Source organism: Patella vulgata, chromosome 9, assembly GCF_932274485.2.
Source record: "Patella vulgata chromosome 9, xgPatVulg1.2, whole genome shotgun sequence".
NCBI classification, from domain to species: Eukaryota; Metazoa; Mollusca; class Gastropoda; family Patellidae; genus Patella; species Patella vulgata.
The window spans coordinates 36,438,849-36,510,937 of NC_065887.2; the positions used below are offsets into that span (position 1 = coordinate 36,438,849).

The window sequence follows — 72,089 nt, forward strand, 5'->3', positions numbered from 1 at the left end:
ATGTCATAAGGTCAAAGGCCACTCGTATGACCGCTGACTTGACCTTCCAATACAACCGATCAGATCTTTATGTAGTAGACGCCATCGAATGTATAAAATAACAAAACGAAATATAGATGTGTATTTTAATCCGATTGTTTTTAACAGATAATTGTAATCAGTAATTATTGTTAATACTAAGAATCTAAGAAAAGTATTAATATTATAAAGTGTAGAAATGTTATAATAATCTGTTAATAGTATTAAGTAACAGCATGCTATATTATTAATGTTGATGATAAGAGATGTTATATGCTGTGATGACACATGCGATTAGTTGGTTAGGAACATTAGAGAATGCTTCACGATCACTACCTCTCTTCATCCGATTTCTCACTTTCTTCCGACTCTTCGGTCTTTTCAGATTCGCTTGCTTCCTTGTCTTCTTCTTCACCTTCACTGCTACTGTCGGCGCTGTAAGCATTAAGGGTTTGTCATGCAAATGAGTTATGACATGATATGAATGCTCTACCATGCAGCATGATGCCAATCAACAGGATTTGTATATGTAAGAAATACAAGCTGGCAGTTCTGCTGTGATCATATATTGTTATCATATCATTTTATTTGTTTGTTTTAATGGCTTAGTTTTTATTGTGTCTTTGAATTTTACAGGCTGAAAACACTGAAGTCAAATCAACAATATGCATCGTAAATTTCTCTATAACTTATCTTGAAATTATATTATTAAATCTTTCAGCATAGGTTTGTACAATTCTCAAAATTCAAATTAGAAAAAGAAATTCATAAATGAACTAACAAATATTTTGCAAAATGTTAGTTTTCTACTGAGAAAAAAAATAACCCCTTTAGAAATTAAAAAGCATTCACTAAGTATGCTGTGTGATATTAAAGTTCTCTTCTGAAACAGATTAGTTTTTATTTTAGACAGATTTAAAAACCTAGATGACAGGGTGTGGTGTTATGTAAGCTCTGCCTGTTACGTATTCAAAAAATATTGAATAAATTTAATTGAAAAAGGGTTCTAGGAGACATATGCCTCTGTAACAAAAAATTTAAAAGCATTTGGTCAAGGTAGAATTACGGGGTGTGTTGTTATGTAAGCTCTGCCTGTTACGTATTAAAAAAAAAAAATGAATAAATTTAATTGAAAAATGTTTCTAGGAGACCTACGCCTCTGTAACATAAAATTTAAAAGTATTTGGTCAAGGTATAATAAAAGTCAAGTCAATTCGTTTCTCTCCTTAACGTTACATACGTTAATTCCATTAGTTCCCCTCCATAAGGTCACATAAGTCAATTCAATTAGTTCTAATCATAACGTCACATTATAAGTTATTCAATTATACTGCAATTCCCCTCATAACGTCACATTTTAAGTTAATTCAATTAGTCCCCCTCATAATGTCACATACATGTAAGTTAATTCAATTAATTCTCCTTTATAATGTCATATTTATAAGTTAATTCAATTACATTATAGTTCCACTCATAATGTCACTTTAATTAATTCAATTAGTTCACCTCAAAACGTCACATAAGTTAATTCAATTAGTTCCCCTTCATTTTGTCACATAAGTCTATTAAAAGTGAAACAGTTTGTACTTCAGGTTGTGTATGTTAGAAACTATTTTAATACTAGATAATAAATAAAACATAATCAACAGTAAGAGTTTAATTTTTTTTTTCCTTTAGTGAATTGTATGTAAGAAATTATTTTGCAAATATGCAAAGAAAAAAAAGTTAGTAAAATCTGAAAATTCAATGGGCTACATTCTTTAACTCCTATAGAGTTTGAATTTGGTTTTAAAATGTTGTTTGGGTTGGAAGGTCATGATTTCCCCAGTATATTATGATTAAACTAACAATATTTTAATTCACATTGCTGTAATAAAACAGATTAATCTAAAAAGCTTCTAGTTCATATACAAAAAGACACTAATGGGTGCATGGCTAGTCAAAATGATACCCAAAAAACTAATGGTGTATGGCTTGTCAACATTATAAATGCATTGGTCATTCTGTGTAGTAACACAAGATTGTGTGTGCAATTTAGGTGAAGGAAGAATGTTTCCCAGTTAGCACTTATATAATAGTTGTCTAATTATTACAGTCACTCATCAGTGACACTTCGGTTTCAGATTGACTACAGAAAAAACAATCATTAGTTATATATTTGGTTTCTTGTATTCATATGGAGCTTATTTTATAACAGTCATTAAATGGTTTAACACGTTGATTCACTTTTATACAATCTAACTGAATATTATTACCATTAGTATAAATCTTTGTATTTCCTATTTTTTTTTTTTACATACATGTACTAGGCTAACTTAAGTCGCCTGAATATAATATTGTATATTACGTATCCGTCAAGACTGCCACATCAGTACCTTATAAAAACAATACTTGAAAAGTCCAAAGAATTCGTCACGATGAATGTCGAGAATCAAATATATTTTTGTACTTTTCCAAGAAATTTTTGTGGGGTTTGAAAATGAAATTACTAAAAGCTGCAAATAAGACGATTAATAGTAAAGACCCTAATAGTAATAAAGCAAATTGAAAATATTCTAATCTGGATAGAAAAACAAATGAGACAAAGAAAGCAAACGGCAAACTGAGAATATTTGATCTAAAAGAAAAGATACCTTGAACCAAATATATTATTCAACTTCACGTCCAAATAGTTTCTACAGAAAAAGTATCAATTATAAAAAAAATTCTGTATCTAATTTCTGTAAATTCACAGAAAAATCTTTGTATTTTATCTTGTAACATAATTGAAATGCTAAAATTTCTATAAAATTCAAACAATTTGTTGCTCTCTCAAAGACAATACTTCTGCTTTTATAAAAAACTAATGCAGTTATGTGAATCACAAGTTTAAGTGCAGAAAATATTGAATTCGTATGAGCACAAAAGCAAACTGGGCATGTATTTTTAAAATTCTGTTGTGTAATTGGAATTTTGAACGTCCAATTTCTCTTAACATTATTTAACAGCATGACAGAATGTAATATACATGCATATTTTGTCCACTGTGTAAAGTGATCATAATGCATAAAATATAAAACTCTATTGAGTATTATATGACTTGAAAATCATGCAAAAAATAAATTCATACATCATACAAGTTGCAGTTGGTGTTCATGCTGTACAAGTGTTGAACAAATGAAACCAAATCTATTGTATTGCCATCAATGGTATAATCACAATTTGTTTTAAAATATTAATATACATTTGTCTATTTACAAAGTTTCCAACAAAAGCTTCTTCTAAATCAAGCAATATTGAGAAAATGTGTTTTTAACATAAATACTTTTACCTTTTTGACAAGATCTCTTCTTCATTATCAACTGTTGTATTTGGTGAAACAGTCTCTACTTCAGATCCTACAAACAAAATAAATACAATACATGTAGTGTAAAGTCTGGCTTTTTGTTATCATAAACATTTCATCATCACAAAGGATTGTCCAAAACAAAAAATATTGTTGAAAAAATTTAGAAAGAAGAATATAGTTGGCCAAATCAAATCTGAGGAGTTTTCGTAACGTCAAGACGGGTCTGTAGTGGCATTCCTGTTTCACAAACAGAAGTTTTATGATTTTAACATTTTTCAAATCTTACAGTATAAGGCAATATTTGGATTATGATGAATACATAATATAATTTTGAAAACTAACATTTGTTCAAACCTTTCATTATTTACCAAATAGATTCTGAACAGGAGACATCATATTACTAGAATAAACTGTAATAAAATGTGATCTGATAGTACAGTATTTTAAACATTAGTCTTGATCAACAGGTTCTTAAACTATACACACAGTATTAAAGATGCATTATGTAAGATTTATATAAAGAACTGACAGTTCTTGCTATAATAATTTAAATATAGATAATGAAAAAGAAATATATTGAAAATTTCAGTTAAATTACTTCACTCTAAGAGAAGGTATGACCGTAGAATAGCATTGTCTTGATTTTAATTTCTACGATAAAACAAGTCTCAATTATTCATTTTTAAATTAAATCATCAAATGGTGATCATGTTTCAATCTGTTTAAAATCACAATCATCCGATGATCTAGAGAGTTGATTACGGGCTTGTCATGTGAAGAAATGCCTAATTAATAATTTATATAACATTTGAGGCCAAAAGAAAGATCTGAGGCAGATTTAGCTCTTTAATATAATTTTAAGTAAACAGGACTACCGTTCGAACATCCGTTTCATCAAAATAAAACATCACATTTAAAACAAACAGATCGATAAAAAACAAACCTTTTATTAATTCCTTTTCTATTTTAGCTTTAAAGATATTACATTTCATTTGATCAGCAGGTATAGACGTAGCACCACCAGCAAATTTAACTTGATTATTTTTATAATTATTAACATCTTTATGTCTCTGGGCTGGTAATGGTTTCGTTTCATCAAGTCCTTTCATTCTAGCTATGGCACTCTCTGAAGCAGCTGTAAAAATAAAACAATACCCAAAACTTACATTTGCTATTCTGATGATAAATATTTCCATCGCCTCAACATATAACACGAATACTACATAGAGAGCTAGAGAGAAATGGGGTTTAATGTCCACTCAACACAAACTAGGTCATTTCAGGACTAACATATGGCTCAATCGCATTTCAATAGTTTGCTTGCACATTAGGGTATGTTGGCAGTTGGAGAAAACCACTAGACCACCCAACCCCCTAATACTGCATAGAATGAAAGTGAATGAAGAATTATGTGAACCAAGTCTTCGACTCTCTCTCCCAGTCCAGTGGTAAATGGTATCAGATAGTCAAGAAGTATATCAGTAGGGTCTTCAGTAGTAACTTCCATAATGCATGAAATTTTAATGGGTGCACTTAAATGGCTACTTCCAGGCCTGAGAAGATAATTTTGAAACACCATTGTCTCTTTAAAACTTTCTTACCCTTTATATCAATATCAGCTGTTGTAGTACTAGTTGATGGTGCTGTTAAAGTTGCCTCTCCAGCACCATGTTTTACTGGACGTTCTAATGTAGAGCCTTTAATAAGATTATCCAGACGTTCAACTGCTGATTGAGATTTAACCTCAGCTGTTGATGGTGTTACACTAACTGTTGGTGGAGTAATTTTATTACCAGAGGGCAGCACAACTGTAGTATCAGTTGTATCAAAACTTGTGTCAGCAATTGGTGGAGATGGGGCCGCAGCTTTTCTCCTGGAAAAATAAACGCTTTATCACGATTCAAAATCAAAATAATAACCAATTTAATCCCAGAAAAAGTTACTTTTTCAAATATATTTTTATTTGATAATTTGTAATCAAAATAATATTTTCTTAAAGTCTTACTTTTCCTCAGCCAGTCTCTTCCTTTCCTGATCTCTGCGTTTTTTCTCAACCAATTCTTTACGTTCTAATGTAGCACGTCTAGAATAACGTTGACTAGGTTTTCGTTCAAATCTCACACTTCTTCTAACTCGGTTTAATGTTGCCGTCTGATATTCTGTTCTTCCACTACAAATACAATCAGAACCATTTTACCATTAACTTAATGTCTTATCCAGAAGAACAGAACAAAATGCTAGCCAAATGAACTTTCCCAAGAAAAACATGATGTTAGTAGAGAAAGAGTCAGCATATCCTTCCTAATGCACAACACACAGGTAACATCAATTGGAACAATATCAGAAACTGACAGCCATCAAAATAACCCTACTCTCACTTAACTCTTGTAAACCCATCATTGGTCTACTTGTACTTAACGCAAACCATTTTTTCTTCATTTTCATATCTCAATGAAATAACATATAGGTCTTTACCTGTATCTAAATCGTGAACCCATTCGGAAGAAATTTTGTCTTGTTGAAGTTCCTTTAACTGGTCCTTTAAGTCTGAAGAAAGCATGATGTTCTACAGCACACTTCCACAGATGTTTACACGCTTTCTCACTCAACAGTCGAAATACAAACGTGTGATCTTGACCTTTACCCTAAAATAATATATAAAATAATCAAACATATGATCTTGATGCTAAAATAATAGATAAAACGAAGCAAATGGGTTGTAGCATTCATTTTCTTAATTTGAGATCGGAACATGCCATATGTCTTAAATGGTAGGAGTAGGATGGGTGAAAATGAGAGAATTTACTACTAATACAATACATAACAGTGGGGGTTAAGTGGAGAAAACCCAATACGTTAGGCAGACGACACTACTCGTCAACATAATAACGATCAATCTTATCTATGAATTATCTATGTCTTTATTCATTTATTGGGACAATGTTCATGACTACAAGATCAAGAATTTAAACATTCCTTTACTTGTCACCATAACAATTCCAAGTTGTGAATATATATAATAGTCAATATTTATCCCACTTACATCTTCATCATCTTCTACAACTATCAACGTTAACTTTTTTCCTTTAAAGTCCAACTTTGTCATTTTAGGCCTGAAAATAAAAAAATCATTTTAAATTCCTAGTCTTTTTCTACAACAGATAAAACATGTTCATTAAAATGAACTTAACAATTTTCTATTCTATTCTGATATCAAACATATTTCATAATAGTGATCCTACCAGCTATTTTGACAACTTATTCACTTAGATAACATAATTTTGTTTGTTGCAGACCATCTGATGTTTCTGTGCATATTTACTATTTAGAAATGTAATGGTCATAACAATTTTTATGGATTCCTTTTTTATATTTTCATAGACATCCTAAAGGGACTTCCTTCCTCTGGTTGAATAATAACATAATTTTGTTTGTTGCAGACCATCTGATGTTTCTGTGCATATTTACTATTTAGAAATGTAATGGTCATAACAATTTTTATGGATTCCTTTTTTATATTTTCATAGACATCCTAAAGGGACTTCCTTCCTCTGGTTGAATAATAACATCCATTTCCCATTCGATTAAGGACATTGCTGTTGAATTCCAACATACACTCACCAGAAGAAGAGGCCTATTTTTTGTTGACCTTCAAACACCAATATGCCAGTAGGAGTAAGTCCAAGAGTATAGTCCATACCATCACGACCCTGGACTGTATGCATATCTACACCATACATCTCTAACCATTTCGCTTTATTTAAAAATACAACTTCTGCTTGTGCTGGCGTCTGACCTCTGCTTTTTAAAAATAAAAACAAAGAAGATTGGCTTTGTTTTGACCTAAATCTAAAATGTTTAACTCATTTAAGGATGTTATGAAGGCCTTTTACCAATAAAATCAGGTACGGTACTCATAATTATTCATATTATTATTATTATAAAACAATTATATAGCACTATCATCACAATAAATAATGAAAATATAAATATCTATAACTTTAGTAAAAAAATAAATATCGCTCTCCATAATGGGTAATCTCATACTTTCAGCACTTATGTTCTAAAACATTTATCTTGTTCACTTACCACTGATGTACAATCATTTACATTAACTCTTTCAGGTCAAAGAAACAATCAGACATTTTTAACAAGCATCATTTCACTTACTTGCATTCTTTATATTTTTCGAATATTTTAAGCTCTAATTCTTCAGTTTGATCTGGTACAAAACGAAACTCAGATATCAAAGCTGCCGTATGTTCATCAGGGTCATAATCTCCCAGCTCCGCTAAATAATAAACATTATTTCAATTAAAGCATAATATCCCAGCTTCGCTAAATAATAAACATTATTTCAAATTAAAGCATAATCTCCACGCTCCGCTAAATAACAAACACTATTTCAATTAAAGCATAACCTCCCAGCTTTGCTAAATAATAAACATCATTTCAAATTAAAGCATAATCTCCCAGCTTCATAAAGAATGATCTCCCAGTTTTGCTAATAATAAATATTATTTCAAATTAAAGTAATATGCTTAAAAACTATGACAGATTTATAAATATTATTGAATTCTGATTGTAAAATCATTATTTAATGTGATTTTCGTATGGTGTTATAAATAAACAAGCTATGTTCATAGAATGGTGAACGTTGCCTCAAACTCTACTCTTAGCATGAAAAGTTGAACTAGAGGAAAAGATAGTGTTCAATACCAGGCCATACATCAGGACCAACATACAATATATTTTTATACAAATAAAAGAACAGCACTTAAGGGTCTTTGAAGTGGGTGAATCTAGAGTACTCAGGGAAACCTCATGAAGTTAAGCAAGTGACCTTACTGCTGGGATTAGGTCATGACTTGCATATATAACAGGCCTTATATGTTCTAGAGCAAACAAGTTAGACCACTCCCCCACTTGACACAAACTAGGTCATTTCTGGATTGACATATGGTTCAATTTTATTTCAATAATTCCCTTGCACGTAGGGGTCTTTAGCAGAGGCCCAGGAGAAAAAACACAAGATTAGGCAGGTCACCCTACTCCTTATCAAGCGGGGAATCGAAACCATGCCACTTGAGTCAATGACAGACCTTGTGATTTCACTGGCTCGCGTTAAAGCATCATACCAACCAACCCTCAGAGAGAGAGACTTACATTGTATTGCAAAGGCACACATTTCAATAAGAACATCTTCTGGTGGTTCTAATCTTTTACTATAAATATCATTCTTTAATTGCAAGAAAAACTGGTATCTGAAAAACAAAAAAAAATGGTACAATTCATCCAAAACAGAATATGAGAAGGAACAAGGTACATTTTTAACAATGTCTGATGGACTTCTTTAATTCAATCTGTACACAAGCTGTAAGGATTAAGTCATTCACTGAACTATGTAATTCTTTTTAAAGTACAGACTTTAACAATTGGCTGGAATTCAAGTTATGATATGAACTACAAGAATGTATTTTCGAAGTATGCATATTAAAATTGAGTTCAGTTTGTTTGGGCTAATCAGATATATTAACATATTATGACATTTACATATTTTTTTCAAATTTGAAAATATTTGCTGTGCAGATGTGACCACAGGTGTTAAGGATTTCAAAATTTTGCTAATTTATTTGGTCAAATTAGTAATAATATCTCAGGATGTTTAATGAAGATTTTAAAATATTTTAATTGAAATTTATTTACATGAGGGAAGACAATTTAGCCTACTCTTACCCTTTATCCAACTTTCATGTGTTCTTTCACAGTTTTTTTTCTGTTCCAAACCAGAATTAGAAATGAAATGAAATGGGGTTTAACGTCCTACTCCGACTTGGCTAATGAAGACAGGCATATGCCATACAATGCGCCACAAGGGAAATTTTGCCAGGACAGCAGCACTAAGGCCTACTCTTATATTGAATTCCAATTGAAAGGGGTTCTTTTACATGCACGCCAATGTGTACACGGGACCTCATTTTTTGTACCATCCAAATGACTAGACAGCTGTCCATGTCAGACCCTCCGTCCTGCACCACTGTCAAGGGGAAACCACATTGGATAATCTTGATGAACTGTCTCAGCCAATACCGGGAGCGAACCTGTGACATCCAGACTAACGAGCCAGAGTCTTACCCACTTAGCCACCGTGCCCCACATGAGAATAAGAACCCAGGACATTCTAGTCAAGAGTCCTGTGATCTCGACTATTCTCTCTATATCTTAAAAGCTAAAATCTCTACAAAATGATTGTGATTAAGGTCAGCATTGTTATCAGATTTAACATCAAACATTTCACTGTATAAATGATTAATTATGACGATTTTGAAGTCAGGATGTGCAGGAAGGATGTACTATATTATTTGTTTCTATTTATAAACTATAATCATTAATAATCTACTTTCAATTTCCTTCCCTATCTGTAAAAACTCATGACTTTCATGTACATGTAGGTCAATGATTACATATCTTGCCATGGCCATCATCTGAACGGAAAAGTGTATTAAAACTTGAACAATGTGCTCAAGGCCTATATTAATTTTAATCTTTTTAATGAAATTTGCAGTTTTCTTTTTTATATTCTACAAGATTCGTTTTTAATGTGTTTTAATTTTATTTTTAATGTATTTGTTTGTTCATCTGTGATATGTTTTATGTAAGTATAATTGTATCTGCACCAGAGAACAACTTTAAGGCACACTATTAAATGAATCAAGGACATTATTTATTCCCTCCCTCGCCTCCTCCCCTGCATATATCAGACGATTCTGTTGGCTGAAAGTGCTCCGCTTTCTGTCAACTGAAGGTAATACTCACTATAATTAGACAAACCAGCGTCTGCCAGATGGATAGAGAAAAAGCTTAAAACAAACAGGATTTTTTGTACAATCAGGGGCAATAATCCTGAAAGTTATGGTCTGAAATGCGCAAATATCAAAAGGGACTGAGATCTTTAGGATATAAAGATATGTTTTAAGTTTCATCAGAATCGGATAAAAATTGTGACCTCTAGAGGGTCGACAATCTTTGTATTGCATACTTTTACACAATTTGCATACAAAGAGCGGCCATTTTGTTGGGCAGTTTCATTTCGATTTTTAACGAAATTCGAAATCAATATTTAAACGGTTTTTAAAATCGGAAAAAAAAATGTAACAGGGGCAACGATAATATACGTTAGTGCTCCTACGGTTAGGACTTTTTGTTATTCAAATAGCGGTAGCTATTAACCGGTTAGTAACCATTTAGTATCAATTTTAAATATAAAACAGAGAGGTGCGAGTCATAACTTGTGCACACGCTATACTCGCCTAAAACTAAAAGGCATTACCGCACAAAAATTTCAGGAATTTTTTCATATAGAAATGAACAATTCTTTAATGAAAATTAAGGCCGTAGTTATTATTTGTTTACCTGGTTAACTTGGTTCATTTGAACCATTTTTTAATTCAATATATATCTACTATAATATACAAGACAATACTCTGTTTCCCTTCGTACTTGACATACAATATGTATGGCGATAATGTTACTATGTTACACAATGTTACTAAGAATAGAATATAGTAAATTGGAAGGGGTCTATTGATTGGACAATAAAGGAATAATTCCGGGCTTGCAAGTAGAATTTTTATGATTGGTTAATTAAATAAATTCCAAAGTAGAATTCACGCGAGAAATTAGGAGTTATGAAACATGTTGAATGTCGTAACAAATCTACTATAATGTCATTTTCTAGCCTTTATGAATATATTTTGAATGGTGGTTACGTTTATAAATAAATATAAAACAAGGTAGAATATAGTTAGAAATGCCGAGAAGTATTTAGATTGGATTAACAATAGCTTAAGTCAGAACCAGGTCCGTTGACTTTGTCGTATGACTACGACGAGTGCTATTAATAGTATTATTTTTTAACAATCGATATCGTAGGGCGACTGTTACATTCTAAGATTTCAAACATCAAATACAAAAGGACAACGGACAAGTTTTGTTAGAAAGAGGAATATAATCAGACAACTCTATGTAATGGGGGACATCTTCGAATAACCGTACCGTTGAATTCGAACCGTTTAACCGCCCAGTTCTAACCGTTTACGGCTATCCGACTAGCCGTAGGAGCACTAATATACGTCCACATTGTCAGACAATACTGTGAATTAGTGAGTGTTAAGACAAGTAGACAGAATGTAGATTCAATATCCAGACAATTTTCAAGTTACAAGCACTGTGGTCTCAGATTATAAAAATATTCTATCACTTCCAGAAGGTGACACACAGGTATCTAGATTGGATCAAAGAACTCCTAGTGAATCAATGAAAATAAACTGTGTAAATTATTGTCCTCTGTCTAGAAACAGTCGACCCAGACAGACATTGAGAAATGAAATGAAATGAAATGGGGTCTAGCATCCTACTGTTCTGCTCCAACTGGGATAATGAGGGAAATTTTACCCAGCCATCGGCGCGCCAACCTACTCTTATATCAAATTTCAACTGAAAAGTTTCTTTTACATGTACAATGTATTTGTACATCAATGTATACATTTACATAGCTCTGTCAGGGGTAACCCACCACTAGAAATGTCTGTTAGAGTGTTTTTGTAACACCTGAAGATGTACGGTACACTGCTGTGCGATTTTCATGTGGTACACTTTTGAGCTAATCTAGCCTAGCTGGGGTGCATGGCATTTTGGGCGTGAAATACCACACCCACCACCGGAAAACCGGCCGACTTACATTCTGATGATACCAGATATACATCCATTGATAACATATAGGAAAAAAATGGTACACTTTTCAGCTAGGTTGGCCCCCTGGTCTCCCGGTCTAATATGTTGTCCCTTGCTAGAGTCATTAAGAAATATGAATAAGGTGAATATGAAATCCTTTAATCTACAACTTACCGAGTTAATTCTTCATGTAGGTTATTGGGTTCAGACGAATAAAATTTTACCCGAAATCGGAATGTGAAATGTGGTCCAACTGAAAGATAAAAATATAAAAACCTCAAATGATTTTTATTCTTTTAACAGAAATCTTGTGATTAAAGTACCTATTCAACTAAAGAAATGCATGTGCTCACAATATCTTGGAAAGTTTGACTTAAGAAGAGCACAAATATACAAGTAAAGGGGCAGTAACATTCAGTCTAGTAATTTGTTCAGGATGTAGTTAAGACAGGTAATAATGATTCTAGTTGTACCTGATAAAATGTCATGTATTGATCAAGCTGTATTAAAAAGAAAAAAGACAAATCTAAGACAAATCTTAAGACAAATCTGTGCCCACAAAATGACAAACCCCAGGAGAACTGTGTTTAACCTATGGCAAGGGGTGTATTACTAAGATTGTAAGTCTCCATGTGTACATGCACTATAAATCTTTATTTCTTTAACCCTTTGTATTGTTTCAATATCCTTCCTTTAAGCTTGAGCGAAGTCAATATACAGATGGTCATTCAAAAATTCTTTGCTTACAACAAGATGGCCAGTAGCAATAAGCTATGTTTTCTGCCTTCAGCTGGATGATTTTGTAAATGTTAAATTAAAATATTGTCAAATAATTCTGACCAGCTCTACCATTAGCAATAATTATTTAAAGCATTTAAAGTGACTGTTTGTGATTTGCATTTATTGGAAAATATCAGATTTATCAAGACTTAATATACGCAAATATGTATGTGTACTCAGACAACAAAATCAAAAAATTAACGCGAGATTATTTTACTGCTTGGATTAAAGACAGACCCATCAATTAGATTTACATATATTTAGGGAGCAGCATAGATCAATGAAATTTCAGTTCATTATATCTGTGTAAATACTGAACGGAAAGATTTTTAGAGATTCTTCTTCCACAATATTGTAATTTGCAAGGGATTTCTTTATTGCTCAAATCATGTTCATGGACTTTAAGAATTCAAGTAGCTGTCGTAAATTATCTGCCATTTGTTAGAATACACACACATATGAATCATTTCCTTTAAAAGGTTTATTTCTTTTATTACTATCAGGTAAGACAAGTAGTAGTGTAACCTTTCAATACTATTAAACCTGAGAAGGTATCGGATGACCTTTAACAAACACCAACATACATTATCACCTACAGCATACACTTAACAGCAAAAAATGCTTTTTTTTACTAAACTATTTTACACTTAAACTAAGTTAAACTGTTTTAATGTAAACCCCCAAAACAGATAGAAAATTATACAGCAAAAATTTCTTATTCTAAATTACCCTACACTAAAACTGTTTAAAAGTAAACCCCAAAAACATTATAGAAATAGAAATCTGTATATTTATCAGCTTTTTTCTTGTAGAAGACTAGAAGTAAGAGAGGGGCTAATCTACATATGGTATATATCACATTACATACATACGTACATGTACATGCTAAATTGAAGAATATATTTCTCAATTTACAGAATTCATTCATTGTTTCAGTAACAAAATGAAATGGAGTTTAATACGCAACAATTTTTGCACTGACCGGGCTAATAAAGACGGGCATACGCCTTACAGAATGCAATGAGGGATTTTTTGCCCAAACAGCTGCGCTATGGACTACACTTATTTCAATTACAAGTGTCAAGGTTTCTTTTACATGCATGTGCACGCCAATGTGTACACCAGAGTCCCAAGTTCAAAGAAAAGAAATATATAATGTACGTACAAGAACTTTAGATTCATTATTAAAATTTGATATTCCTTTACTTCTCAATCTATTAAATCTATCTTAATTTATATACAAATATTGTTTGTCTTCTAATAAGATGATTATTCATTTGTGAGTGTTGTAAGTATAACAAAATAAAATGAACTAATTTATAACAACTGGGTTTAGAGACATGAGGTTTAACCTAGAAACAAAATATATAAATGGCTTTTCTACATACATGTATATAAACACTATCTATCTGTACTACAGGTGTCATGTTATATAGTTAGATTAGAAAAAAAACAAAACCATGACAACAAACAATTGAAGTTATAAAACAGGAAGATATTTCACAGCTCTCTTCACAAATGTAACACATAATATTCAAATTAGACTGTGAAATGTCTAAATAAATGTTTACTTTAATTAGTAATAACTACTAGATGTGGTTTTGTTTTCGTTAGTAGTAATGAAGTGCTATTTAACTACAGACTATTATTTCATTATTATTTTATTTCGACAGGCCTAAAAATTGTATTTGTAATATTTTCTGAATTTACTTTGATTCTCCGGACAGCAATCTGCACTTAAAAACTGATGTTTTATTGAATAACCAAAGTCTACACGGCAGTGAAGCTTTATTGAACATTTTGTAAAAATCTGCACTGATTGAGATGTTTAGTTCTGTGAGAATCTTTGTGTAAATCAATCATGGATTTATATGCATGTAAATGTCGCGGCTTAATGGACCTGTTTCTAATCTCTATATTTGGACATGAAATTGATGTCATTTTATTTCAGACATATTATTATGAAGATGTTTTTTCAGTCATCACTAGAGATGTTGGGACCAATTCAAATGCTCATATCATTCTGTAAACAGCAAAGAGAATTTGGATACATGGATTTGCAAACTTTGTTAATCAAACATCTGCATATTCCTATAGACGTAGTATAGTTTTCATTCTTTAAAGTGACAATGAGTGTGAATAACTTGTTGTCATTCATCTATCTTTCAGCTGTTGTTAAAACTTTTTATAATGTCTCTTATTGTACAGAAAGTCATTTTGGTTGCTATGTAATTTCAAATTTGAGTTTAAAACATTGTATTTGAGAAATGAGGATGTTTCTAAGATTCAATAAGCTTGTTGATGGTCATCATATATAGTACATGTATGTTTTAAACTCCATACACGGCTGGATGTGGTTTGTTTTTTAAGAGAACTTTCTAGTTTTTAAGAAAGGGGGGAGAGAGAGAGAGAGAGGAGGTTTAATGTCCACTCCACACAAACTAGGTCATTTCGGGATTAACACATGGTTCAATTTTATTTCAACAATTCACTTGCGCGTAGGGGTCTTTAGCAGTGGGAGAAAACCCACGAGATTGGACAGGCGACCCTACTCCTTGTCACGTACAACCGGGAATTGAAACCATGCCAGTTGACTCAATGACAGACTTTATGATACAGTGCGCACATGCTAACCATTCAGCCATCCAACCCCCCTTTTCAAGAAGGAAGTTACGTGACAATATCTAAATCAATTAAGACAAAGAAATAAATACATAAATGGTACAAGTGTAGAAAATCTTCAAGCCTGATTAAAAAGAGGCCCATAAAAAATTTTATGTTTATTTCCCATTCAACTCTCCATTTGATCAAAAAACCCTATAATATATTTTGGAAAAATGATAATTGCTGAAATATGAACTGGTTTTTACACAACAGGTTTAGGGGAAACAAAGGCCGGTGATTTGCTATCTCAGTCTCCAAGGAGATTAGTCCATAAGTATTCAAAGGGTTCCCACTTTGAATATTTTTGGTTTTCACTTAGATAATTTGCTGCCCCTGCCCCCCCCCCCCCCAAAGAAGTGCATAACGGTAGGACTAGGGAATTCTGGCTGGTTTATATTCATCATACATGTATTTATGTTAATACTGAACAGGAATTGAACTATTTTTAGAGTGATATATCTTCCATAGATTCAACTTATTGCTGTACTTTAAAAGCGATTCCATATTCCTTTAATGACCATCAGTGGCTTTCAATCAACAAAATCAGGCAACATGTTCAGTTTTTAACAAAAGTGCACAACACACTCAGGTTTATATTAAAATAACGATCAAGGTAAGCTGGTTTGTATAAAATTAGTGCACTATTAAATCAACATATTATAAAACATGGAATCAATATTATGTGAGACCACATGCTGTTTGTTTAAACCGTTAGCCAAGCAATTGATACAATAACACAACTAAACTAAAGTTAAAACAACGTTTACCCTGTCCACGGACAGTTGTATATGGAATATCTGTAAAGACATTTAAACAAAGTTTTATAATATCTTCTAATCTTCATCAGTAAACAGACCCGTCCAGTTGAACTAATATTCAATAAGACTTTTCCACTTTGTACTGAAGACCATTTATAATAAAGATTCTCATACTCAATAAACAAAAGTTCTTTTTAACTGTAATATTACTAAATGATCAAGACTAATATAAGGCTTGATCATTAATCAGAAATATATACTTATGTCTATGTGTTCTTGGGTTAAAATAGGATTCTTACTGAGTTAGGGAACTCTATTTGGATCCCCCGGTAGACATGCTCAACGTCGAAGAACGATCGTCAACATTTTTAGAAGCCTTTACATGTACCTGAGTTTACCACCTGAGAATGTTGACATGTACCAATAGTATCAGCTCAGACAATAAATACTTACTTTTAGCTTGTTTTTTAATCTGTTTGGTTGGATCAAGCCAGTGCTGAAAAAAAAAAAAATTGAATAATAACCGAACTAATACTAATATTATTGATAATAGGCTATCAAATTAAAACAAAAGGCAAAAAAGAAATGAAATGGGGTTTAACGTCCAACTGGCCCAATGAAGATGGACATACAGTGTGCTATGAGGGAAATTTTGTCCGGACAGCGGCGCTATGGCCTACTCGTATTTTGAATTCCAACTGTCAAGGGCTCTTTAAGTGCACGCCAATGTGTACATGGATCCTTGGTTTTCCGACCCATCCAAACTACCTACACAATTGACAAAGGTGAACTTCGCCGGAAAATCTTGATGTACTTCCTCAAACAACGCAGGTTAGTGAGCCAACGTCCTACTCACTGAGACACCCCTACAAAAGGCAGTTCAATTTATGTTAGTTCAAATGAAGAACAAAAGCTAATTATAAAGGTCAACTTTTTTTTTTAGGACAATCGTTTTAAAGGAGCGTTTGGGGAAGTCATGGTGACTCAGTGAGTAAAATGCTGTGTCACTAACCAGGTTCAATCCCAGTATTAAACAAGAAATTTCCTCTGAATTTTTCAGTGTGGTTTCTAGTTATTCGGATGGAACGAAAAATCAAGTTCTTGTGTATACATTTGTTGTGTACATGTAAAAGAACCCTTGGCAGTTGGAATTTGATAAAGGGCAGGTGAAAACGCTGCTGTCTGGACAAGATAAAAATTCATATCTAATATTTATGATATCATATATGAAGCCGACAATGTATATATGTATATGTGTTAATGTATATGTATGTCTACATATTTTCAAATTTATTTTCTAAGAAACCGATAATAATTGCACAAATAAATAACTACTTACTGTAACATTATGAGTATCTGTATATTGCAAACCAAAATAATCTTTCTCAACCAAATCAAGATGGTAGAAAACTTGTTCAAGTAATTCTGAACCCGGAGATTTTTTCTGTAACCATAAAACAATGTCAATATTAGAAGAGAGACAAAAGTTAAGCCTTGTTAAAACAAAAGAGTTCGTCCACTAAAATAAAGTAAACTTAAATCAGTATAGGGCCGTCTTTTATTTTAAAAGTCTAAAATATTATGTTGTAGCCCTAGATATTTCATCAACAATGATTAACTGTCTTTGTCCATCGTCCGTGCTAGCGCTGATATTATTGCCGGACCGACGGACAGAGGCTACAACAATATTCGGCCACATTAACAGTGAGTGTATAACAGTAAAATAAAGTCATTTTCTGCAGTATTTGTAAAGTTTTAAATATTTTGGAGAGAAAGAGAGAGAGAGGTCAACTCGACACAAACTAGGTCATTTCTGACTAACACATGGTTGAATTTTTATTTCAATAATTCGCTTGCCCTTAAGGTTCTTTAGCAGTGGGAGGAAACTGGAGAAACCCCACGAGGTTGGACCGGCGACCCTACTCCTTGTCATGTACAACCTGGGAATCGAAACCACGCCAGTTGACCCAATGACAGACAGTATGATACAGCATGCACATGCTAACCATTCGGTTATCCAACTCAACCTTTGGATTGAGAACCAAAAGAGTTTTATTTTTATGCAAAGATGGTCCAAAATTGGAATTGTCTAAGTTATACAGTCCTGGTAACTTTAGCCTGATTAAAGATATATTGTTCAAGTGTATTAGTCACTGTAGATGGAGGGGCATGGCCCTAGATATCATGAAATATTTTATTTTTCAAGCCAAATGGCTGAAGTACTTTTATTAAAATTTTGACAAATTTTTTTTCATAAATAATATAGTGTATAATAATGTGTATGAAAATAAAAGGTGACACACCAAGTCTGAATTGGAAGAGTTAAATGAAAGTAATTAACATCAACTGTGGAATATACCATATTGTTGCAGGTTAGTTACATGTGGTTGTGAAGATATCATGTATAAGATAATGTTCTAATGGTTATACACAGACATTTTCTCATTAGTATATATATCTACATGTAGTAATGATAAGTACAATGTACTGGAGTAATGGGTGGAACTGTCTTGAATGCTTGGATAGACTGTAGTGTTATCTGTTGGTACTGTCTACCAGACCTTGCCATGAAGAAAGCAAAGAATCACTCTCACTAGATTTTGTCTTCGGAGAGCGGGCAAATACATGTATTACAGCCTGCAAAATGTTATGTTTGTCAGATAGTCAGTGATTTGTAATATTCAACATTTAAATGTTTCCTCTCCTACATTTACATGTATTGTATGTGTCAGTTTCGAACCAGTTTACATGCAGGTGATCACACTCCTTTTTCTGACCAGGTCTAGTCTGCTACATGTATATTACTTCAGACTCCAGATAGTGTTTAAATATTTCTAACACAAGAGACTAACATCAAGAGAATATTTGTTTTATAAACCTGATGTGATTACTAACTTGTCAGATTGATATAGATAACTATATAGTATAGGTGGTAGGAATTGTTTGAGTGACATTTCTAGTGAAATACATGTACAACAAGGGTGTCATCTTGTGTCAATAAGCTACTGTACTGTATGTGATTAATTTTAGTGTTATTCACAATGAGACAGATAGGTCAAATTAAAATAAATTTCTTGAACTTATTTCATCCACACTTATATGTCAACACAGAATTTCATTCTTGTGTTAGCCTAATATTTTAAATCCTCGATGAAATCTTGGGAGAGGATACATGACTACCATCTAAGCCAATCTGGAGAAGAGAACAGATTTACTGAACTTCATTTAGCAAATTATTATTCCCACATAAATGTTTGGTTAGATTTGACTAGATAAAATACATGTAGAGTTGTAGACAGTACATGTACAAAACAAAAATAACACTCCTATAAATCAGGTCACCATCCCAAATTTATTAGCATAAATCTTTTTTCTCGGGTCTAGTACATGTACATGTATGTAATTTGTTTGTTTTCCTCAATACCAGTACAAACAATTCACAAATTAGATTAAGATGCTACTACCTAATACATCTACACTGAAAAAAATGTTTAAAGAATGAGGTGCTTATTAACAAAGATTCAAACCATTAAATTTCAAATAACCTGACTGTTTTCCTGGTCATTAGAAAGTAAGTTTTATGTGTCAATTATATTTGAACATATCTTTGAATGTGCACTAAACCCAACTAGATATCAAAGGCAAGAAACAAACGATTCTGCATCTTCTTGTAACACTGTCACAGAGATTTTTTGATTAACAATGACAGTGTCAATAATCACTCGGCAAATTCCAATGGTGCGTGATATATACCTACACCTATACAATTGCGATGCAGCACCAGTTTACTTATAAGGAAACTTGTCGCTTTTACAAAGAAGTTCTCAAAATTGTGTAGAATTTTCAGTGCAAAGTTGTCCTTGAAAATCAGATAAACTTGAAAGAAACCCAGCTTCTGGCTTTGAAAGATTTGTATGACAAAACATTCTTCAAAGGCGTCATCATGGGCGACGCCGTTGTTAATCCGGGAACTTGAAAGTACATGTAATTCCAATGGCAGACTTTGTCATACAGCCGAGGCTAGATGTTGGATACTGAAGTCTGCTGAGGTTTGCCGAGTGTGCCAATAATATCCAATAGTACTACATTATAAACCACTTGTCAACCACATTTGCTAAAAGCCTTATTCCTTGTTATAGAAATCTCAGATAGGAAAGTTAAGTGGAGAAATACAATGATCTATCACGATTACAGTTAACTAAACAAATGTTGATAAAACCAATTATTTATTCATCTGCACCCTGGTATTAATACAAATAAAATGTTGACAATAAATACTGTACAAGTATGAATATTGTATTTTGTTGTTATTGTCAATATTATTGTCCTACTACTGTTATTGACATTAGACTATAAATACATTTACACAGTACTTCAAGTTAAGTCTTAAAGGTGTCAGCCATATTGATTTGTCTCTCGTCCTACTGCTCACTGGTTGATAAACAAAATTCTTTATTGAAGGACCACTTTAAAGGCATGACATCCAGATTGTTCACATTTATTTCAAAAGTCAAAAATATGTACTACTAGCCATGAACCGAAAGTAGGATAATGCTGAAATCGGAAGTGGTAAGCCATCGCCACCAAGCCTAACTTACTACCCGATCCGATCTACCCCTATACACCAAATTTCAGCCTTGGGACAGCCCTAGTGTAGCCACCAACCCTGAACAGACAGACAGACAAAAGACAGTTCCAAATATTAGTATAAATTTCAAGGTAAAGACTATAGTAATGCAGTATATTCAATTTTAAAAGAAGATATATCCGGTACATGCATTGGCTTGGATAAAAATTATAATACTGTATATCATTATTACTTGAACTAATTGCTGAGTGAGAGAGATATGATGGTGCTGTGAAATCAATAGAAAACAATGTAAATTTAAATGGCCATAACTAAAGTTACAATTGATTTGAATAATTTAAGGCCAATAATGTTTTAAAATAAAAATACTTTTGATAATGTATGAGAGGGGGCTTTAAAGTAGGCATCTTTAATTATGCCTAAATCTGTTGACTTGTGATTGTTGTTATAAATATAAACATCGGATTCTATATGAATTTACAGCTACATGTACATGTATGTACTGTGACATCTTTATGATCAGAATTCCAACTTCTCCCAACTAACCTGTATCATCATTTTTGTTTTTAGTTCCCAACATTTACAATAGTACTTAGATTATTTGTAGTGTAGATTTTCACTGGTTAGTGCACTATGCTCGCTAGCCAATCAGCAGTTAATGGGTTAAAACAGATATTGGCTTATCACTGTCAGAATTCAATTTGTACTTGGAAGATACTGATATCAGGACTCGAAGCGCAGCAATATAGTTGGGTACATACATGTACACCTATAGAAGAATATAGTGGGGAAGTAGACAACTTACATGTATCAAAAAACTGATTCAACAACAAATATTATATGACTTCCCTTTAAACATACACTATGCAAGAGCTAAATCTGCATATTACAGGTCATTCTTTAGGCCAAGTTAAATGTTACATTTATATAAACTATTAATTAGACATTTATTAACATGACAAGACCATAATCAACCCTCAATGCCATCGGATGCCTCTGACTTTCAACAGATTTGAATCCTATCTGCTGTTGATGATTAACCATAAAAGTGGATAATCAAGACTTTGAGTATTATTGTAACAATGGTAACAATGACAATCGAGGCTACAGTGTTATTAAAATGTTGTTTTCTTGGCTCGGAGTGAAGTAATTTGAAAGAAATATTTGGAATATTCCCTTTATATTAAGTATCAATTTTTTTAACTATTACAGTGAGAACTGTCAGGTCTTTATCTAATCTTCAATGAGGTTGCTTTAAGGAAGTGTCCCTTGTATATTCCTAGATTGACAGTGCTAGTGATTGTAATAATCCAGTGAGATTAACTGTGGGACAAATTTGAAAGTAGAATATATACATGCAAGAAGCCACTCCTTTTCAGCGATATCTCCTTATAAGCGGCCCAATTGAATAAGCAGTGAATCATAACTTTTTTTTAAAAACTGTAAGATATGACAGACATTAGGCAAACTTTAAACAATATAATAATACATGTAAATGACATCAATCTAATAGATGACTAATATAACAGGTAAACAGGTGACTACAGCAGAAAATAGTCAATAAATATTCATACTAGAAGCAATAAATAGCTTGTTAACTAGTACAAGCAGGCTAGACTAGCCCTTGTTGGTATAATCAGTAATATTTTTTGTATTTCGTTTTATTTTACATTTAGGTTCCCAAATTTCAGTCATTAACTAATTCTCAGAAAAGTATGACAAAAGGAGGTATTTTGAAATCCTATGATAATCTGTTGTCCATGACAATAAGTTTACTGGTATATATGTTAGTACAGTACATGTATATGTACATGTATACTAATACAGATTACTACATACATGTATAAAGCCAGTTTTGAAATATATATACTAATCGGTCTACATGTATATCAAATTTCATTTTCCAGTGTGTGTAAATCAAAATTTAAAATAGAATTAATAAATTGAATGGAATTCCACATAATCTATTGGAACAAAATTTAATTGTAAATGTACATTGTATAGAGCTAGATCCATCACTTATTTTGGTCTAAATCAAAGAGGTTTAGGTATTTGAATCCTCTCACATATATTTCAAGTTATCACATGCACTATGTGTTAAGAAAAAGGGAGTGTTTTTATTTGATTAAATACATTAGAGATGTTTAAAGTGTAGGTGTAGATGGACGTAAATTTAACAAAAGCCCATTAATTACCTAGTTAGTCCTGGATACACATCTTTAAGAAAATGGTGGATACACATTAAGATTTGTTTAATGAGTTAACATGAGAGGAGAATGTCCACATCATTTGATATGTAGAAGTTTGAACAAGTTTATTTGATACTCTTGTTAGCGGACATCCCAGTCTAACAGTAGTAACATCTCGCTTATACATTATACATGTACAGTAGCCTTTATACCAGATGAGATTTTTTTTAAAGGGGCAGTACATTATACATGTATAGTACATTTGTAGAGTGTCCTACACTGAAAACAATCTGCAAAACTGATACCTACTCATTACCGGTAATCATCAATAAATGTCCCTTAAAATGTTGTATTTTGTCTCCCTAGCATTGTACATTTGACCATAGAAGACACAAAAACAACCACCTGTTAGTATCAGAATGATAAAAGTATTATGTTGACGAAATGTTAAACTCTATCCCTTTTCTTCTATTGTATACATTGTGTATAAAGTTGAATGACTTGAACTAAATATTGTACAGTACAGTAGTAGTACTGTACATGTACTTCACCTGGTCATACAAGAGCAAATATTGTTACCTATGTGAACTTCCTAAATAAATGTAACATGCTAGTGTCAGGTGTTTTAGATGATTTAGCATGAACTGTTTTGTGCATGACACCTGCCAAATTAGCCAATAGCTAAAACAGGAGCAATATTTCAGTCTGGATTAAGATTTGAGGAGCTGAAGTGTATGTATTTTATGGTTAAAGCAGCTGGACAATACAGAAACATCTCTACAACAAAACTGGATACCTGTATAATTTATCCAAAGAAGTGAGAAGTTGTACCAGGTGTTCTACAATGTACAAACAGTAACCCATTCAATAAGCTACCCAGCAGATGTAGGTTGTACAAGTAGGCCTATGTATTCTAACCAGACTGGGCCAGAGGTAGATAAAGAAAGGCCCTAGCTAGGTACATATATGTATTTGGCTTTTCCACTAACGAGGCCACTCCTAATGAAATCCCCCCATCCTCACGACCAAAAGAAGATGAAAGTGTGTTTTAAACACAATTGAATAAAGCCAAGGATGATGACAAGGGTTAAAGACTACAGAGCGTGTAAAAAAGGCTTATATGTATGTTATGACAGTGTGAAAAATATTAAATACACCTTGGGTGGAGGTCCTAGGCTTCAGTCTACCAAACCTATTACAATGTAGGTAAATCTGGCAATGTACACAATCACATGATCTGTTCATTTATTTTGGAAGTTACATACAGGTAGTTGATATTGGTACAAACACATGTGTCTAGAAATGATGAGGATTTAACCATCATCAGAGGTTGTTAATGTTCACAAATCTTCATTTACATCATGTACACTTCAGTCTGTGATGTCAAACATAAACCTGGAGCAGTACTGGCAGTACATGTAGCATATATTGTATTCCTCTGAGAGTGTGACTGAAGGACTACATAATGTATCTTAGACTTAGAGAGAGAGAAATGGGGTTTAACGTCCACTTGACACAAACTAGGTCATTTCGGGACTAACATATGGTTTATTTTTATTTCAATAATTCGCTTGCGCATAGGGGTTTTAGCAGTGGGATGAAACCGGAGGACCCGGAGAAAACCCACGAGGTTGGACGGGCGACCCTACTCCTAGTCACGTACAACCGGGGATTCGAAACCACGCCAGTCGACTCAATGACAAGACTTTATGATACAGCGCGTGCACGCTAACCATTCAGCCATCCACCCCCCCCCCAATGTATCTTAGAAGACTGTCATGTCTTGCCATACTGAACATTGAGGTCAATCAGTAAACATATGATGTCTAATGAATATTTTATATCCTGCACGCGCATATGGTATATTCGGCTTAATCGGGTGTCTGGTGATATTTTAAAAGTCAAGGGCAGAGAAATTTGGACACCTGAACCATTTTCATGTTGTCATTTCAATACCCTGCCACACCACCATCCGGTCCCAATTTAAACAATTCTGTACCTGTTACAGGACTTGCATTAAATAAGTTTTAGGTAAAATCAATTAATATCCAAAACATCAATACCGGTTTACAGCTGAATGCTAGCCCGAACCACTCCCAAGGCTGTAATACAACTGGCATAACCAGTTAACGATATATGTACAGGTATTGGTAGACTGATTCTGCAATCTCTCTGAAATTGCGTTTGGCATAACAATGTTACACCTCAAACAATATGTAAACAGTGTCACTTTAATTTGATCTATCTATCTTGAATCTTGTCAAATAGTTAGGCTAAAATAAATTTTTAAAGTATGTAAAGTAGTAAAATACAAAGCAGAACAAAATTTCTTACATGAATTTGTAATGTGATCTCTGAGGCATCTAAAAGGACAACAGTGCAAGTTAAAAGATGCTTTGACTTCACTGGAGTTGGCTGCTGACCGTCAACAAAGTCAGAATGCGATCTTGCTCCACCACGGCCTCGTCGGGAACGACGTTTGCTAAACAATCTCGTAAAAAAAGACATTATTGCTACATTTGGCACAGTTCTGCTAAAATCCCGTTAAAATTCAGTTTGGAGAATTAATCACCATTACTTGCTTGTCTCATATTAGAAGCCTTCGTTCATTAACCTGGCTAAAATTCAGTTTTTGGTAACAAAATTCTTCCCGTGTTGTCAATTGACTTCCGGTTGCACATTCCGACCGTGACGTTTTCATACGGAGATTAACGAACTGTGTCGGAAGTCTCCTTTGCTGAAAAGGAATTTTTCATAGACCACATTAACCAGACACAATTTAGTTTTCATTGATATCAATGACAATGCAAAGCATGTTATCCGATCTGAGGACATACTCCTCGCAGTGTTTCGTTTGATTAGAGCTGAAATGAAATGAAATGAAATGAATTGGGGTTTAACGTCCTACTTGATTGGAGCTAATCCCAGAGGGATTTCTCGGGCCATTGCTTCAGGAATATGATCTGAGGATGTAATGATAGTAATGTCATTTTATTCCCGAAGAAAACGCTGCCGACTGTGTGACGACCATCCTTATTTATTGTTCATTTACAAGTAAATGAAATGAAGTACGCAATCTAGGCTAATGAAGACGGACATACGTCATACAGTGTTCAATGATGGGAAATTTTGCCCGGACAGCGGCGCTACGGCCTACTCTGATATCAAATTCCAACTGCCAGTGCCAAGGGATCTTTTATGTGCACACCAATGTGTAGGGCCTAGTACTTACATGTAGGATCTTGGTTTTCCATCCATCCGAATGACAGACAGCTGTCCTTGTCAGGCCCTGTGCCCTGTAGGGCCCTGACAAATGGACAAATGGAAACCACCCCGGAAAATGCTTATGAACTTTCGGCTAAACACCGGGAGCGATCCCCCGACCTTGTAATTGATCTTGTAAAAATCACACAGGTTAAAGTTATTGAGACTTTTTAAAACCTTGCTGAAATTATTAGGCTACTCTTAATTAAAGACACACCATTTTGAAATTCAACGTCGCATATTAATTTTATGTATAATTGTTTCCCCTCTCACAGAAATATTGAATAGCCTTGTTTTTATGCAGAGTTAATGTCCCTGATACCAAAACCTAAAGGTTCCTATTTTTTTCAAAGTTGTTAGAATTATTTGGTTTAGTGTAGTATCAAAATTCAAAGATGCACATCATTTGGGTGTGTAGCTATTGCCTCGAGCAAATATGCCATTTTGAGATCCCAAAAGGGGTATGAAATGGCTTTCAAATGACAATGCAACATTTGGGAGGATTATTAAGTTTAATAACTTAGGATGTAGATAAGTGATTTGATAATTCATATATAACACCATACGTGTCAATTCTTTCTATTCCACACCGGTATTTGACAAGTTCCACTTGCCAAAACCATCTACTGTTGAAGACCCCTGCGTGCAAGGGATATTTAGATAAAATTTATGCATGCCATGTCTTAGTCCTGAAATGATGTAGTTTAGGTTGAGTGAAAGTCATTAAACCAGACCCGCCAAAATCATTTTTCGACCGAAAACAGGAAACTGAAATTTTTACCGTTTCTGGAATAGATGTTATCAGCAGGGGCTCCATTAGTTCCGTATGGGGATCAATCATTGGTATTCCAATAAATTTAAACTGCAAATCAGTTACAGACTTAGAAAAAGAGAAAATAACAATTGATAACCAGGAAATCAACTGGGACTCTCCTCAAGGGAAACAATTGGGCCCATTAATGATTTTCAGTGAAAATTTGCTATTTCACGCGAAGTATCAAAGATTAATGATGGATTAGCATTTCATGAAGAAAACATTGTGGCTCCGATTTCATTGATATTAGGGTCTATGATTAATTACGTATTGCATGAAAAACAACGCTTTCGGACACGGTTGGCGTATCGTTTATTGGTATATGGTTTTGTAGGATTATGTTATTTACGGATAAGAGAGGGTATGAAATTTCATAAAGAATTGGATGGTGACACACAAGCAGTGAATCAGAGTTTAGAATTAGTGGAAGTGGGCATTGAATATATTAATAAACTTAAAGAGCAAAATAAAACAATTCCAACTGTATTAGGAAGTGATGAAAGACCTGTATACAGCTATATCATATACGGTAATGACTATAATTCATGGAAAACTCCAGAAACTTTTCTCAAAATTCGAAGAGATGCCCTGTTAAAATTACAAAAAGAACTTATTCAAAAAAATGGAAAGGAAATTAAGGAAAACGGTTCTGGTAATCATTCTGTAGTATAGCTGACAATGATATTATTTGGCCATTTATACAATAAATAAAGACTGCATGACCCATTAGTCACAATTAATGGTCCTTTAGTCTTTGACAAAATCAAAACCAAAAAAATAAAATCCTGCTCCCAGCTATTATGTTTCACAAGGATTGTCTGATTATCAGAATATTTTGGGAGTTATTGAGTATAATATGAAGAATTAATAAGAGTGTAAGAGTGTGGTAATTGTATATATTATTTTGAAATGTTTGATATAAAGATATATTTTGTCGTTTTATATACCAGTGTCTAGTTTATATATTCCTGAAAAAAAAAATGTAATTGGCTATAGTTTACAATTGTTAAAAGAAATGTCCTATGGTTTCTGTGTCGTCTAACGTTTTTGCTGTAGATCATAAGGTCTGTCATTGAATAATGTGTCCACAGGATTGTTTGTGACAAGGAGTAGGCTTTCTGCCGAATCTCCAAAAACAGAAGACTTAATTCTATGCACAATTATTATTAGTTCCAAAATTAGAGATGAATTGGAATGTATTGTATGGCAGTGACGAAAACATTTAATATTATTGAAGTTTATGAGACGATAAGTCTACTGAATAGCTTAATTTTAATCGGATGACCGGAAAATGTTTTGTGGATAAAATGCTAACGAGAAACCAAATTTCTAATCTATCTGTCTAGTCTAACAGTGGAAGGGAGACAACTCGTTTGATGGCAATTGGAATCAGACTAGTAATCCACTTCCCCACTGGCTTAATGCTAAATCCATGCCATTCCTTTACCAGTAACATTGTTTTAAACATACCGATGATTTTGATTTGTATAACCACACAAAAGCCAACATGTCAGAATCATCTGATAAATATATTGAAGGGTGTTGACCGTGTCGATTAGGAATCTATAGTGAATAGTCTCTGATCAAGAGAGAATTGCTATAAATATAGTCCCGAGTTTATTGTAACCTGCAAACTTTATGCAATTTTTCACCCGAGGAGTTAATATATTAATAAACCTGTTTGGTACATACATTTTTTCACTTGAGAAGTTAATATATTAATAAACCTGTTTGGTACATACATTTTTAAACCTGACACTGGATAGGTGGTCTTGGTGCTACAGTAATCTAATAACCAATAGCATCCACAACATTACTGAAATCCAGGTCTAAACCATCGCTAAATTTAGGCCATAACAATGTTGGTTAACTTTTTTTCTTCTCATTTGATTTAGTACTATCTCAGTGAATCTGATAACACATTTTGAGGGAATGTTTTGATGAGTATCTTGTTTTTCTAGTAGAGAATGTAATTATTTTGATTATCTTCAACTGGGTTAAATTGATGGGTAACCATTGGAAATGCAGAAGTTACACAAACGAAAATTATTCAACATAATAATACTGATATTCTGGTAAAATTTGGAATAAAATCCGCGAATCTTCATTATGTAATTATATAACGCGTTGCGCTTTCCAAATTAAGACGGTCGTTTTTTTGTTTTTTTTATCTTGATGGGTAAAATATGTGATATTCTCAGCCCCCTATCGACAACTTATCAGTAGAGTCTATCGGTAATGATAAAGTATCCACAGCAGCAGAAACCTTTTACCTGACCCGTTATATATTGACCAAACTTGACCACGTGGGCTGGTATGATAAACTGCTGTAGAGACTGATAATTATTTTCTTTCGTGAAAACATCCTTTTATGGTATTTTGCAACCTGTTTCATGTCGGAAATTTCAATGTCTTCATTTAGCGGCCAAGCGAATATTTGCTGCTGATCAGTTTTGGGGAGTTTGGTCATGCAAAGTTTGAGCCCGTTCCATTTAATAGATTGAACCATTATGATGACCGTCTGCTCCAAGAGATCACGTGACATAACAGCGAATAACAGGTAAATCACTACAAATGTATACATTGTTTCGGAGTGGTTAATGTCCGCTATAAAATGTGGGTTTTTCCATAAATATATTATACTAAACTGTTAAACTGCTGTCAAATTTATCTTTACACAATCTTTGTATCCCCGTTCGAACGCTATAGCTCAAATGTTACGGGGGAAGTTCGCACGTGCATATTTTGTGTGTGACGGTTATTTTGAAAATAGGCCTCTTAGATTTTATTCCATACGGAGCAGTTGTAGCGATTTTAATATTGGTGGAAGCCATCGGGCGTTCGGGCGGGCGATCGCCCGAAAGGCCGGTCGGACAAAAAATGAAAAAAATAATTTTGTCCAATTCGTCGAATAAACATTTTTTCTTTTTCTGCTGAACATTATATGGGGGGGGGGGGTATTGGACCGGCCATGGAGCGATGATGATCATGTTGTATGTGGCCGCTGGCTTTAACGGGCCGCCACGACATCACTGGAGTCTAGAATGGGCTGGTATAATAGACTTCACGAATTTCACTTTCGTCTCCCTGTACCAATGTGTCTCGTGGCCTTCCATCAAAGGAGGAATCAACTACTGAACTAGCGCTCCCAGCAACAAAAATGGGACACATTTTTCAATGAAGATATTCCTACTTATTCAATATTCTTAACTGGTTAATCAAATGGTCAAAATTTTCTTAACTAGTCCCATTTTTTAACCAGTTAAATTCTCTTGACTCTTGACGATACAATGATAATACGTTAATTAATAATATGACGATATGATAATTTTACAGGTTGATGGTTGTAAGTCGGGGTTTTGGCCTAAATTAACCGATTTATGAGATATATTATTTGACAGAGATTATAATCAGATATGCCACCAAATGGCATATTTGGGGTTCATTTTTCAAAATTTTCCAGGCTCCAATCCGCCCCTGAACACATTGAACCCTTCTTTCGCTCGTTTACATTGGCCTGCAGAGAAGCGGGATGGGGCGGTGACCCCGGGCATTTCCGGTGTGTGTGGGGAGGGGGGCATCCAATCAAAGAGTGAAATTAAATTATGGGTGTTAACTTATGGGTGTTGTACAAGCTGTCCTACCTAGGCCTAATTTGAAAAAATAAAAATGTTTATTTCACCTATTGGTCTACCGGTATATAAAATGTAATCACATATCTACCTAGGCCTAATTTGAAAAAATAAAAATGTTTATTTCACCTATTGGTCAACCGGTATATAAAATGTAATCACATATCTAAGTAGCCTAATAGGTCACACCACTGCTTGTTTAACAGTTGAATCTCAGCGTATCCGAAATTTTGAAATAAAAAACCAATTTTGTCATTCTAATCGCAGAGAGCAAAACGATATTTTCTGACCCCCGGCCACCTTTGTAAAGTTAGATTACGTTAAACCCTAAAGGAATAAAGTGCTAATCGTTAAACCATGATTTGTTTTTCGATTGAATTGTTCTTTTATTTTCTTTTACCTTCTTCTTTTTGTAGATCTAAATAATTAAAGCCAAACGATATGTAATTTTGAGGACTGAATTTCTAGGTGTTAAAACGAAACGTGGATAAACCAATGACCCATAAAGATTGTTAGGCAACGTTGTGCACTCCTCCCTCCAACAACAAAAAGCCTCCACTGTCTTTCCTCCAGATATGAGCAAGAGAAAGAAACACAGACATTGCCACCGCAGGAAATATAACAAAATAAACACATTAGGACCGGACACACAGACTTGTGATTTAAAAACTAACATCACCAAACATAAGAAAGTTAAAAAGAAGAAAAAAAGGGATAAAAGCAAACACGACGGCTTTAAAGATTTTAATTTCGAACCATTTGGTTCGGATTGTGATGACAAGGAAAAACTTTCACTGTCCCTGATAAATCTAAGCGAAGAAACCAAAATTTCGACACATAAAATACGGATGCCTACGAAAAAGGGATATAACTCAACAATGTTACAGGCGCAGAGTCTGGAATCGGATAACGAAAATAATCCCAATTGTTTAAAAGAGAACAAAATGTGTAGGTCTACTGTGAAAAAGTTGATATTAACAAATAGTAGTGATGTTGTTAAATGTGACATAAATATAGGTATGGGCAGGAGAGAAAATATACCCACCGAGTACAAAACCAGCCCGTCTACACAGCCCAATCACACAAATATAATGGATAGATACAGTCGTAAGCAGAAAAAACGACATCAAAAAGGTAGAAAGACAGACAAATATGAAAACATGAGTGTACATAGTCACAAACTGTTTAGTAATGGAAATGACATTGAAGATGATGTTCAGCTATTGGCAAAAACAAAGAAAAAGAAGAAAAGATGTCAGTCACGTCAGTTTATATATGGCGATGAGCACCAGGTAATTGCGGAGCATCAGGACAACACGGAACAGCAGGACACAACTGAGCAACTGGATAACATGGAACACCGAGACAGTATGGAGCACCGGGAAAACACGGATCACAAGAACAACACGGAACAGCGAACAAAGATGGAGCACCAGGACAACACGGAACACCTGGAAAACGCGGAACACGGGGACAACGCGGAGCACGACAAGGACAACACGGAGCACCTGAATAACCAGACCAACGACCATAACCAGGACAAGACACATCATGTGGAATCAAAAAATGTAAGATATAAATTTTTTATTCAGACGAATTTTGCAGGATTGTGATTCATGGTGTTTCAAACAAGTTTAATTGTCAGTTTGTGTGTGTTGCAGTCCCCCCGCACTTACTATTAAGATCTATAACTCACATTTTCCAGAACACTAGAGCCATTTCTTTTATCTGTGATAAGAATTTTGTCCTATGGACAGATCACGTAGCTAACGGTTTACATTGAAGTTTTTGGCACTTGTTACATTGGTGACTTTTATGTCGTCTGTTGTACGACACTTTCTGTCACATAATCTCGTATTGTTAAAACGATTCCTTATTAAAGCTTTTTAAAACAAAAAATTCAGCTGAAATGACCCGGTTTATTAATCTCATGTACAATTTCATTTTGAATTTTAGTATAAGTACATGGTGACTTTATATAATTTATGGAGAGATGTAATACAACAGGATATTCAAATACACAATCAAAGATTACAGCTAGAGAAAACGGTAAATAATTATAATACACCTGATTGGTTGATTTATAATATACAACAAGTGTCCAGGTTAGGCCACCCCCTCCCACCTTATGAATGGGGTTCTTTTAGTAGAAATAGTTTTTGACGGAGTTGCTCCAGGAAATGACATAGTTCTTGATGGAGTTTCTTCAGGAGTAAGATCTGTACCATGCCCCCATAACTAGATGACGTACATCCAGGGATAGACAAAACATATGATGGGGTGCCTTTAGGAGAATATACCCCGTCTTCATTAGTCCAGTCTGTGCAGAAAAGTAGGACGTTAAACCCATTTCATTCAGAAGTTATGGCATTTGACGTCACACATCCAAGAGTGGAAAAAACCCATACTGGAGTACCGCCAGGCATAGGCACAATTCTTGATGGGGTTCACCCAGAATCAGACATACCCGCCGGCGGAGTACCTCCGGATATAGTCATAACATTTCATGGAGGGCCTCCAGAACTACACACAATGAAGTACCTTCGGGTGAAGATACACTGTTTGCCTTCAGGAGTGGACACAACTCTTGATTCTTCAGGAAAGACCCTTTCCAAGTGTAGCCTTGATTTATCTTCTGTGTATACCTAATACTTGATAGGTATCTCTCGGGTAAATGTACAGTTTTATTAATACTTCTTTTCTCTTTCAGAAATTAGAAACTAAACAACTTTTTCGGGAGAAATTGAACCAGGAAGAACAACTTGCTGAGCTTCATCTATTAGTGGGATCCTTGAATAAAATAATAGAAGAGAAAGATGAAGATATATCTTCTCTGAAACAAGATTTCCAATATATCCAGGGTTTAATAGAAGATAATCATGGACTAGTCATCAATCATGAATCATTAACAGAAATTCAACAGAGAATCTCTGATGGTGTAACAATGATTAACTCGTTAGCTAATATGCTACAAAGTGGAATGTTTGATTCGAAATAGCCGACCGGACAAATAACTAATTACTCTCATTAAAGATACATTATGTAGGATTTAGATAAAGAGCTAGCCATTCTTGCTCTAATAGTTCGAAAATAGATAATGTAAAATGAATAATTTGAAAATTTCATTCAAATTACTCTATTGGGAGCGAAGATATTAGTCTTTTAAGATTTGACAAGACGTGTGCAATAATTTCAACCACCGTACTGGTTGCTCGAAGCTAAGTCTCGCTCCTCCATTTTTAGCTTAAATCAAAATATGGCTGAACTGTTCTAATCTATTTAATATCGGAGAAATCCTATGCCATCGAGAGTTGATTATGGCCTGGATAAGTTAATTAATGTCTAATTAATAATTTAGAAAACATTTCAGGCCTAAAGAAAGACCTGTAATAGGCAAATTTAGCTCTTGCATAATTTATGTTAAACTTTAGATACACCATGTAAACTATTATCAACAGAAAGTAAGAATATTGAGAAATAACCACCGATATTGTTTAGCATATTATAACCCCGCGTGCGTCATCAGATATAATCATGATATATCTTTTCTTGGAATAAGATGGAACATTATCTTTAACAAGGTCACGGACCCACAAGCAATGGACGTTAAATTTTATTGAGGAAATTATGTGTTTTATCTATATATTATAAGGTAGTTTTGTTCTATTCTATTATATTATTATCTAAAATTTACTGTTTGTTTGTACTAGTAAAATACACCGATTTTACCCCTATTGGATTTGAATTACTAAATATGTGTGCATTTGAAATCAGCATTGGGCCCGGGCACTGGTTATAAATCTTCAATGGAATGCTCCCCCAGGGTCTAGCAAGGGGAAACATATAATTCGGATGGGGTGAAAACCGAGGTCCTGTGTATACATTGACGTGCAAGTAATAGAACCCTTGACAGCTGGAATTCGAAATAAGAGAAGGCCGTAGGACCGCTGTCATAACATACCGTGTGTTGTATGTCCGTCTTCATTAGCCCAGTTGGAGCAGAACAGTAGGACGTTAATCCCAGTTTCATTTCTTACCAGTCCTCAATGACAAAATTACTGTATTGAAGGGATTTAAAATGGGGGTAAGAAAACCAACTGTGTTGAACTTCTCCAGTATGTCAAAATTATTTTGTCTATTTTATGATGGTTTTATTTTCCTGAAATATTTATTCTATATTTATATAGTTTTGTTCATATCATGTTCCCACTCCTGTTAAAATAAACATAAACATGCCATCCATAAGTAAACCGATAGACTCGTTCACTATTTCATATAGGCATGAGATAGAATCGTTATGTTAGACATGGATTCCAAAATGTTGTTTTCAAATTGATACTATCACCATTAACACGTATTAAATGTCTGGGATATTTCTTTAAACATTTTAAAATGGCGTGCTGGAATCGTAATAACCTTCTGCTGTTAACGGTTTTGTTTTTCCGTTTGGCCATTTTATCGTCAACTAGGCTGGAACGAGGTAAGTTTATCATTCTTGCAGATGGACAAGTGTAGAAGAATAACCAGATTTCAGTGTATGCTTAGGTAGGGCATCCAAATGATTGCTTGGTATATGCATTCGAAACGTTCATTGGTGGCAACATTGCAAGAACGTAACCGTAGAAAATTCCTATAACAATATCTCCTCGAGGAGTAGCCCCGTGAGTAAGGCACAGGCCCACTAACCAGGTCCCTGGTTCGAACCCATTGTTGGCTGTGGTTTCCCCTTGTCAGTGGTGCGGATAACTTGATACGGGACATCGTCTAGTCGTTAGGATGGGACGAAAACTCATGTGCACGTTGAAAAACCCTTGGTAGTTGAACTTCGACAAAGAGTAGGCGGAAACACTACTGTCTGGTCAAAACTTTACTTTGTAGCACACTACATGGTGTATGCCCGTTTTCATTACCCCTGTTGGTGCAGAAAAGTAGGACGTTAAACCCAATTTCATTTCATTTTGTTCCTCAGGGTAAATTAGAACATCTATTCCTACCTTATAGAGGTTTCATAGAGATGGCTGAAGTAGCAGTCAATGAAATGTGTTGAAACAAACCTTCAAAAGTAATAACTTAATAATAAAATAGTTTCAGTATCTGATAGCTTTTTCTTCAATGACGCATGATACCTTACGGGTCTTAGACCAGCGGAAATTTAAGCTTTCAAATTGGCCAAAGTGTCGATTTCACAGAATTATGTTATGTATTGTCTAGTGGGATGACAATCTGCCTTTGTTGGTAATTTTACGCCTATATATATAAAACCTAATATATATAATACATCAGATTGACCTAATTCAAACAGATTTAACTCCTTTTAGCTTGGTATCGCAGGTTCAGAATTTGGTGCTAACCCTTTAGTTAAATAGTATTATATATGTTTCAGAATGTTTGGGAACAACTAATGGCTTCACAATTTCTGGTAATTTTAGCACTCATTACAAGAATCTGAGAAGTCGGTATGAGAACTGTAATATTGTTCTCGGAAACCTCGAGATCACGAATCTCATGGACAGATCGATCAGCTACGACCTTTCATTTCTACAAGATATTCGATTGGTGACGGGGTATGTTCTGATTGGTCTTTTATCTGATGTTCGAATCCTCCATCTACCCAATCTAGAAATAATTCGTGTTGATTTACCGTTTAAGCTGTTCGATCAGGAATATGGCCTGGTGGTGGCACTGACGTCACGAAATTTTGTGCGAGGTCTAAAAGAACTTCATCTTCCAGCTTTAAAAGGTATGTTCATGTACCTTGTTTTAAAACATAACACTATTAGTTTTTGTATTATGCGTCGAGTTCAGTTCCAATTACAGCTGCTATGCAGCTGGAATTCTGCTTGATTTGATTTAGGACGTTGATGATAAACCCTATTTCGATAGAAAAAAACTATGAATTGGATTACTGATTAATTCTAATCCAATTAACATTATTTTTTTTGTATTTCTGCATCTTGAAGTTGAACTACATGTATTTAACTGTTATATTTTAGAAATATCTCGAGGAAAAGCGTTGTTTGTGGAAAATCCTCTGTTGTGTTATGTTAATACAATACCATGGAATGACATCACGTTCGGCCAACAGACGTCAGTAGACATATTGAAACATGGCGTCGCTCCTCAAGATCATTGTGAGTAATTCAAGATGGCTGATGCATGATAATATATTGATGAAATGAAATGAAATGGGATTTAAGGTCCTGGGCTAATGAAGACGGGCATACGCCATACAGTGTGCTATGAGGGAAATTTTGCCCGGCCTACTCTTATATCGAATAGATACAGGATAACCCATATTATGGGAAAAGGGCTAGAGTTTACGGTAGCTTTATTGGACAGATGAAATTGCTACATAGATTATTGTATGTTTATTTCAGGTAGCAATTGTTCTATGTTATGTGAAAGAGATGGACGGGGTGTCAGAAGATGCTGGGGACCGGAAGTAGATCAGTGCCACACAGGTCAGGATTTAAAATAATTATTCCCATTCTTTTCAGAATTCCCTAATACAGATCTCTATTTCGTATCGTTTTTCATACTTTCGATGGCCTACACTACATGAAGATCTGACCGGTTGTAGTGGAAGGTCGCGTCAGAAGTCATACGAGCGGCTTTTGAGCCTATGACGCCAGACATAGATTAACCAATCAGCGTTGTTGTTTCTAGTGGGCTACCCACAGTTCCGTACGCATCACACCAAACACTCGCCGTAACATACCGTTTCATTGGCTAATTCCCCACATTATCCAAAACGTGGGTTATATAACAACTCTTCCAGATCCAATTACAGTAAAGACAAGTAAAACGAAATTTTGAACTATAAAAAACGAAACGAAATAGGATCTGTGTTTAAATCAGATTGAGAATTCCCATAGATGTCTGACAATTTGTCTCTGGGCGTTAGCATCCCGGGTGACTAACTACCACCCCATAACGCGCCAGAATAATAGAGGTCACCATTTTTTTGATGTACAAATGACTTACAACTACTTCTAATGTATGGTCTTATCTTGGTTTTCCTCTCGATCACCTACAGTTAACGGACCTTGATAATTGTCATGATGCAACTATCACATTACTATATGACTGGGACGATAACATGCCATGTAGTTATTTCGATAACATCCCCCGTAGTTATTTCGTTCCGAAATGAATGAATACGATAATAAAAGCCCGATTATTACGCGAAATTAGAAGGGGGGGGGGGTCAAGATTTGATGGAAACAAAATCAACCCATTGCCTATTTGCTGCATGTATCCATTGTAAGGTTATATGTCTTTGAAGAAGCACTGCCTCTTCTAAAAAGAAAATAAATATCATAAAGTTTGAATAATATTATATTAACGCTAGATCCTCTTAATTAGCGAAGGCTCGAACTGGCCTATTAAGAGAAATTGAACGTTACAACATGTGTCGGCGATATCATGGGATTCCTGATTTAACTGTGTAGTTAAATCCAAAATTATATTTTCTTAACAGGCGAAATCATTAATGCCACTTTAAGGCAATACTATATGCTGACCTTAATCTCACGTTGCGTTCCCCACTCTACTCTCTCTCACTTTCCTTTACCCACCCCACTTCCTTCTAGCTTTGCCCACCATATTCCCACCTTGCTTTCCCCACTCTACCCCCCACCGTGCTTTGCCCACCCCACTCCCACCTTGCTTTGCCCATTTTACTCCCACCTTGCTTTATGTTAACAGGTATTTTGTTTCGGTGTCAAGAAGAGTGTTTAACGTGGTGTTTTAACCCACGAGCTTTTGGGTGTTGCCATCTACAATGTGCTGTTGGTTGCTATGGACCTTCCGATTCGGAATGTTTGGTAAGGAGTTTGGTTGGTTTTAAAAAACCGAATCCTGGTCCCATTATTTACCTCCAAATATTATTCAGATGATGAAGAATGTGGAATACGATTTAGAATTTTAACAGAAAAAAAACTTTAGCAGAAGCCACACTTCAAACGAATCCAAATTCAGATTGCCTCATCACCACAATAAAACAAACTCTTGATCTGACCGTGAAGGTTTGCTCTACTATACCGGACTGATTTTTCTATCCCAGTTACTAGACAAAATGGAGTTATTGGTATCACAAAAAAGAAATCAATCTGGCCTATTAAACTCTCAAAACTAAACGACGCATATAGTTGATTATAATACAACTCGAAATTTGAACACCGGCCAAAAATGTTTCGAATTGTTGACCAGTTGGTTTCAGCGATGAAGGTCCGTAGCCCTACCAGGATATACTTTCATATTCCATATTGCTTACAACGAATTTAGTTCATTATATCACTCTTCTATTGCAGACATGTAAATACTTCCGGTATGGCGGTCGATGTGTGCCAAAATGCCCGGAAGGATATTATGACATCGGACAGGAATGCATAATCAAGGAGAAGATTTTGGCGACCAATTAACATGAAAACCATTTTCATTTACTTATAGTCATTGTTGGGGTTTTCTTTCTGAGATTTCACTTAAATCCTTAGAATATAGTCAATTGAACACCTGGAAAAAGTCAACTTTGACCTTTTTCTGAATTAAAATTTAAATGGCTTAGGTCCATGTATTTGCATCTTAACTTTGCATAATATATTTGATGGGGTTGTTTTTTAAAAAAAAACCTTTTGAACGTTTAGCTCACTCATTTATGTTTGAAGCTTAGACAAGAATTTATGATGACAATAAAGCAATTTTGGCACTCAATTAATTTTTGATGTTTTGTCCGTGTATTGTCAGTTAGTACAGTTAGAACTGCAAGATTCGGGTTAAACATTCAATGAAGAAGTGTGGACAGGGCCCACAAGGCAGGAAAAACAAGTCCAGTGGAGAGGCCCCAGGACAATGAAAGGATCCCAAAGGCAAGAAAAGGGCCGGGTTAGTTCTATGGGGATTTGTTGATGTTTGGTGCACTTACTTACTATCTGTCCGGTTTAGTAAGTCATTGACTCCTTAACCTGGATGTCCCGTGTTCGATCCCGTTGTTAGCCGAAAAAGATCATGGGTATTTTGCCCGGACAGCGGCGCTACTGCCTACTCTTGTATCGAATTTCAACTGCCAAGTGATCTTTTCGTCCTATCCGAACAACTGCTATACAACATCGCATTAATAGAAATTCAAATATTTAGATGCAGTCTATGATACTAACGACTTCGCGATAGGTACATTTAAGTTACATAACGGAAGGATCAGAAGGATGCTGTCACAATTCTTGTTCTGTTGGTTGTACAGGAACTACACAATCTGATAGACAGGTAAGGTCGTATATTGTATTTATACAGTTTTAAACCGGGTCCTTCATTTGGCCAGAGGAATGCCAACAACTCATTTTGTATTAATCATGACCCTGGGCCATTCCAAATACGTGTACTAAGCCGAAATATACTCAACTTAAGACAATGTGACGATATTCATGTTTACATTCAGTCCCAGAACGTGTTATTATATGTTTTTATTATATATTTGTGACCACGTCTCCGACTTTACCTGAGCAATAAGGCTCCTTCCCCAACACAGAATTGAACCCAGGAAATGTTCTCAAAAATTCAACCTGACATCTGAGATGGTAATGTGTTCTCCATGATTGTCATGTAATGCACCCCATTCACACTACGACGTCAGCAGCATGCCACGACTCACGACAGCTCAGAGGAACCAGGCGTTTGGAGGACTCGACGCTGGCCACACTACCCAAGCTGTTGCCAATCACTTCCAGTTCAATGTTTGGACCATATACAGGCTTCAGCAACGCTTTCGGTCCACCAACACCACGGATGATCGCCTCCCGAGCTGGTATATCAAGGGTTGCCACAAGGCGAAAAGACCGCCATGTACGACAGCACGTCAGACAGTGGGAACACACGGAAGACCCACCAGTACCGATACACTGCGCCGACGTCTCACGTCAGACAGAACATCAGACAGAACACCCATTGCCGTAGAACTTACCGTGGACCGATCCTCACCCCTCGCCATCGACGTGAATGTCTACAGTTTGCCCAACAACACCAAAACTGGCGACACAGGCAATGGAGAACTGAGAGTCGGTATTGCGTAGCAACTGTAGGTAGCAGGACCAGAATATGGCGTCGACGTGACCCGAGTTATTCTGACCAATGTGTCATGGAACGAGACTCATGGGGAGGTCCAAACATAATGGTTTGGGGTGGAATCGGTCTGAACCAGAGAGTGGGTCTTGTGGTATTTCAAAATCTTGGTCCAGGGAGAGTAGGCGGCATCAGAGCAGTGCGCTACATCGATAAAGCTCTCAGACCCAACGTCATACCACATTTCGCAGGTCATCGAAACAACGTTACTCGGGATTTTCTACAGCAGAACGGTGTAAACGTTATGCACTGGCCAGCCCTTAGTCCGGACTTAAACCCGATTGAACATCTTTGAGATGTAATTCAGAGGAGACTTAATAACGTCGTACCGAGACCAAACATAGCCGATGGATTGCGCCAGACTTTTCTGAGAGTGTGGTTCCAGGTACCAATGGCGTTCATCAATCGTCTGGTACACTCCATGTACAGACGCTGTACATTGACACTCGCGGTGGACACACCAGATACTGATGTATAGACTGTGTACAGACTCTAAAACTTCTCGTAATGTCTTGGAATTGTAATGAATTAATCACTAATGTGTCAACATACTGTTCACAAAAAATTGCTTTGATCCATTTATTAAGTCGTTTTCTAGAATGATTTGATTAAAGTGTCTCTCTGATTTTGAAATCGTACTGACGGGTTTTTTTGCTGTTTAGTATATATTTTTTAAAGTGTAACGATAACTATGTTTCAGGTATGTCGTGATTTTTAAGATGGGCGATCAGTGTTTTAGCTACTCACAATTAAACAGGAGTTGGCCGTAAATAGTCTTCTCCTATAGAAATTCATCCCCAAGTGGGACATAAAGTAATTTGTTACCTCTTGTAAAATGTTACATTCTGTCAATATACAGTTTGAAATAAGGAAACAGGAACCATTTTGCTTGCCTTTAGTTTGATAGATTCTTCTTTCCACGTAAGCATTTTTATTGGGTGTAATTGGTCAAGGACTGGGGGTTGGATGACCGAATGGTTAGCATGTGCGCGCTGTGTCAGAACGTCTGTCATTGAGTCAACAGGGGTGGTTTCGATTCCCCGGACGTTAAAACCCATTTCATTTATCTCTTTCTCTGAGGGGGGTTGGATGGCTGAATAGTAGCACGTGCGGGCTGTATCATAAGGCCTGTCATTGAGTCAACTGGCGTGGTTTCGAATCCCCGGTTGTACGTGACAAGGAATATGGTCGCCTGACCAACCTTGTGGCTTTTCTCCAGGTCCTCCAACTGCGAAAAACCCCGACGTGTAAGCGAATTGTTGAAATAAAATTGAACCATGTGTTAGTACCGAAATGACCTAGTTTGTGTCGAGTGGACGTTAAACCCCATATTCCCTTCTCTGGTCAAGAACTTGAAAAGTACCAGGATAGTTTTATCATCAGTTAAATAAAATGAACAGCTGTTTATAAAGTAAAATGTATTGTGTAACAAGATACTGAGAATGATAAATAAAACAAGTTTTGTTTATGTAACTATTGCTTTATTAAAACATTTTATATGCATATAAATAAAATGAAATGAAATGGAGTTTAACGTCCTACTGTTCTGTACCGACAATTATAATTAGTCACACTAACAACCCTGCGTTGATGGGGATCGTCATGTTTCTAATATTCCGGAGTTGCGGTTCGACAAATGAATGAGACTCGAGTGAAACCCCCTCAATTACTGATTGTTCCAGTTTTCATATTTCATAACATTCGAGAGTTGATTGACCATGTTACTTCCATTGTCTTTGTGAAACACTCTGCCAGAAAGGTTTTCAACAACTCGAATGTTTCTTATTCTTTATTTGGTGTTGTATTTCTTTTTTATTTAGATCTACTGGCAGAGGTTTGATGTTGTCCAGGCCCGACTCTCTCTGCACGCCACTCTGTATTGAGTAACTTGATCTATATTATCTATGTGTACCATTTTACTTGAAAGAATACCAAGCACGTCAGCTGCAAGAGGGCTATATGGTGCCAAACATAATATGATGATTGTAGACATAATAAACATAAGGTACCAACTCGAATCACGACATCGACACCGAAAAACACAAGAAACACTGTCAACATTATCCGTACATTTCATGATATATGGCCGTTAACTACTCACAGTGGCGGCCGTAATCATGATTATGACAATTTTTGTCCACGTCTGCCACACTGAATTGTTAAAAATCTCATAAAAAAAATTGACATGTATTTGAAATGTTAATAAATTCAAAATTTATGCCCCCCCCCACCAAACAGCTTGCTAAGAATAACACATCCATATTTTCCAAGAGATCTAGAGAGAAGGGATCATCCCCCTCATTGCCCAAATTTTCACATGGAATCTCCATAACCCAATACTTCAGACCAAATTTGAAAGAAATCTATTAAAAACTGCAGTCACTATAACTTTCACAAGGTTTTCGATAAAGGGGGGGGGGGGCACCAAAGATCTATTTGTTAAGGCCAACTGAATTTTCGTCAAGGTCGCTGAGATATAAATAAGGTTAGGGCACGTGGTTGTTGGCGAGATTGTAGGTTAGGGTTATGGTAAGCGTTAGGGCTAGGTTCAGGGTTAGGGTTGAGATTAGCACCAGCCCTGCTTACATCTCATGACCTTTGAACAAACTTGAAGTTGGCCTTATGAAATAGATCTAACCAGTTATTGGGTACTTAAGGTGTCTGTAGTTCTGAAAATGTCAGTACAGAGAAATAATTTAAGTGTGGGCGTATTATGTCGTCCATCCGTCCGTCAACAATTGGCCCGTTGACGCGATAGAGGCTATAGTTTTAAAAAAATAACCCTTTATTTTTCAATTTGGCATGAAGCATTGGAGGTTCAAACGAGGACGAACCCTATCGATTTTCAGGGCTCTACGACCTTTCGTTCGTGAGTTATCTCCCCTTTGACCAATCAGGTGTGAACCATTCGGGTCATGGAAGCTCGAACCCTATCGATAGTGCAGAGTTTCACACTCTGTTCTGTCCTCAGACTCTGTTCTGTCCTCCACTCTCCCACTCTGTTTTGTCCTCCACTCTGTCACTCTGTTATGTCCTCCACTCCGTCACTATGTTTTGTCCTCCACTCCGTCACTCTGTTTTGTCCTCCACTCTCCTCTCCCACTCTGTTTTGTCCTCCACTGTCCTCTTCCATCTGCTCTGACCTCCACTCTCCTCTCCCACCCTGTTTTGTCCTCCACTATAACACCTGCTCTGACCTCCACAGTCCTCTCTCAATCTGTTCTGTCCTCCACTCTCCCACTCTGTTTTGTCCTCCACTCTCCTCTTCCATCTGCTCTGACCTCTACTCTCCTCTCCCACCCTATTTTGTCCTCCACTCTCCCACCTGCTCTGACCTCCACAGTCCTCTCGCAATCTGTTCTGTCCTCCACTCTCCTCTCCCACTCTGTTTTGTCCTCCACTCTCCTCTTCCATCTGCTCTGGCCTCCACTCTCCTCTCCCACCCTGTTTTGTCCTCCACTCTCCCATCTGCTCTGACCCCCACTCTCCTCTCCCAATCTGTTCTGTCCTCCACTCTCCCACTCTGTTTTGTCTTCCACTCTCCCCTTTGTTCTGACCCCCACTCTCCTCTCCCACTCTGCCTCCCCACTCCACTCTTTTCTTAAAACCTTGTTAACGCAATAGAGGCTTTCATTTTAGATTCGAAAACAAACCAACTTGTTTGAAATCAACGTTTTATCCTACTTATTTGATTTGTTAATTTCCGAAACAAATTATACCTGATTACTATTAGTTCAGTGAACTGCATTCATTTCGTTTTGGGTGGCAACAATGAAAGTGCGCAACTTTGGGGGTTAAATAATTGGTATATAGGTCACTAATTACAGGAAATAAAGGCGAGTTTTTATGACGTAATTTAGATAGTGGTAAATGTTAATACGATCATGTTCTTAAAACAATGACGAGAACCATACGACATCCTTTCTCATATCAAACTTATTACTCTATTTACCTCTACCAGCCGAATGCCAATAGCACGCGCATTGCAGACGACCGTGGGATATGTATGTCACGTGGTATAAAACCGTGGTATACAAGAACTTTTAAGAGCAAAGTTTTATGTTCACTTAAAATGGAGCTACGTTTTTTGGTTCTACTTGGTTGTTTTGTTTCGTGTTCTTCGGTTGATTTACAGGAAAAAACAAAATATGAGGATAAAGGTGAGTACTTGATTGAACCTGTTCCTGCCGTTAAATGACACTGCACTGCGTTTCGAAAGTTTTTAATATGGTGCCAAACCAGAATAACTGGATAATATTGTCTTTATTGTTTTAGTTTATAGACACTTTCTTCCATAACACTACCTATATCATTACATTGTTTACCATTTGGTAACTATTCAAGTTAGGTCCTGGAAATATATAACTATTCTCCTTGTCCTTTTGTTGACTGATATGTGATTGTTGACGGCTGGCGCCAAAATAGCCGTACAAAAGGCTGGCAAGGATTGAGAACGTTAAAATTCTGTCATAAAGCGACTGGAAAACTGGGGTTTCTTTAGGTTTTCAGTGGTTTTGGCGTCGTTATGGAGATTACGAACTGGTCGCACCCAATTCGATAAAAATATCGAACAGGAGAGGTCTTGAAATGTCACCCTTGACGACACAACATCGTCATTAATGTATCGCTCCGTGTACATGTATTTACTAATACAAACACTGTCTTACAAAGAGACCGAAATGTTGACACATCCCTGCCAGCACCCGTTCCTTGTGAGAGAGAGAGAGAGAGAGGTGGGGATGGGGAGGGGCCTGTTCACACAAAACAAACTAGACCATTAGATATATTTTAATCTAATAATGAACATACGTGCACAGCTGTCTTTAGAAGTAAGAGGTAAACAGAGAACCTGGAAAAAAATCAACGATGTTATGCATGCGACCTTATGCTGCTCTTTTTAAATTAAAGCATGAGCTCAAATTTCGGTGTTGTTTTGCCTTTCGGCTTGTCAAATAGCTCTGTTTTATACCGATGTGTAAATGTGGTCTTGCTAGTCTACAAACTGTATTTCTTTAGCGAGTTTTAGCGATAGTTAGTATCAGGGTGAAAGGTCATGACTGTGTATTTCTAATTTATAAATTGTTGATCAAAGTACTATGTACTGTTAACAAATATAGAACGGATTTCGTTGTATAACAACAAATTAATCCATTTGTAGAATTGCAATATCTAGCTCCTCTAGGGTTTTGAAATATTAAATAACATGTATTTCAGAGTGTCATGGTACTAGTGTGGGATTCGGCTACAGTGGAACTTTGAGAAACCATTACGAGAGTCTGAAAAACCGTTACCAAGGATGCACGTTCATTCACGGAAATCTTGAAATCACAAATTTAGATGATCCAACTATAGATTACGACTTGACCTTTCTGTCGGAGATCCGTTACGTCTCTGGGTACGTTCTGATCGGTTTGGTGTCGGAGTTGGATCAGATCAAGTTTAGGAGTTTAGAGGTGATCCGGGGTAACAGGACGTATCGTGTACGTGGCGATGAGTACAGTTTAATTGTTGCTTTGACGTCTAGGTTTAACAGTCCACATTTTGGTCTTCAGGAACTCCATTTGCCGGCTTTAAGAGGTAAGATAAATATTGTCCAACTTTCATAGACAGTAACAATTTATATTTGCAATATATCCACAAATTCCCCATTATCGACGCACTTGTAAGCTCTTATAATATCAGACGAAACTTTCAACCGGTCGTAGTTTGTAACAAACCATGCTACTACTGCGTCAACTAGGGGGGGGGGGTGTCTCCTCTTATTTAACTAGCAACAGAACAGGAGCTCCCCAGGGTTGTACCATTATCCCCATTTTATTTATCTTATATACAAATGGTTGTATAAACTAAGGTAAGAATTGTTTATTGTGAAGTTCGAAGAAAACGCGGCATTAGCAAACTATATTAGGTTATTTCGAATCAATATACAAATCTCAAATTTGTAATTTCAAGACCTGGTGCCATCAAAATTCATCTTGTTCATCTTTGGATGTTAAAAGAACCAACAAAATGGCAATTTATGAAAGGAAATCAACCAATGACCCTTTTGTCGCATATTCTACTATTGGTACATTATTGACACAAAATTCTGACACATCACACAAAGATTATTGAGTTCTCGCCTGAGTACACTGGTAAACTTTGTGTAGGAACAAAGAATTGGAAAATGATCATTGGTGGTCTCTTCTAATTTTCTTTTAAATGATTATGAATTCCTTGTTTCTGGTCGGCGACAAAGCATTCCACTATTCAAAACCATCAGATCTCGAAATTATTTGTACTCAGCAGTATCAGTTTACACTGTACACACTCTTCTTTTTATACACCCACATTGAAATATGCCCATATTGATTACCCCAGTCGGAGCAGTTGGACGTTTACCCCTCATTTCATTTCATTTCATTTATTATAGAAATTGTTGAGGGTAAAGTGCTGTTTTTACAGAATCCTGTGTTATGTTATGTAAATACCATATCCTGGGATGAATTAACCAAAGGATTGAACACAGTCGGATTTAATAATTCGGTTCATTATGGAGCAAAGGCATACTCCAACGACTGTAAGTATTATCAAATCTATCAATACATCTTGTGAATAAAAGTCTTAAAAGGGCTACTGATACATAATAATGCGTATTATAACCTTAAGTCGGCCAGTGGGTACAGATGCGTTATGTGTATTGGAGAGTTTTAAATGACTACCAATATATTATGTGTATTACAGTCTGAAAGGACTATCAATATATCATGTGTATTACAGTCTGAAAGGACTATCAATATATCATGTGTATTACAGTCTGAAAGGACTATCAATATATTATGTGTATTACAGTCTGAAAGGGCTATCAATATATCATGTGTATTACAGTCTGAAAGGGCTACCAATATATCGTGTGTATTACAGTCTGATAAGGGTATCAATATATCATGTGTATTACAGTCTGAAAGGACTATCAATATATTATGTGTATTACAGTCTGAAAGGGCTACCAATATATCATGTGTATTACAGCCTGAAAGGGCTACTAATACATCGTGTGTATTATAGCCAGGAAGGGTTATCAATAACTCTTCTGTATTAATGTCATAAGTGATGGTGGCCGTGTCCAATGAGGACCAAACTACCAAGATGGCAAGCCTATTCGGCAAAATAGAGACACACATGGTCAACGCCGATGTCCTGTGTGCCATGATTAATTCAATCAACACGGTAAAAAAAGATCAAGAGAAGAAGACGACGACGAAGAAACCACAAAAGGCGATCAAACGGCAAACCTCGCACTCCGTAGAAGGATATCTCATGTTCGTCACTACAGCACTGGCGATATGCCCAGTTGCTTGCCGGTTTTAACACCAAAGACGAACACTAATGAGGTACCTCCTATGGAATGTGAAACGCCAATTGACCAATAAATAGACAAGACAGAGAGGCATCCATCCGGACAGTCATCATGGCGGGCCAGGTTAAAGTTCTACAACTAAACGTTAATGGACTGGCTCCCAGATGTGCTGAGCTGAGAAAATACATCACCCGCAACCCGAAAGATGTAATATGCCTCCAAGAAACCAAGCTACTACCAACCAAGAACGACATCTACTTGCCCGGATACACTTGTCAGAGAAGGGACAGACCGGACAGCACGACACGTGGCGGCGGTCTTGCCATCTACGTCAGTGATAACTTAAATTATATTTCTGTTTCGCTTGACGTAGAGGACCCTCTAGAAGCAATGGGCATAGCCATCACATAGAGCAATAATACAAAATTGACAATAGTAAATGTCTATTTACCCCCAGATGTCACGAGTAAACCAGTTGACTTCCAGTCACTTCTCGACCAGCTTCCTCAGGACGAATTTGTGTTTTGCGGGAATTTCAACGCAAAACACGTCCTGTGGCGGTCACCGAGGAATGACTGTCGGGGGATTAGCCTATGCTCAATAATAGAAGAGAACGACCTATGCGTACTGAACGACGAGAGCCCTACTTTTGTTGGAGGAAATGCCCCACCTTCACACCTGGATCTCACGCTCTGTACGCTTGGTATGGCAAACCGCTGCGACTGGCAAGTACACGAAGATGAAACACTTGGCAGTGACCATCTACTGATAGAACTCTGCATCCAATGTGAAACAACCAGGGAAGTCTATAACGGGAAACCCAATTGGAAAATAAAAGAGGCTGATTGGGCTAACTTCCGTGTAGGCTGCCTTGGGTGGAAAGAAGAAGACATCATCGATGCCAACATCGACGTGTACGCAGCCAACATCACGAGTGCTATTATAGGAGCCGCAGACGACTCCATTCCCAAGACTTTTGGAGGGCAATCAAGGATTAGAAAACCTTGGTGGTCACCAGAATGTCAGAAGGCGGTTAACGAAAGAAAGAAGGCACTACGCCTACGGAAACGCCACTACACTGAAGTCAATCACCAAAACTACCTGAAGTTGAAATACGCCGCAAGAGACACCATCCGGAAGGCAGAAAGCGAACACTGGATGACATTCTGTAATGCGTTGAATCAAAACACGCAAACAGGTGCCGTCTGGAAGAAGCTGAACGCCATGAACGGGAAGCGCAGATCATTCAACATACCAAACCTAAAGAATGGAGATGAGTACGTTACCAACGGCAATGAAAAGGCAGATCTACTTGCAAAAGCTTTCGCTGACGCAAGCAGGGACGAAAATCAATCACCAGAGTTCCTGAAGAGAAAGGAAATCTTTTACCCACAGCACCCTTCATTAGAAATTGAACCTAATGAAGGGGCTAAACCAATCAATCTACCCTTCTCTGAGGAGGAGTTAAATAAGGCTCTTTCCCTCAAGAAGGATAGTGCGGCTGGTGAAGACAAAGTAAAGTACTCGATGCTCAAACATCTGCCTAGAAATGCCAAAAGGATACTACTAAACTTCTTCAACACATCCTAGCTGACAGGAGAGGTACCCAAAGAATGGCGGAAAGCCAACGTCATCCCTCTTCCAAATCCAGGTAAAGAGAGAACAAAGGCAGAGTCCTATCGACCAGTAAGCTTGACATCCACACTGTGCAAAACCTTGGAAACAATGGTTAACATACGACTACAGTTCTATCTGGAGAGCAACCGACTGATCGACGAAAATCAAAGCGGGTTCAGGAAAAGGCGTTCAACAACGGACCACTTGGTGAGACTACGGCAAGTCATGTCGCAGGCACTCCTCTCTGGGAACCTGTTATGTGTCGTGTTCGTAGATTTAACTAAGGCTTTCGATTTAGTCTGGCTAGACGGGCTGCTCTTCAAGTTAGGACGTATTGGTATAACGGGCATAATGTTTCGGTGGATCAAAAGCTTTCTGAGCGATAGAAGGATACAGGTGAATGTAGGCAGATTCCTGAGTCCCGAGCAAAAATTAGAAAATGGCACGCCTCAGGGGTCGGTTATCAGTCCCACTCTCTTCAATATCATGATCAATGACATACAGAAATCTTCCTACCTCGACGCCAAAACTGAGTTAGCTAAATTTGCTGATGGCAGTACCATATGGAGGAAAGGGAGGAACTCCTGTTAACTACAAAAGAACATGCAGAAGGCCTTAGACAAATTCATGGCATGGGCAAACGATTGGGGATTCAAAGTCTCGGAGAAGAAAACAGTCGGCATGCTTGTAATCAGGGATAGAGGGATAAACAGAATGACTCTGTGTATGAACGGGAAAACCATCGAGTTTAAAGACCAAACCAAGTTCTTTGGCGTAATCTTTGACCGAAGGCTGACCTGGAAACCGCACATCGACGAGACTGTAGATAGATGCACCAAAATCCTAAACTTAATGAGGAAAATAACGGGAAGCACATGGGGTGCCAATAGAGTTACATTAATGATGGTGTATCGTGCTCTAATACGCTCTGTATTAGACTACGGCTCTTTGGCTTTCATGAACTGTGCGCCAAAACTCTTAAGTAAGCTTGACACCATCCAATACAAAGCTCTGTGTATTGCGACCGGCGTAGGGCTTGGGACTAGGAGAGAGGCATTACTACAGGAAGCCGGGGAGTTGCCCCTGTCCCTAAGAAGGAAAGAACTAGCGACAAGGTATTGGGCCAAGATCTCGCAACTTGGCGAAAGATCCCCTACTTTTGTCAGTCTACAAAAGACAAGATATGTAAGAGATCCTAGAAAGAAAAGCTTCGGCCAGGGTATCAGGCAAACAATCAAGGAACTGCAACTGGGGGAGCTTGTGATAAATGAACACGCCCCCCCCCCCCAGCGATCGCCCCTTGGACGCTCCCTATACCGCCGGTTAATCTAGATCTACTACAGAAAACTGACAAGAAAAACAACCCCACTGCTGCACGTGCTTTCTCTCTAGAACACCTGGAAGACAACTGGCCGTCTGATGACTGGGACCATGTGTACACGGATGGCTCACGCAATCCTGAAAGGGGCACCAGCTCGTTTGGAATATACCTGCCAAACGGGAAACAGGGAATAAGTAGGAAACTACCCAATAACTGTTCGGTGTACACTGCAGAGCTTGTGGCCATTCGTGACGCTATATCATGGATTTCCCATCAAAAGACTAGTAAGTTCGTCATTCCAAGCGACTCTCTGAGCAGTCTGATTTCAATCCAAAATGACAACTCGGACTAGAGACCAGAACTTATTTTGGAAATCAGGCAGCTGTACCAGAGGGTTATAGAGAAGGGAAGCAAAGTAGAACTCGTGTGGATTCCATCACATGGCAGATCGACTCGCCAATGAAGGTCTCAAGGACACAGCACCACTCCGCACCATAGACTACAGCACCACGGAAATCTACAGTATGGTCAAAAGACAGGTCAATTCAATCTGGGAATTAAATCTCGTTGAACTTGACACATACAGATTCCGGCTGGATGACAAGATCTACACAAAGACAACACTCAATCACCCTAGAAGAGATATTTGTAGACTTATATCGAAGCTAAGGGTGAAAGAGCGGCTGCGAGACTACAAACACCAAGTCATCATCTGTGAGTGCGGAGAAGAATGTACCACCAACCATGTCCTGGTAGACTGCGAGATATACGAGGAGGAGAGAAGGGAACTAGTGAGAACAATGGAGACCAACAACATACCATTCAACACTAAGAACCTACTCTTCCCGAGACTGCAAATCTTCGAACAAATCCACGCCCTAATGGACACAGTTGGACTAAGTAGAATAGTGAAGTAAGAGGGGGTCACGGTTAGACGGGCCCGGCATCTAAACACTAAACTACATAGGGGATTTATACCAAACTGGCAGAATAGTGGAGTAAGGGGGAGTCACGATCAGACGGACTCGGCATCTAAACACTATTCCACCAAAAACAGACATCAAACCTACAGAGTGGGATAGTGGAGTAAGGGGAGGTCACGATAAGACGGGCCTGGCACCTAAACACAAACCCCATAAAGATGACATCTACCAAACTAGCAGGATAGTGGAGTAAGGGGGAGTTACGGTCAGACGAACTCGGCACCTAAACACTATTCCGCAAATAAAACTGATACCAAACCCAGAGAGTGGGATAGTGGAGTAAGCGGAGGCCACGATAAGACGGGCCTGGCACCTAAACACTAAAACGATGACATCTACCAATCCAGAAGCAGACGAGATCATCTACCAAACGATATGTTTTATATTAAATAAAGGGAAGAACTTCCCACTAAACCAAATCCATGGCCTCAGGCCAAATGGAAAGATTGCAAAATCATATTCTAAAAAACAGGAATCAGCTTCGGCTCTCCTATGTCTTGTCTGCGATATCACTTATGTGGAAGCAGACGTTAAACACCAAGAACGAACGAACGAACGTCATAAGTGATTATTTATTTGTCGTGTAAATTACTAATACGCCGTCATTATTTCTGATATATTTTGTAGGTTCATCATGTCCTGTAGAATGTGAATTCAATGGGGTATCAAGTTGCTGGGGAGCAAGTTCAAGTCTCTGCCGTTTAGGTAAAAACTATTTTATTACTTGAAAATACGATATTAGTTAATTTAGTGTAGTTGGGTTTTAGGCACACTATCAAATGAATTGAATTATTATTATATAAACAAATAAACATTCATGGATAGGTAATGGCCGCACATTACGCATATGCTTAAATTCCAATGTCTAACTGACGTGCTTTTTATACGCCTATATTGAAATATAGTCGTATATTGTCGTCGCTCCCGTCCGTACATCCGTCGTCTGTAATTTCGAACAATCCACAGACTACATTTATTATCCGTTTGTTTTGAAATGTGTGTATGTGGTTTACATTAGTGAGATGGAGAATCCTATTTTATTTCTTCTAGAGTTATGGCCCGTGTTTCACTTTGTAGAACTTGGACCTTATAAGGTCCATTGTAGAACCTTGTGAATGTGAACGCTCTAAGGACAAAAGATATCACCTAATCTATATACAATTTATATGCATTATTTATATAAGTAAACTGGAGAATTTCAACAAATAGTCCATGTTTCCATTTGTAGAACCATGTGATCGCTCGAATGACAAAAGTTATCATCTGATCTATATGAAATTCATATGCATTATTTAAATTAGTAAACCGAATAGTTTCAACGATTTCCGTTTATAACCTCTGGGGTTATGGCCCCTGTTTCGCTTCGTAAAATGGCGTGAACGCTAGAATGAGAAATTTGATCTGTATTATTTAAATTAGTTAAACAGAGAAGTCTGTCGATTTCCAACAATATTTCTATTAATTAAGTTAGATTTATGGCCATTGTTTGACTTTGTTGAACAATGTTAACGCGCAAACGACAAAAGTTATCACCCATTTGTATTAATTTGATATCAGCATCTTGTAAACGCTCACATTACCCACTACATATTAGACAACCCTTGTCGACTGCACGGACGATTAAGCTGCGGTGTGCTATGCTTCGTTGCCTGATAACCTTTCTTTGTATTAGATTATGGATTGGAGTGTGATGATTCGTGTAATGGTGTTTGCTTTATGAAAGGACCAGAAGGATGCTGTCATGATTTTTGTTCTGTTGGTTGTACAGGACCTACACAATACGATTGTCAGGTAAGGACTTATAGTAATTAATACAAGTTTAGTTAAAGGACAATATTGGTGCCAGTCATTATCACAAATGTGATAGAGCTGGTTAAACTCATTCCAAATATAATTTTAACACAGAGATCATAGCTACGATAGCTGAGTAATACAGGTTTCCTGAATCGGAAGTGACGAACGCCAAAGGAAAACACGAATCATCTCTCTATATAACTGACTGATGTGACTAGTGATAACAGATATACGGCCGAATTTCTGCTCACTAATAATTCCTTTGAAGACCAAAAGTTGTTATATGGGACTGTAAGAGGATACCTGACAATTCAATAAAGTAATTGAATGTCATTAGATAAGAGAACACGAGAAAAATAGAAATAGTCCGGACATTCCCTTGTTTATATTCATTCTATACCTTATAAAAACATGGTAATGCACGGACTTTTTCTGTTTCGCGTTCACTTATCTAGTGGCAGTCAATTCTTTTCATGAATTATCAGATATCCTCTCACAGTCTCACACAACAACTTTTGGTCTTCGGAGGAATTATTAGTGAGCAGACATTCGCCCGTATATCCGTTATCACTCGTCACATCAGTCAGTTATATAGAGAGATGACTCGTGTTTTCCTTTGGCGTTCGTCACTTCCGATTCAGTTAATTTGTATCACTCAGCTATCGTAGCGATCTCTGTGTTAAAATCACAGGGGCGGATCTAGGAATTTTGAAAAGGGGGGGGGGGGGCGCCGCAAAATGAGGGCACTGATCGCGGAGACGGGGCACGCCGCTGAGAGGGGGTTTCTTTTTTTTTGGGGGGGGGGGGGCAAGGAAATTATCCGTCATTTCCTTGCATCTGTAGCCATTCCAAGAGCTATTTGGCTGATATTTTTGTCTAAGTAAGCGTTCGGAAATCGTTGAAAAAGAACCTTAAAGATATATTATGGGAGATAAGATAAAGAGATGGCACTTCTCGCTATAATAGTTAAAAACTAGATAGTGTAAAGGTAATTTGCTGAAAATTTCAGTCAAATTGATCCACTATGAGCCGAGAAAGAAGCCGGTGAAATTTTTGCATAGTCTCGGTTATCATTACTAAAATCATTAATATAAACAGCATAGTCTCGATTATCCACTTTTTCTGATTTAATTATCTTTGGCCGTTAGCGGTATATAGGAATCTAATCCAGCCTACATCGAAGGCTAGCATTGACATTGAGAGTTTATTATGGTCTGGATAAGTTAATTAATGTCTAATTGATAATTTAGATAACATTTCAGGCCTAAAGAAAGACTTGTAATAAGCAGATTTTGCTGTTGCATAATGCATGTTTAAAATCGAGCAAAAAAGCCAGTTGAACATGCGACCAGAAAATTGTCAAGGCGAGCGAGGCATTATGATGGGAAAAAAGACGAATCTATTCCCTAGCCACTTCACTATTTAAGCCTTGTAACTTGTACTTTGTACTGTCCACACATGAAACAATGCTACATCAAGTTGCACTCATGCGCGTCGGTGATGGGCATGAGTGTATACGCCGCCGATTCCACACAAGATGTCTGTCTATAGTCACTCAGGATAAGGGCACCGTCAGCTAAACAACAAGAATTCGTTTGAAAGTGGAAGCATTAATTAGACCAGACTGGTGTGTTTGAATCGATGGTTTGAGTCATTTGGGATCACTGCAACGAATTGTGAACGGACATATTTGGGTCTGAGAAAAGGCACTTTCAGCAGTAAAAAAGGGCAATGTCGAAAATTCGCCCCTCCCTGGAATCCGCCTCTGATATATTTGGAATGTGTTTAACCAGCTCTATCACATATGTGATAATGACTGGCACCAATATTGTCCTTTAAGTCCAGTCATTTTTCTGATCAATGGAAGTTCAACAACACATTTAGTAACAAGTATGCTTCCATGCCATTGCAAAAACTAATCACCCAATGTTCGATTAGCTCACAGTGAGGGTAATAGCTGTAATCCCCCGATACCATGAAGTCGAAAATATACTCCTATTTCAAATGCTTGCACTATGGCATTTTACAATTGGGCATATTTTGTATACCTAACCCCTAGCGGCGTAATTTATTATCTGGCAACCAGTATGTTGTGTCGTTTACGTTAGATAAATGAGGAAGCGTGTCGCATTTCACAAATTCTATTTAGTATCTCTCGATACTGAAATGGGCTTAATCGGTCTGTGCATCATTCTCGGTTCTGTTTCCGGAGTATTTTATAGTATAAAGAATTTGCTTTTATTTACCAAAATGTTCACTGCACAGTTGCCTTTTAGGACTGGCCGGATGACCGTGATGCTGTGGGTGTATGTTTCGTTGCCTGGCAAACTATTTTGTATCACCAGCTGCTATATCATATTAAGTTGTAAACTGTGTTTCAGGTATGTCGTGATTTTAAGATGGGTGACCAGTGTGTTAGCCACTGTCCAGAAAGTACCTACACTGTTAGTCAGAACTGTATTGACTTTTAAAACAGTTGTTGGCCGCCAGCTGTGTTCACATATAAGCGTCAATTTTGTTTATAAACGTCATATTGTGCTAAAACCCAGTGGAGGAGATATTAAATTGACTAGACCTATTTGATTTGAGGCAGAAATTGTTTTGTGGAATGACAATTTAACTTACAGATAAAGCCAGTGTTGAGATATTACCGACTGTGTGTTCCACTATACAGTATTGTCAGCCATAATTAAATTATAATTAATAAACAAGCTGACTTACCCTTAATCTTTTTCCCCTAACCAGATCAACGATACTGTGATAAGACCTAAACCAAAGAGGGGTATTTTTTTATTATGTTTGGTAAAATTGCTTTCAATTAAAGGGTCGCTAGCGCTATTTTCGAACTATATCCGGTATAATAGACTTTAATTAACTACATCCTATTACACCCGGTATTGTACATTTTAATTTAATCTTTCAGTTTATATGTTGTACGAATTGTTGTTTTCACAGAGTTTAACGGACCCTGATTATGTCATCAGTGGTAGTATTTGCAATAAATGAGTATTTCTAATGTTAATTTTAACATGGTATTATCCAAAATTAATTAATCGTCGTAGACGGCTGATGTTCAAGTTAAATATAATTTGTTTTTATCTGGCTGTAAAGTGTTTCCCCATCAGAGTGACGGTTGTGTTGTCTGTGTTGTATTAATGTACTGTTTGTCTTGTTTTGGTGAGAAGTTGGGCTTTATATGAAAGTAAATTTTCCAGTTTTTAATGTGTTTTAGGTTTATTGTATATGTGTTTTCTTAATGGTTAGTGATGAATAAACTATTTCTATTAGTATCCATTTCTCTCTTTTATGGTGAGCTGGATACACAGCAGAACATCGACAGAGCAGAACGCCTGTAAGGCCGACAAGCAAACAAGATGAATAATTGATTTAGGCAGTATTAACTTCTTGTACACGGTTATTGAACCGGAATCTACTCAATGGAAATAATATATTAATGGGAACAATTAAACATGAAATATAACAATTGTCAAATAATCGATTCTGCAAAACAAGAAATGCGTTAATTGCGACCTAATCTCAGTCGCATTCATTAAACTAAACATGTAACTTAACCCTTGTTAAACAACCGGCGTCCGCTCCGCTTTCCAAACGAAAATTTAGACATTAGAGGCTTTTTTTATCGACTTGCCAAATCGATTTGAATTTAGTGGAGATGTCATGTGACAATATAATCGATTTCAAAGTACTTTGGCGAGTTCGTTATATGCTCCGATTAGCTGTAAACAATTGTTGTGGCTGGACACAGTTGAAAAAAACACGTGATCACCCGATCAAATCGCACCCTGAAGTGATTTGGCGATTTGATGTAATCGCTTCGGAAATCAGTGTCAATAAATTCGTTGATTTGGGTAACCAATTTAAATTAGATGGGCGTTAAAGATGAAAATTTGATTGAATGCAAATCACTTTGGCTAATCAGTGGTCGATAAAAACGCCTCTTATCTCAACACTAATCAACCGAATCCCACTTAGCAAACCTCGGCAGATTGAAGGGTACTGGAATCTTCTGAGGTTTGCCGAGTGGACCGAATTCAAAACGCTGTTGTCGGTTTTACTGCGCATGCACATAAACTTCTGTAACTTTATTAAAATGATTTAAAAATAAGAATGCATCATTTGAAGCAAGTGTGTATCGGATTTACTGAGAAAAAAACCAACAAATTAAAACGCACAAGCATAAAATGGGACAAAAGGGGCAAATTGGGCCGGACCTGTTACTAGAATTGATACGCCAATGTAAACAAACCAGTTTATGATGTTTTAAAAACAATTTGTCCGACTTCGTTTATAAACTATACATTGATCCCACAGTAAATTACATTGATTCACACTTGATATTTATCGTTGTATTTTACAATTTTATCGGTTGTTTTAAACTGTTTCAAGTAGATTATATAGTGATAAAGTAGCTTCAATAGTGAGTTTAAAAGGTGATACACTGTTGAAAGAAGGATATCGGATCTTCCATCTGGAACAGTTTGTATATGAATAATAAATGGTAGCTGAACGACATGGGAGTAAGCAGTTATTGATAAGCACGGAATGTTTCTGGTCCAGTTATTTCATAATTGATTTTCTTGTAGTCGATCAGATCCTTGACACGTGTTTCGTGAATCATGTCAAACAGTTCTTGGACACTCTTTGCTATTGGGTCAATGTTAGCCATTCGGGCAAGTTCAGTTGTGTATTTCCACTGTCGCGGGCCCATTAAATGCGCATGTCTTGGGGCTAAACCTTCGTCCATTCTCTTTTTGAAATCTTCATCGGCGTCGGCATCCATTTCCTCGCGGGGTGGTAATTTTAACGAACCGTCGAGCACAGAAATGGCGAACTGAGTCTGTATATGAAAAGAAGGGAAGGGGCAAATGATCTTACACAATCCAATAAAAGACAAGTTTGTATATTGAGAATGTAACAAATGTTTGTAAAGGGGAGTAACTCGTTCATTCTCGTCTATCTCTAAATTACACTCATCGGTAAGAAAAGGGTAGACAAATCTATAGCCCGTGCAATAAAGAACAATATCAGCATCCTCTGTGGTACCATCACGGAACGTAACGCTCTTTTCCGATAAATGTTTTATTCCGGGTTTCTGTTTGATGTTTGCAGGAAATGGTGACGTAATCCACAACTTATTATGGCTTAGTGTTACCTGAAAAAAAATAAGGTGGATATTTCAATTTTCTGCCATTTCGGTTTTTCTCTTCTGAAGATTAACCCTGGGCAACGTTAATAGAAGTTCTTTAAAGAAATGGTCGAGTTTGTAAACACTTCTGTTGCTAAAGTGTCTCAGTTTCTCAGCCCGTCCCGGCCCTACCTAATATGTACCATCAAGACAATACATACAGAAGACATCAAGGGACAGGGTATGGCTAGCCTTTAGGGTTGTGTTTAAATTGTATTTGAATGAATCCTTTGCTGCACCAATCGGTTAAATGCAGACGGTCATCATACAGTGTGCTGTTAGGAATTTTTTCCAGGAGAGCAATTGAATTCCAACTGTCAATGCTTCTTTACGTGCACGCCAACGTGTACACGGTACCTAGACGCTGTATCTTGCCCGGCCCTCCGTCCTGTATCACTAACACCATGCTTGAAAATCCCGGGACCTTCTCGGCCAAGACGGGGATCTAACCCCGGACCTCCTGGTTAGTAAGCCAGCGCCTTACTCGCTGAGTCACCATGACTCCCATATTGTATCTTATTGTATCTCACCTGTTCCGCCTGGGTACTGATGTCTATAGCGATATCAACTCCTGACGCTCCAGCACCTAAACATACAACTTTCTTATCCTTAAAAAACCCTGGTTCACGATAATCGTGGCTGTGTATCTGATGACCTTGGAATACATCCATACCAGGTAATTTGGGCATTAACGGTACTGAATAATGTCTGCAAACAAAAAATAAAAATACTATTAAACAATCGGTATCTGTGAAAACATCTACACCTCTGTTGTGTTCGTGAAAGTTTATGTTACATATATTTGCATACATATTGTTCACGTGAGAACTTTATTCGAACCAATCTGAATAAGCACCACACAATAAACATACTGGAAATTCATCATCGGTTCTGAAGATGTATTGGACGGCCAAGGGAATCATTTGATTTCGCATATGAATGAAATATTGTTTAATGGCACGTCAGTTCCAACCGGGCTATATTGCGCCAAAGATAATGATTAATTGGAAATAGTGATAACAATATCACTTGTCACTGAGCTCATCAGTGCGAGCTGATGTTTTAACCTACCATTTGATATCATCAGTGATAGCCGATGTTTTGAACTGCGTCAGGTATCATCAGTGGAAGCTGATGTTTTGACCTGCGTCTAGGATCATCAGTGAAAGCTGATGTTTTGACCTGCGTCTAGGATCATCAGTGAGAGCTGATGTTTCGACCTGCGTCTGGGATCATTAGTGAGAGCTGATGTTTGGACCTGTGTCTGGGTTAGCCCTTTGGCAGTCTTCGCCATTAGGAAAAAAAAATATATATATTTTCGATTTGTCATGATTTATCTGTTACATCGGGCTTGTTAAATTTAGATAAATTTGTAATGGCTTCGCTGGGATGTAAACAAATTAGCCTTCAATTTACGAGTCGTGCAGATGCTTTAATGGTTTAACGAACTTCAATGAAAAATACTCGACTTCGGGCTAATAAGAGAGGGAGAAATGGCTTTTAACGTCCACGCGACACAAACTAGGTCATTTTTCAATTTTATTTCAATAAATCGCTTGCACGTTTAGCAGTGGGCGGAAACCGGATGACCCGGAACAACCCACGAGGTTGGGCAGACAACCCCACTCCTTGTCACATACAGGCGGGTAATGGAAACCACGCCACTTGAATCAATGACAGACCTTCTGATCCAACGCACACACGTTTAACATTCGCACCCCACCCCACCCCGGGCTAAGTAAGACGGAAGTGACTTTGAATATGTTATTATAAAATGAGTAATAATGTTTCATTAAACTAAGTTACTCCTTAACTCAGACTTTTCCACACCCGTATGCGTACCTTATTCTACAATAGCGAAAAACATAAATGGCGTGTAACCGTGTTACAATTTATTAATTCGAACATTTTGTGACCAACAAATGGTGTTTTCTGTGACAAAATGGGCTACGTGGTAAATGTAAGAAAAGATAATTATATTGGGACAACGACGTTTCCAAACCGTTTTGATGAAATTTTAACGTACACCACTTATCCGTCCCATTCAAACGATTAGAGAGAATTATCTTGACAACCGATGGTGTAGGGCCCAACTCCTAACAATTGGTAACCGGGCTAAACATAAATTAGTTCATTTCGGAATTTGCAATAAACGCGCGAAGGGTTCTTTAGCAGTGACATTAAACGAGAGAACCAGGAGAAACCCACGAGGTTATGCAGGCAATACTTTGCATGCGCAAAAAGCAGTAAACTGGAGACCAAGGGTTATAAGGCAATAAGATATAGACCTACACCTACATTGATTCACCACCATTAAAGATACATTATGGGAGATTAGATAAATAGGTGGCAGTTCTCGCTATAATAGTTAAAAACTAGAGGTGTAAAGGTAATTTCAGTCAAATTGATCTACTATGAGCCGAGAAAGAAGCGGGTGAAATTTTTGCATAGTCTCGGTCATCATTACTAAAATCATTAATATAAACAGCATAGTCTCGATTATCCACTTTTTCTGATTTAATTATCAACGGCCGTTAGCGGCATATAGGAATCTAATCCAGCCAACATCGAAGGCTAGCCTTGACATCGAGAGTTTATTATGGTCTGGATAAGTTAATTAATGTCTAATTGATAATTTAGATAACATTTCAGGCCTAAAGAAAGACTTGTAATAAGCAGATTTTGCTTTTGCATAATGCATGTTTAAGTATGTCACTATATAATAGGTGTACATTTAAATTATCATTTTACCAACCAGTCATAACGACCAAAACGAACCCGTTACTAGTGTAGATATATAATATTATAAGATACAGGAGATTCAACAATTTCAACTATTTGGGTCATTATGTAATGGTTATTTCTGCCTCTTACAAAAAGAAATATAACAATAGAAAAAGCTTATAACCAGGGGCGGATCCAGGAATTTTTGCAGGAGGGGGTTTGCCAGGTTCCTGTTCAGGAAATTTAACAGCTGACAATGCATGATGCCATCATCGTCTCCAAATTACATAGGCATACATACACATTGGACTTTTTAAAGAGAGGAATCCAACACCCCGTTTGACGTCAATTTTTATTATGAATTGATAGGATCACATCATGATCCAATTTCATTGATGCAAAGCATTAATTGTGATATCACATATGTCTATATATTTATCTCGCGCTTTGAAAGCACACGACCGTGACACTTTTCTCATAATAAGTGGATCCGCCACTGATAACGTCACAAGTTATAAATGGCAAATCAGATTTCGGTCGCCGATAAATTCTATTCAATTTATATAATATACTATTCAAAAAAAGTAGGGGATATTTGATTTTTAAGTGTTATTAAAGTCACCTAATGAAACTGACGAAGAAACAAATGACAAAATGAAATGAAGTTCACATTCATCGATTTATTCCAAATGATCGTTAGACTAAGTAAGGCACAGACTGACCATTATAAGGGTAAAATGATACCCGGGGTCAAACAGCAAAGTTACCACAGCATCACAACCAAGTCAGTAATGGGTAAATCCTCCTCTGTTTGCCAAACAAGCATTGATCCGACGTGGCATACTCCTAATGAGACGTCTAAGGTCATTTTGGTCCAGATTGTCCCATTCCTGTTGCAACGCAGCAGCAAGTTCTTGGACATTGGCAGGACGTTGTTGACGTTGACGTAACCTCTGTCCAAGCATGTCCCAGACATGCTCGATGGGGGAGAGGTCGGGACTCAGTGCTGGCCAAGGTAATGTGGTGATGTTCTGTTGTTGGAGGTAACCTGTAACGATCCTGGCCCTGTGACATCTTGCGTTGTCATCCTGGAAGATGAAACGGCGGCCATGACGTCGTGCGAACGGCACAACATGGACTGTCAAGATGTTGTCCCGGTAGTACTGGCCTGTAACACGCCCTGCAACAACATGTAAAGCCGTTCTTCCAGCAACAGTGATGCCTCCCCACACCATAACAGAACCACCCCCAAATCGATCATGTCTGATGACGTTAACGTCTTGGAAGCGCTCGTTTCGACGACGCCACACCCTCCTACGTCTGTCCAAAAAATCAACAGTGAACCTTGACTCATCTGAAAACATCACATTGCTCCAGCGTCGATTATCCCAGTGTTGACGATCCCTACACCAACGACGTCTTGCCTGAATGTGATGATCTCTCAAACAAGGCATCACGCGAGGACGTCGGGCGCGAAGGTGACCCATATGCAGTCGATTCCGAATCGTCTGGCCACTCACTCTCACACCAGTGTCTGTTTGAAGACGAGCGCTGATCTGATTTGCTGTGATGACACGATTTCTCAAGGCCAAGGTACGGATAAATCGATCCTGGGCTTGAGTTGTCGCCCTTGGTCGACCTGAGCGTGGTCTGTCCTGTACAGATTGTGTATCACGGTATCTGGACCATAGCCTGCTTATGACAGACTGAGAAACATTCATCGTCCGCGCCACAACCGCCTGTGTTGTGCCGATCTGTAGCATGCCAAGGGCATGTAACCTTTCATTTTGGGTAAGCCGACGCATATCAAAATTTGTTTTCTGGTCACTAAAACAATTAAACTGATGTTTCCACCCTGGAATTCAATGCCACAATGACTGTAACATTCAAAGTCAGAGTCGTGCAAATCTTGGGTTGGAACCCCATGATGATCCCAAGCATCACCTGCATTCCATGCGGTAGCTATTGGTGCGTTTGGGCGTCACATGTAACTGGAAATGTTTCTTCTGTTAGGTTCTATAGTGACTTTTTTCGTAGTCATTTGCATATTTTAGTATTATGCCCCCAAAATCAAATATCCCCTACTTTTTTTGAATAGTATACATTCAAAAATCATACACCATGGCCAAGCTAACAACAGCTGCCATAAACTGAATATTAAAACAGTGCATTGGAAAAAGCGTGCAAACTAACCTATTAAAGATGCATTATGTTAGAGTTCCCGACGTGGCTTCCCCCTTGGCAGTGATGCAGGAAGGAGGGCCTGACAAGGACAGCTGTCTAGTTGTTCGGATGGGACGAAAAATCGAGGTCCCGTGTTTACATTGGCTTGCACGTAAAAGATCCCCTGGCAGTTGGAATTTGAAATAAGAGTAGGTCATAGTGCCGCTGCCCGGGCAAAATAGTACACTGTATGGCGTATGCCCGCCTTCATTAGCCCAGTCGGAGCAGAACAGTAGGACATTAAACCCCACATTACATTTTCATTTCATTTCCCTTTAAATAAATAACATTTAAAAAATAAAGTAAAGAAATAAGAAGCTATAATAAGGGGATTAAGGCTGTACTAGAGTTTTTAAAATGTATTTAAAAAATCACAGTCATGTCACATGTTTGCAGATTATAACTTATTAAAGAGATAAAAATAATAAATTGTGCGTTGTCGTGAAAGGTGTAACACTTAACTTTAGTTTTATAATGAAATCACGCATTTTAGTAATATACAGCTTTGAAAAAATAATGAATTGTTTTAGTAGTGGCTGGGGTTGTCCGTAAAACAACCACCGAAATCTACCAGATTCAATCAGACTCCATCTTTGGACTATTCCATCGGGGAACACAAGAGAACTAACAATAAATATTATGAAAATAGGAATTTTCGGCACTATGCACCTTCATTATGGAATTATGTCTCTAGTGAGATCCGCGCTGAGAATGACATTGATAGTTTTAAACGCTCAATTAAAACCATGCTCTTCAAGCGTCGTTTCACTTGATGATCAATTCTCTGAATCATGTGATGAAATATCTTTCAAGTCAAAAACATTTTTACGTATTTTTATTCATTAGACGTTATTATATGAACACCATATCATCGTTGAATTTTTAAATCATTATTTATATATTTTAAATCATAATTTATATATTTATGTTATGTTTGTAGAATGCGCTATATTAAATGACATTGTACTATTATTATTATTATTATTAGTCCTTGCTACACAGTGTAATATGGTGTACCATATGGGTCACTGTTTTGTTATATAAAACTTGGTGCACAACAATTATTGGGATTGTATATTAGGTTTACAACCGATTCTGGGTTATTGGGGGTGAAGGGATCTAACAAATATGCCAAAGAAAATGAGGTATGTCATCTATGCACGTCACAGATTTGATCCAGGGCTTACCAAAGTGTACGGTTAACTGCCTAACCCCGTGGGATTTTCTCTGTGGAGTGTGGTTTCCGGGCACATTTAAAATCACCTTCGCGCAAGCAAATTATTCATGTAAAAATGTAGTGTGGTGTGGAAAACAAACTCTTTTTACAACTGGTCTATAATGTCTGTCGAAATAAATAATTTTAATTTATTAATTACTTACCCGCTACAGACAATAACGCCATCAAACTCTTCGGTATGTTTCTGTTCTTGGTTGGTGACGTCACTATAGGTTACCTGCCAGGTTGGTTGTTCCCTGGTCGCATGTTGTATTGGTTCAAGACGTTCAACTAATGTTTTTGACTAGATAGAAAAAATAAAAAAAAAATCTTTTGTAAAGTTTATAAAAATTTTAAACAGGAAATGGAAACACTGTCATTGTAAAACAATTTCGATGTTAGTGGGGTGATAACAAGTAGAAATGATGATTTTAATAAAAGTGGGCAAAAATACATGAAAAAAAAAAAAATATTCCCGCAAAGCTTTTTTCTGTTAAATTGAGATATTTGTTCAGTCATAGTGTTTAGACATTGGTTATATTCAATTGATTGTTTATTGGTGTTTTATTCCTGAAATGATTTTTTTTGTGGAGAGATCTTCATTAAATATACCGCCTATTTAATGGTTTATATATATATATATATATATATATATATATATATATATATATATATGGTGATGTTTAAAGTTATTCATAATCTTAAGTTAAAATACGATTACCAGATGATAGTTTTATATATTATTAAAATGAAATTGGCGTTATCATATACCGTATAATTGTAATGTATTAAAAAGGTATTTAAAGATGGGTTTGGTAGTTCTATCTTGTAATCATGCTGCATGGATATCAAAGATGACGTTAAATAGTAAGTCTGTATGGAACCCTCTTACATGCAGGGTTAAATAGTAAGGTTGTGTGGAGCCTGTTTTACAGATGGGGTTAGATAGCATGGAAGCTCTTTTTAAAGACGGGGTTATATAATGTGGCAGTCTGGAGCCCGTTTTATTGATGGGGTTAAATAGTATGGCTGTCAGGAGTCCGTTTTACAGATGGGGTTAGATAGTATGGAAGCTTTTTTTACAGACGGAGTTATATAATGTGGCAGTCTGGAGCCCGTTCGTCGTTCGTTCGTTTCTAGAGTTTTACGTCCACTTCCACCTAAGGTGATATCGTAGACAACATGGAGCCCGTTTTATTGATGGGGTTAAATAGTATGGCTGTCAGGAGTCCGTTTACAGATGGGGTTAGATAGTATGGAAGCTCTTTTTACAGACGGGGTTATATAATGTGGCAGTCAGGAGCCCGTTTTACAGATGGGGTTAGATAGTATGGAATCTTTTTTCACAAACGGGGTTATATAATGTGGCAGCCTGGAGCTCTTTTTAAATTTGGGGTTAAATGGTGTCGATGGTTAAAAGTACGGCTGTATGGGACCCTTTTTATAGACATTGTAAAATAGTATGACTGTATGAGGTCCTTTTTTACAAATGGCGTTAGATAGTAATGGTGTATTGAAACCTGTATTACAGATGGCCTAGATAATGCGCCCGCTTTGAAATTCTTTTTAAAGAAGAGTTAAATAGTAATGTTGCATTATAGCCCTATTTAAAGGAGTGGTTAAATTGTAGTCCTGCATTGAAACCGTATTCAAAGAAGATAATGATGAAAATCAAAGGATGTTAAAAAAAAAAGTATTTAAAGATGAAAAAAACCTATAATGAATAAAAATGAATCTTTAGTGGAAGAGTAAGATAGTGTCAAACCAGCTGAAACCTCAGTAGTTAATCCTTGGGTGGGTCATCCTTCGGTTGTTATTCCCATACTAAACCCGACATCTGACCTTCCCATCAGCAAGGTCAGTAATATTTGTTGACGTCTTATGACAGATGGTCTTCTAATATGCATTAACTTGGTTAGTGAAGATGTCACCTTTCCCACTTAAAGTAATTAATTGCCCCCTATTTAACGATGTTATTTCGTATTTATCACACGTAAAGGAAGTTAAAGTAAAAACTTTCCATCGTATATATTTGGTTAAATAAATTCCTATACTGTAAGCAGTAACATTAAAATCGGGGTCAAGTCTAAGAAAATCCCATACCGACATAAGTCAGCAAATTAAAGAAATTGGTGAGATATCTAACATAATTATATCCTGGGGAGGATTAAAGGTGCCTCAGATACACTTTCAGCCACGGGCCCCGGCAAGTTTAATCCGGCCCTGACATCTATAGATACTGACGATCACAATATCCCAAGTCGTGATAATTAACAAAATTTTGTATTATCTGAATCGAAATTTTCATTTAGTAAACAAAACCCTTCTGCCCATATGAGAATTTAGCTCTATTAATTGTATCAATCTATATATTATTCGACCATGGTTTGAAGATCTAATCATTTTGATGTTCATTCTAGCAGTATTATCTCACTTCTATTTTATTGTTCCTTATTTGAAACCCCGTTAGATTTGCCTTATCGTGTCCTCTTGTTTCCCGTCTGCTGGGAGAACCTTTCCCGGGCGGTTGAATTCCTCTCAGCACCTATTGATTTCCCAGGCTCTACCCTCTCCCAAAATCGTTAGATGTTACCCGCCTTGCCCCCAACCCCAGCAACCGTCTGGTGGGACTTTCCAAAGCCCTTATTTCCCTCTCCGTCCTTTAATGTTACTCTTTGCGGTCCTCTTGTTACCGTCCATACCCTATGAAATAACAAGATTTCCCATTCCTCGTCTTCCCTCCCCACCGTCTGATGGGGGCTCTCTCAGGCTGTTTCTGTTTTCTTCTCGGCCGTATGATGGGGGCTGTTCCAGGCTCTTATTTACCTCTGCACCTGTTGATGTCCCTCTTTCCCCGTCCTCTACTTTCCCTCCCACCATCTGATGGCGATTTTCCCCGACCTCTACACCCTTCTCCCCCACCACCGCCTTCTGATAGGGATTTCCCCTGTCCACTTGTTCCCTCGTCCACCGTCTGATGGGGAATTTACCAACCCACTAGTTTGTATTTCCCTCAGCATCGTCTGATGGGGACTTTGATTCTCCCCTTTCTAAGTCCTCTTGTAACCCACCCCGCCTCTCCCACTATCAGATAGGAACTTTCTCGGCCCTTTTGGTGTCCTCATACCATCAGATAGAAACTTTGGTTTTGCTTTTCATATCCCTATTTACCCCCCCCCCCCTTTGTCCCCCGCCCCACCGTCTGATGGGGACTTTCCCTGCCTCCTTGTGTTCACATCTCTATCCCCACCGCGACGAACCGAAGGATGCCCTAGATGACCACATCCCAGCTGGACCTACTTTTATGTATGGTTCTAGGTTGAAGTGGTGCATGTATTTCTCCAGATACTTCATCACTTCAAAATGGCTAATAAACGATGGTAAGTTCTTCTCAAAGGCGAAATCTGGGAAGGCCATAACTTCTTTCGGCAGGTTCGTTCTGTAATAAGTTGAGGATTTAGTACGGGGAGCAACTAGTGACTCCCCTTGACAAGAAAAAAAAAGTAAATTTTTCATAACACAAATATTTACCATAGTCTGTTTTTCTTCCTCTCCACCATCTTCTATGCATGTTTATTAAGACAGTGTACATTGTATATATGTGTGCATCCTTTATTTAGAATACTTTCAAATTAAATAATTAAATAATGCATGATATAATTCAGTACTCTAAAGCAATACACAGAAAAAGCAACCCTTCAATTCGCTGACCATTTTCTTTGTTATCGTTCTTTCATACTTGTTTTCTGCAGAGTTGCATATTTGAATAATGCACCAAATGCATTGGGCGCCCTCATCATTATCTTATTTTCAAATTTAAAAAAAAAAAATGTTTTGGTAAGTTGCGAGAAGTTTTGAATTAACTGTTAGTTTGATTTCGTTATTTATTTGTCAAGTTGCCAGGGATATATGAGTTTATTTGTAATAGTAAAACAGGTAAAACTGCTATTATATCCCCGTGCATGTTACGTTTAAAGGGGTTACCAATCAGATAACACAAATAAATCAATTGTACATTGTATTGTAATCTACACGACTTTCATTCACAAATAATGTCAGAAGGCCAAGGTTAAATAGTGGTTCGATGTTGAATTCGATCCAGTTTCATCCAGTTACCAGGGAATTTTTCCAAAGAGTATCTAATTTGTACAACGGGGAAATTTCCCCGAACATCTCGCCATAGCTCTGTAAACCAATAATAGTAGTTGAAGCTGAATTACGCGTTCTAATCTTGGAAATAGGGCATTGAACTGCGTACCAGTCAGTGTGTCACTGAAACTATGACTCGTGTGCATTTATTAATGTGTTTAAAAAAGGACAATGGGGTTTAACGTCTCCTCACCACTAACAGTCGGTTACTTTTATGCTTTACATGACGCGTGCAGTACAAAGAGCCCCGAGCTTTCGTCTATATGTACAAGGAAATAAAAGACGACTTAAATGCACGAGCTCGTTTCGCGGTGCAGTTAAGATATTAGCAACGTTTATCGACCGGGGCTGTACTCCATAAACTTAGTTTTTTATTGTTCGATCGACGTATCCCGTTCTCAAGTTACATTATTCAACCGTTATAAGAAAACGGTATATATAAAGTGGAAGTTATCGAAACTAATGAAATGTTGTTTTTTTTGTATATAATATTATTAAACTATTGAAATAGTTTTAGAAAACGTAATTGCAGATAAAATAAACATTTTCTAATCCACTTAATATCCCCGCCATCCGATGCTCTAGAAAATTGATTATGGGCTTGCCACGTGAATAAATATCTAAGTAATCTTTCATTTATATAACATTTGAAGCAAATGAATTAAATGGTCGTTCTTGATTTTTATATCTAAACACTATTTCGCTGATTATTCGTCGGTTTTGTTCAATTATTAGACACTATTCCCGGTGAATTTTCTTTTACAGATTTAGTGGGATTGTTCATTAGCGCCTATGTAAAAATTACACAATTTTAGGATTGTAAATTTTGGACGGGTTTTGCGGAGCTGTCACGTTTCGACTGTTTCACAAAGCTTTTACTCGCAATTTTTTCTCGACTAATTCAGAAAATTGTATATATGCATGTCAACTGGTTATAAAGGTGAATAACCGCCGCTTGACATACACGTCTACGATATCAAGCCCTGTTTCTCGAAATCTTAACTAAAGATAAAATCCAAACTTTAGTAGATACTTCAATTTTGATTGGCTAAGCAATAAAATCAATCTAATATTATCCGATCAAATTACTAAAATTTGGATTTTATCTTAGTTAAAATTTCGTGAAACAGGCCCCTGGTTGTTACGGACTTTTTTTTTACAATTCGATATGGTCAAGAATGTCCCTGAAAGCAGCTTATTTTAAAAAAGTGCCGTAAATGATTATTTTTTTTGTGCTCCAAACCAGTTAGTACCGAATTGTCCAAAACATGGACACTGGTCTACCTATAACACAAAACGTGCTTAAAAGTATGAAGAATTTAATTCCATAAAGTAATATAATCCCCCACCCCACCCAAAAACACAATCTCTCTCTCTCTCTCTCTCTCTCACACACACACACACACGTACCTATTACATCTTAGTGGAAAATCACGAGGACAACTCCTAAGAACCAATAATCAAATTTAGCTTGACCATATGACCTGATTAGAATATTTTGTGAAATCGCCTTAGCATATTACATATCACAACTATTGCCACAAGTTAAAAATTTATTTTATCCGTGGGTGTTATTCATTTTATTGAAAATCGATTTAAACAATACATTTTATTGAAAAAAAGACAACCTACTTGAGATTTCGGTACATGCTGGAATGTATCGGTAGTCCATTCTCATCTTTTCCTTGTCGATCCGTGTACACCCATGTACCACCAACTTTTTCACCTATTTCGAAAGCAACGGGTTGGAAAACTGAGGGTTTGGCTCGTAAGTGTCTTAATGCACATAAACCCGCAGCACCAGCTCCGATAACCGCAACTCGATTCATTTTCTTAAAGTAACAACCGAACAATGATAATACAACCAGGATCTCTTGAGTTAGATATGTGCCGGTAGCGGTGAAGAAAATCAATAGAGAAGATGTAGCTTCGCTGCGCTCTTAAATAACTGGATGGTGTGACGCGGCCCGGCTGGAGGAGCGAATGAAATAGTTTAGTCTGCACAAATAATAATGCAATAACGTTCTGGTATAACCCACGTATGAAGTAGATGCAATGGACTAAGTTGTACTTATAGCACGACTTTCATCAGTGTACAGGTTTAACAACAGAGTCCGTTGGCTAATAAACATGTTGACGAATGAAGCGTGCTATAAATGACATTGACACCTGCCCAACATGCTCGCTGCTATTGCAAAGAAAACCTACCCCACTTCTCTATATGAGTTCTACTAAAACTAGCTTAAAGGCTCAATACCACTCTTGTTGTAACTGAATAATATGTCCCAATCTTTATTCTGGTCAACAAATTGTACTATTTTAGAATATTTCAATTAATTGATGATACAAATTTCATCTTAACACACCTTATTTAAAAATTTTGAAAAATTCAACATAATGGTTTGAAACGTCTAACGTAAACCTTTTCAAATGAAACTTCGATTTAAAAATATTTTCGAACCCTCTGGACAAGTAAAATAGGATGTAATGGATAATTTACACAACAGGTAGGACACTTAAACATCTAGTACTTAGATAGAGATATTATTTATTTTCTGGAGCTTTCAAGCCAGCAAGAGTGTTATTGTCCCTTTAAAGCATCCAAGGGCTAATTTTTAGTGAGAGGGGCGCAATGA

General features: G+C 36.8%; 4 protein-coding genes across 4 annotated transcripts; 2 read left to right on the forward strand and 2 right to left on the reverse strand.

Moving 5' to 3' along the window:
• Positions 1 to 5,347: 5,347 nt before the first annotated feature.
• On the reverse strand, positions 5,348 to 25,780 carry LOC126832308 (band 4.1-like protein 5). Its single transcript, XM_050563054.2, has 11 exons — positions 25,393 to 25,780; positions 17,621 to 17,725; positions 16,735 to 16,777; positions 16,291 to 16,320; positions 12,254 to 12,332; positions 8,513 to 8,610; positions 7,517 to 7,637; positions 6,968 to 7,147; positions 6,390 to 6,459; positions 5,822 to 5,991; positions 5,348 to 5,516 (listed from the first exon to the last, which is right to left on the reverse strand). The coding sequence occupies exons 1-11, from the start codon at positions 25,564 to 25,566 to the stop codon at positions 5,348 to 5,350; spliced, it is 1,239 nt and encodes a 412-aa protein (XP_050419011.1). The 5' UTR covers positions 25,567 to 25,780.
• A 9,270-nt stretch (positions 25,781 to 35,050) lies between these two features.
• On the forward strand, positions 35,051 to 39,480 carry LOC126832311 (receptor tyrosine-protein kinase erbB-3). Its single transcript, XM_050563059.2, has 6 exons — positions 35,051 to 35,248; positions 36,152 to 36,508; positions 36,762 to 36,899; positions 37,146 to 37,229; positions 38,476 to 38,594; positions 39,081 to 39,480. The coding sequence occupies exons 1-6, from the start codon at positions 35,161 to 35,163 to the stop codon at positions 39,189 to 39,191; spliced, it is 897 nt and encodes a 298-aa protein (XP_050419016.1). The 5' UTR covers positions 35,051 to 35,160; the 3' UTR covers positions 39,192 to 39,480.
• A 5,379-nt stretch (positions 39,481 to 44,859) lies between these two features.
• Positions 44,860 to 57,225, forward strand: LOC126832310 (epidermal growth factor receptor). Its single transcript, XM_050563058.2, has 6 exons — positions 44,860 to 45,041; positions 46,096 to 46,458; positions 47,294 to 47,440; positions 52,769 to 52,846; positions 53,814 to 53,932; positions 56,317 to 57,225. The coding sequence occupies exons 1-6, from the start codon at positions 44,888 to 44,890 to the stop codon at positions 56,404 to 56,406; spliced, it is 951 nt and encodes a 316-aa protein (XP_050419015.1). The 5' UTR covers positions 44,860 to 44,887; the 3' UTR covers positions 56,407 to 57,225.
• Positions 57,226 to 57,650: 425 nt separating this feature from the next.
• Positions 57,651 to 71,554, reverse strand: LOC126832305 (uncharacterized). The gene is made up of 5 exons (XM_050563050.2): positions 71,086 to 71,554; positions 68,605 to 68,743; positions 65,469 to 65,608; positions 59,672 to 59,849; positions 57,651 to 59,108 (listed from the first exon to the last, which is right to left on the reverse strand). Exons 1-5 carry the CDS (start codon positions 71,280 to 71,282, stop codon positions 58,482 to 58,484), a joined length of 1,281 nt encoding a protein of 426 aa, XP_050419007.1. The 5' UTR covers positions 71,283 to 71,554; the 3' UTR covers positions 57,651 to 58,481.
• Between the last annotated feature and the right edge of the window lie 535 nt (positions 71,555 to 72,089).

What these genes read in the sequence shown, in the direction of transcription:
- LOC126832311 (XM_050563059.2), top strand. Translation starts at nt 35,161, where the DNA reads ATGGCGTGCTGGAATCGTAATAACCTTCTGCTGTTAACGGTTTTGTTT. An exon ending in TCATCTTCCAGCTTTAAAAG is followed by an intron (nt 36,509 to 36,761) that starts GTATGTTCATGT and finishes GTTATATTTTAG; the next exon opens with AAATATCTCGAGGAAAAGCG. An exon ending in CGTCGCTCCTCAAGATCATT is followed by an intron (nt 36,900 to 37,145) that starts GTGAGTAATTCA and finishes TGTTTATTTCAG; the next exon opens with GTAGCAATTGTTCTATGTTA.
- LOC126832305 (XM_050563050.2), bottom strand. Translation starts at nt 71,282, where the DNA reads ATGAATCGAGTTGCGGTTATCGGAGCTGGTGCTGCGGGTTTATGTGCA. An exon ending in ACCTAGAACCATACATAAAA is followed by an intron (nt 65,609 to 68,604) that starts GTAGGTCCAGCT and finishes TTTTCTATCTAG; the next exon opens with TCAAAAACATTAGTTGAACG. An exon ending in TCAGTACCCAGGCGGAACAG is followed by an intron (nt 59,109 to 59,671) that starts GTGAGATACAAT and finishes ATTTTTTTTCAG; the next exon opens with GTAACACTAAGCCATAATAA.
- LOC126832308 (XM_050563054.2), bottom strand. Translation starts at nt 25,566, where the DNA reads ATGTCTTTTTTTACGAGATTGTTTAGCAAACGTCGTTCCCGACGAGGC. An exon ending in GTGTGCCTTTGCAATACAAT is followed by an intron (nt 7,638 to 8,512) that starts GTAAGTCTCTCT and finishes TTTATTATTTAG; the next exon opens with CGGAGCTGGGAGATTATGAC. An exon ending in TTGTAGAAGATGATGAAGAT is followed by an intron (nt 5,992 to 6,389) that starts GTAAGTGGGATA and finishes ATATTATTTTAG; the next exon opens with GGTAAAGGTCAAGATCACAC.
- LOC126832310 (XM_050563058.2), top strand. Translation starts at nt 44,888, where the DNA reads ATGTCACGTGGTATAAAACCGTGGTATACAAGAACTTTTAAGAGCAAA. An exon ending in CCATTTGCCGGCTTTAAGAG is followed by an intron (nt 46,459 to 47,293) that starts GTAAGATAAATA and finishes CATTTATTATAG; the next exon opens with AAATTGTTGAGGGTAAAGTG. An exon ending in AAAGGCATACTCCAACGACT is followed by an intron (nt 47,441 to 52,768) that starts GTAAGTATTATC and finishes TATATTTTGTAG; the next exon opens with GTTCATCATGTCCTGTAGAA.